Source organism: Indicator indicator, unplaced genomic scaffold, assembly GCF_027791375.1.
Source record: "Indicator indicator isolate 239-I01 unplaced genomic scaffold, UM_Iind_1.1 iindUn_scaffold_76, whole genome shotgun sequence".
In the NCBI taxonomy this organism is placed as follows: Eukaryota; Metazoa; Chordata; class Aves; order Piciformes; family Indicatoridae; genus Indicator; species Indicator indicator.
The window spans coordinates 150,489-220,328 of NW_026539202.1; the positions used below are offsets into that span (position 1 = coordinate 150,489).

General features: G+C 52.3%; 2 protein-coding genes across 2 annotated transcripts; one reads left to right on the forward strand and one right to left on the reverse strand.

Moving 5' to 3' along the window:
* Positions 1 to 13,705: 13,705 nt before the first annotated feature.
* Positions 13,706 to 25,139, reverse strand: DRAM2 (DNA damage regulated autophagy modulator 2). The gene is made up of 7 exons (XM_054398666.1): positions 24,991 to 25,139; positions 23,118 to 23,185; positions 21,906 to 22,045; positions 20,012 to 20,189; positions 17,666 to 17,748; positions 15,782 to 15,874; positions 13,706 to 13,832 (listed from the first exon to the last, which is right to left on the reverse strand). The coding sequence occupies exons 1-7, from the start codon at positions 25,119 to 25,121 to the stop codon at positions 13,725 to 13,727; spliced, it is 801 nt and encodes a 266-aa protein (XP_054254641.1). The 5' UTR covers positions 25,122 to 25,139; the 3' UTR covers positions 13,706 to 13,724.
* A 9,485-nt stretch (positions 25,140 to 34,624) lies between these two features.
* On the forward strand, positions 34,625 to 60,131 carry CEPT1 (choline/ethanolamine phosphotransferase 1; the record flags this gene model as incomplete). Its single annotated transcript, XM_054398669.1, has 4 exons — positions 34,625 to 34,981; positions 41,651 to 41,798; positions 44,871 to 45,012; positions 60,047 to 60,131. Coding segments are annotated over exons 1-4 (717 nt in total), but the record flags the coding sequence as incomplete, so codon positions are not given.
* Between the last annotated feature and the right edge of the window lie 9,709 nt (positions 60,132 to 69,840).

The window sequence follows — 69,840 nt, forward strand, 5'->3', positions numbered from 1 at the left end:
AGGATGTGCAGGGAAGGTGCTAGAGGTTGAAGGATGTGCAAGGGACGTGCTAGAGGTTGAAGGATATGCAGGGCAGGTGCTAGAGGTTGAAGGATGTGCAAGGGAGGTGCTAGAGGTTGAAGGATGTGCAAGGAAGGTGCTAAAGGTTGATGGATGTGCAAGGAAGGTGGTAGAGGTTGAAGGCTGTGCAGGGAAGGTGCTAGAGGTTGAAGGATGTGCAGGGAAGGTGCTAGAGGTTGAAGGATGTGCAAGGGACGTGCTAGAGGTTGAAGGATGTGCAGGGCAGGTGCTAGAGGTTGAAGGATGTGCAAGGGAGGTGCTAGAGGTTGAAGGATGTGCAAGGAAGGTGCTAGAGGTTGAAGGATGTGCAAGGAAGGTGCTAAAGGTTGATGGATGTGCAAGGAAGGTGCTAAAGGTTGATGGATGTGCAGCTAAGATGCTAGTGGTTGAAGGATGTGCTTCGGAGGTTCTAAGGGTTGAAGGATGTGCAAGGGAGTTGCTAGAGGTTGAAGGATGTGCAGGGAAGTTGCTAGAGGTTGAAGGATGTGCAGGGAAGGTGCTAGAGGTTGAAGGATGTGCAGGGAAGATGCTAGAGGTTGAATGATGTGCAGGGAAGGTGCTAGAGGTTGAAGAATGTGCAACAGAGGTGCTAGAGGTTGAAGGATGTGCAGCTAAGATGCTAGAGGTTGAAGAATGTGCAGGGAAGGTGCTAGAATTTGAAGGATGTGCAACGGAGGTGCTAGAGGTTAAAGGATGTGCAAGGGAGGTGTTAGAGGTTCAAGGATGTTCAGGGAAGGTGGTAGAAGTTGAAGGATGTGCAGGGAAGATGCTAGAGGTTGAATGTTGTGCAAGGAAGGTGCTAGGGGTTGAAGGATGTGCAGGGAATGTGCTAGAGGTCGAAGGATTTGTAAGAGAGGTGCTAAAACTTGCAAGATGTTCAGGGAAGGTGCTAGAGGTTGAAGCATGTGCAGGGAAGATGCTAGAGGATGAAGGACATGTAAAGGAAGGTGCTAAAAGTTGAATGATGTGCAAGGAAGGTTCTAGAGGTTGAAGGATGTGTAAGGGAGGTGCTAGAGGTTGAAGGATGTGCAAGGAAGGTGCTAAAGTTTGAAGGATGTGCAGGGACGGTGCTAGTGGTTGAAGGATGTGCAGGGAAGTTGCGAGAAGTTGAAGGATGTGCATCGAAGATGCTAGAGGTTGAAGGATGTGCAAGGAAGGTGCTAGAGGTTGAAGAATGTGCAGGGAACTTCTAGAGGTTGAAGGATGTGCAAGGAAGGTGCTGGGGTTTGAAGGATGTGCAAGGAAGGTGCTAAAGGTTGAAGGATGTGCAGGGAAGGTCCTAGAGGTCGAAGTATGTGCAGGGAAGGTGCTAGAGGTTGAATGATGTCAAGGGAGGTGCTAGAGGTTGAAGGTTGTGCAGGGAATATGCTAGAGCTTGAAAGATGTGTGAGGAAGGTGCTAGAAGTTGAAGGATGAGCAAGGAAGGTGCTAGAGGTTACAGGATGTGCAGGGAAGGTCCTAGAAGTTGAAGGATGTGCATCGAACATACTAGAGGTTGAAGGTTGTGCAAGGAAGGTTCTAGAGGTTGAAGAACGTGTAAGGGAAGGTGCTAAAAGCTGAAGGATGTGCAGGGAAGGTTCTAGAGGTTTGTGGTTATTTGAGCTTTGAGTTTAGGAGCTCAAATGAGAATAGATATAAATTCCTCCCCCTGCCCCTCTCCCTTTTTCCTCGACAGGGTGGAGAGAAGAAAGGGAAAAAAAAGGGTAGGGGAAAAGGAAAAAAAATAGTGAAAGAAATATTCTGAAGTCGGTTTGGAAGTAGGAGGAGTAAATTTTTTTTTCTTTTTTCACAAAAAGGGAAAGGAAAAATTTTTTTTTACATATATATATATATATATATCTATCAGTAATGGGGGGGGGGGGGTTCAGAGAGGTGAGGGATGAGGGTAAGTGGGAAAAATATATATACAAACCCAAGCCTGGATGGCCTTGTGTTCCCCTGGATGTCGTGGATTCAGCTGAGAGAGAGAGGGCCCCAGCCACGTGGTCCGGTGCAGGAGACAGCAACAGCAGCAGGAAGTCCTCTCGAGCAGACGAGGCAGGAAAAAAGGGAAGAGCACCAAGATATCCCCCTTTTATAGGCTTGCTGGACAGGAAGGGGAAGTGGAATAGACCACCTCTGAGTCAGGGACCACCTTCTCCCAGCAGGGGAGGGGCCAAGCCCTCCCCAGATTAAATTTCTTTTGTGCACTTGGGGCTGGGTTCTTCTCAGCTCCATCCCAGATGGGTGTGCCCCAGCACAGTCCACTCCTCTATTTCACTTCCACTTTCCTGTCACAGTTTCTTTATCTAGTCATGAGTTGTGGTATTAGTGTTCATGTTGTGAGTCCCTCTTTATCCCAGCTGTGTCTCTCTCTCTCTCTCAGGGCAGTCTCTCTCTATCCCAGCTGTCTATCTCTCTCTCAGGGCAGTCTCTCTCTTTATCCCAGCTGTGTCTCTCTCTCTCTCTCAGGGCAGTCTCTCTCTATCCCAGCTGTGTCTCTCTCTCTCTCAGGGCAGTCTCTCTTTATCCCGGCTGTGTCTCTCTCTCTCTCTCTCTCTCTCAGGGCAGTCTCTCTCTATCCCAGCTGTGTCTCTCTCTCAGGGCAGTCTCTCTTTATCCCAGCTGTGTCTCTCTCTCTCTCTCAGGGCAGTCTCTCTCTATCCCAGCTGTGTCTCTCTCTCTCTCTCAGGGCAGTCTCTCTCTATCCCGGCTGTGTCTCTCTCTCAGGGCAGTCTCTCTTTATCCCAGCTGTCTCTCTCTCTCTCTCTCTCTCTCTCTCTCAGGGCAGTCTCTCTCTATCCCAGCTGTGTCTCTCTCTCTCTCAGGGCAGTCTCTCTCTATCCCAGCTGTGTCTCTCTCTCAGGGCAGTCTCTCTCTATCCCAGCTGTGTCTCTCTCTCAGGGCAGTCTCTCTCTCTATCCCGGCTGTCTCTCTCTCTCTCTCAGGGCAGTCTCTGTCCCGGCTGTGTCTCTCTCTCTCAGGGCAGTCTCTCTCTATCCCGGCTGTCTCTCTCTCTCTCTCAGGGCAGTCTCTGTCCCGGCTGTGTCTCTCTCTCTCAGGGCAGTCTCTCTCTATCCCAGCTGTGTCTCTCTCTCAGGGCAGTCTCTCTTTATCCCGGCTGTGTCTCTCTCTCAGGGCAGTCTCTCTCTATCCCAGCTGTGTGTCTCTCTCTCAGGGCAGTCTCTCTCTTTATCCCGGCTGTCTCTCTCTCTCTCAGGGCAGTCTCTCTCTATCCCAGCTGTGTCTCTCTCTCAGGGCAGTCTCTCTCTATCCCGGCTGTGTCTCTCTCTCAGGGCAGTCTCTCTCTCTATCCCAGCTGTGTCTCTCTCTCTCTCTCAGGGCAGTCTCTCTTTATCCTGGCTGTGTCTCTCTCTCTCTCAGGGCAGTCTCTCTCTCTATCCTGGCTGTGTCTCTCTCTCTCTCAGGGCAGTCTCTCTCTCCGGTGCCAGTTGATGCAGGTGGTGCTTGAGCTGGGCAGGAATGTGGAGAATAAGAGAGAACAGGAAACCATCTTCACCTCTGAAGGGGAGTCAGGAACAGTCTATTGCTGCATGGGAAGCAGGAGCAGGTGTAGACGAGATGATGCAGAAGTCCTTTTGAGCTGATGCTTGTGTGCGGTGTGTTCATGCTGGATCCTGGACGCCAGGTTGTTATCAAACTAGGAGAGAAAACTTACAACGACTTATAACTATTATACAGTGATTACATGACATTAATTGGTGTTACCTTCAGAGGCTATACCTTTTCAGCCAACGTCACGTTTTGTTGTGGCACACACTGAATATCCCCAGTCTCTAGCATGGCCCAGTATGTGTGACCAGGCCCCTCAGCAGACACCACCCCTTGGGTTGGTTTGCCCCCACCAACAGCAGGGAAAACCCATACTGATTTTCCTAGTAGGTTTTTCTCATTGATCACAGGAACTCCATCTCCATCCACTGTTTGCAGCAGGTTGGACTGGGCAGGACCAGCTCGGTTTACAGACCCTCTGCTATTGACTAACCAAGTGGCCTGAGCTAGGTGCCTTTCCCAGTTCCTAAAGGTTCCACCCCCCATGGCTTTTAGGGTGGTCTTCAACAAGCCATTGTAGCATTCAACCTTCCCTGCAGCTGGTGCACGATATGGGATATGGTAAATCCATTCAATCCCATGTTCCTTTGCCCAGTCCCTTGTGAGATGGTTCTTGAAGTGGGTTCCATTGTCTGACTCCATCCTCTCTGGGGTGCCGTGTCTCCACAGGACGTGTCTCTCCAGGCCCAGGATGGTGTTGTGGGCAGTGGCATGAGGTACTGGGTAGGTTTCCAGCCCCCCTGTACTCGCCTCCACCATGGTCAGTACGTACTGCTTGCCACTGTGAGCTCGAGGAAGGGTGATGTAGTCGATCTGCCAGGCCTCTCCGTACTTATACTTTGACCATCTCCCCCCATACCATAAAGGCTTCATGTGCTTAGCCTGCTTTATGGCAGCACAGATGTCACACTCATGAATAACCTGGGAGATGGCTTCCATGGATATGTCCACTGACCTGTCCCGAGCCCACCGGTGTGTGGCATCTCTCCCTTGGTGACCTGAAGTGTCATGGGTCCAGCGAGCTAGGAATAGCTCACCCTTGTGTTCCCAGTCCAAGTCTATCTGGGAGATTTTAGCAGCCAGATCTGCTTGGTGGTTGTGCTGGTGTTCCTCAGTGGCTCTGCTTTTGGGAATGTGTGCATCGATGTGCCGTACCTTTATTGGCAGCTTGTCCAGATGGGCAGCAATGTCTTGCCACAGGTCTGCGGCCCAGATAGCCTTTCCTTTCCTCTGCCATCCATTCTTCCATTCCTTCAGCCACCCCCATAAGGCATTTGCCACCATCCAGGAGTCAGTATATAGGTAAAGCACCGGCCAGTTCTCCCGTTTTGCTATACCCAGGGCCAGCTGGACAGCTTTTACCTCTGCATACTGACTGGATTCGCCTTCTCCATCCCTTGCTTCTGCCACTTGCCTTGTTGGGCTCCAGACAGCTGCCTTCCATCTCCTCTTGCTCCCTACAAGACGGCAAGATCCATCTGTGAGTAGAGCATAGCCCTTCTCATTATCAGGGAGGTCATTATATGGGGGAGCTTCCTCAGCACGGATCACTGTCTTCTCTGGTGGCATCCCAAAGTCAGCACCCTCTGGCCAGTTGGTGATCACTTCTACTATGCCAGGGCGTTCAAAGTTCCCCATTCGAGCTTGCTGAGTTATCAGGGCCATCCATTTACTCCAGGTGGCATCTGTGGCATGATGTGGGGTTGAGCCCCTCCCTTTAAACATCCAAGTCACGACTGGAAGCCTTGGAGCTAAAAAGGAGTGGTGACTCGGTCCCAATTACCTCAGAAGCAGCTCGGGCTCCCTCATAGGCAGCTAGGATCTCCTTTTCTGTTGCAGTGTAGTTGGCCTCAGAACCTTTGTACCCCTTACTCCAGAAACCTAGGGGCCTGCCCCTTGTCTCACCAGGAGCTTTCTGCCACAAACTCCATGTAGGACCACTCTCACCAGCTGCAGTATACAGCACATTCTTGATCTCTGGCCCACTTCGAACAGGTCCCAGAGCCATAGCATGGACCACTTCTCCTTTTATCTGGTCAAATGCTACCTGTTGCTCAGATCCCCACACAAAATTATTTTTCTTCCTTGTTCCATGGAAGAGGGGTTTCACTATTTGACTGTACCCGGGAATGTGCATTTTCCAGAAGCCCACAAGCCCCAAGAAGGATTGTGTCTCTTTCTTACTAGTGGGTTGCACCACGGTGGCTACCTTATTCACCACATCCTGAGGGATGTGGCGACGGCCATCTTGCCATCGAACTCCCATAAACTGGATCTCTCTGGCAGGCCCTTTTACCTTGCTTCTCTTTATGGCAAAGCCAGCCTCCAACAGGATATCGATTATCCTCTTACCCTTCTGATAGACCTCCTCTGCTGTCTCACCCCATACAATGATGTCACCAATGAACTGCAGGTGCTCAGGGGCTCCACCCTTCTCCAGTGCAGCTTGGATCACTTCATGGCAGATGGTAGAACTGTGTTTCCACCCCTGGGGGAGACGATTCCATTGATATTGGACACCTCTCCAGGTGAAAGCAAACTGTGGCCTACATTCTTCTGCAATGGGAATGGAGAAGAAAGCATTAGCAATGTCTATTGTAGCATACCACTTGGCCGCCTTCGATTCCACTTCGTACTGGAGCTCCAACATGTCTGGCACAGCAGCACTCATCGGAGGAGTCACTTCATTCAGGCCACGGTAGTCCACAGTCAATCTCCATTCCCCGTTTGCCTTCCCCACTGGCCATATTGGGCTGTTGAAAGGCGAATGAGCTTTGCTGATTACCTTCTGGCTCTCCAGTCATCGAATCAGTTGATGTATGGGGTGCAGAGTCTCGGTTGGTCCTGTATTGCCTGCCATGCATTATGTGAGGAGCAATTGGTAACTTCAAATCCTGCACCTTATGGCTGCCACCTACGGAGGAGTCATCTGACAGCTCAGGCATGGCAGACAGCTGTTCCCTGTCTGCAGTCCCTACAGCTGCTACCCCAAATGCCCACTTGTGCCCCTTAGGGTCCTTAAAACATCCCTCCCGCAGAAAGTCAATGCCAAGAATGCAAGGTGCATCTGGACCAGTCACTATGGTGTGTTTTCCCCATTCATTCCCGTCAGGCTTATCTCAGCCTGCAGTACAGTCAGATCTTGTGAGCCCCCTGTGACCCCTTGAATGGTTATGGGCTCGGTCCCTCTGTAGCTTGATGGTATTAGGGTGCATTGGGCCCCTGTGTCCACCAGAGCTCGGTACTTCAGGGCTTCTGAAGTGCCAGGCCATTTCACAAACACATCCCAGTACACTCTGTTGTCCCTGACCTCCGCCTGGCTGGAGGCAGGGCACCTCTAATGCTGGCGGCGATGCCCACATTTGTCACAGGGCCCTGTGTTACTGGGAGAAGGGTCTCTTGAACGGGAGGAACCACCCTGGGAAACTGGGGCCACCCTTCTCCTGGGCAAGTTATTCCCATTGGGGCCACCTTGCAGTTCCCGTACTCTGGCCCAGAGTGCAGAGGTGGGTTGGCCATCCCAGTGGTTCATGTTTTCCCCATGGTCACAGAGAGCTCTCCACAGAGCCACCCTTGACATCCCCTGATTAGCTTGGGGTGATCTCCTAGGGGGAGGAGAATGACGTTTATTCCTGATGGCTGAAACATGGATCCATTCTGATGGAGAAGGTGAAGGGGAAGAAAAGGTGTCATCCCCTTCCTTCAGTTCAGGCTTGGAGGCCTTAATCTCTTTGATGATGTCTTTAGTCATAGCCTCTATGGCCTGTGACTGACACTGTCCTCATATTCCCTCAGGTCACTAGCAAACTCACCCACAGTTTTAGGACTTCCATCCTGTCCAGTCAGAAGCATCCCTCCTCGTGTGTGTGCATATCTTTGAGGGGCACCCTGGGTGAGTTTCTTTACTAAGGACCGTTTCATGGACACCTGATCTGGGTCCAAGGGGAGCTGGCCATTTCCATAGATGATCTCCAGCACAGCCATCTGTCTCAGGTACCGAATGCCCTGTTCCATAGCCGTCCATTTAATTGGGGCCCAAGGCAAATCCTCTCTGGTAGGGTACCTGCACTTTATAGCATTAGTAATCCGGGCCCAGAGAGTGTGTGTTCCATCGAGTTTTGCTAATTCTTTATCCAGACCAGCATCATGAGACAGGGAGCCTAGAAGTTTTGCCTCCCTCTTATCTAGATCTACAGTTTCTGCACCCTCATCCCAACATTTTAGGGTCCAGTTTAGTATTGTCTCACCCTCTCTCCGTGCGTAGTCCAGACGAGTTTGCCTTAATTCTTTTCTGGGCAGAGATGTGATGGTTATGATCTCCTGATCTGAGTCCTCTCCGTCTGCTGGTGGGTTCTGAGATGTGCTGGGTCCTGCTGAGGTGCCTTCTTCACCATCCGTATTTGGAGCTGATTTTTGCATCTTTTTCCTGCGTGTGGTAACCAGTGCTAGGGAAACTACAGGTGGAGGAGCATCAGGGGTTATGTGTGAAGCTGTTGGTGGGGAGTCAAACCCGCGGGGCTGGGCCTCAGGTTTGGCCAGCCTCCATTCCATCGGGCTGGACAGCATTCACAGCAGCCAGACCCCTCCCTCCTGTTTTCATAAACATTATCACAGTGCCTGCAGTGCTTACAGCTCTCCTCCTTTGGGCCATTAAGGCTTACAAAAGAATTCCCTAAACTGATTGTCCCTCCACAGATAGCTCTTAATGGGTTGGGGCACCCCCTTCCCCACATGGCCAGAGCCAGTATGATTATCAAGATTACATTTAAACCTACAGAGCATATTTTTACATAGTCCCATTCTCCTTCAGCAATGTTTTTATCCACACGTTTAGTTTCATAACAGGTTTCAGAGAAATTCTTTATGTCAGAAAAGTTTGAGAAGTGCCCACCGCCAGTAGGATTGATGGAATTCAAGAGGTACATGCAAAACTGCATTGGCAGAGTTTTTATCCAGTCAAGCAGCATCTCTATAATTAACCAAAGCACATGGTAAGTGTGTGTAAGTAAGTGTAAGTAAGTGTAAGTAAGTCAGTAGTTTATACACATGCGTCCAAAAGATCCAGCCAACAGCCCATCCAAAAACTTGAACCATAAGAATCTGTAAAATTACCATCTCTACTTCCAAACCCTTCTTTCCCAATCAGGTGTTATTTTCAAGCAAAAGAAAAAATTATTATTTCCCAAGCTTCACGTTGGAAGCGCCAAAGAAATATTGTGGTAGTTTGAGCTTTGAGTTTAGGAGCTCAAATGATAATAGATATAAATTCCTCCCCCTGCCCCTCTCCCTTTTTCCTCGGCAGGGTGGAGAGAGAGAAGAACGGAAAAAAAAAAGGGTAGGCGAAAAGGAAAAAAAAATAAAATTGTGAAATATTCTGAAGTCGGTTCGGAAGTAGGAGGAGTAAATTTTTTTTTCTTTTTTCACAAAAAGGGAAAGGAAAAAAATACTTTTTTACATATATATCAGTAACAGGGGGGGTTCACAGAGGTGAGGGATGAGGGTAAGTGGAAAAAAAAACTATACAAACCCAAGCCTGGATGGCCTTGTGTTCCCCTGGATGTCGTGGATTCAGCTGAGAGAGAGAGGGCCCCAGCCACGTGGTCCGGTGCAGGAGACAGCAACAGCAGCAGGAAGTCCTCTCGAGCAGACGAGGCAGGAAAAAGGGAAGAGCAGCAAGATATCCCCCTTTTATAGGCTGACTGGACAGGAAGGTAGAGTGGAATAGACCACCTCTGAGTCAGGGACCACCTTCTCCCAGCAGGGGAGGGGCCAAGCCCTCCCCAGATTAAATTTCTTTTGTGCACTTGGGGCTGGGTTCTTCTCAGCCCCATCCAGGATGGGTGTGCCCCAGCACAAGGTTGAAGGATGTGCAAGGAAGGTGCTAGAGGTTGAAGGATGTGCAAGGGAGGTGCTAGAGGTTGAAGGATGTGCAAGGAAGGTGCTAAAGGTTGAAGGATGTGTAGGGAAGTTGGTAGAGGTTGAAGGATGTGCAGGGAAGGTGCAGGAGGTTGAAGGATTTGTAAGGGAGGTGCTAGAGGTTGAAGGATGTGCACGAAGGTACTAGAGGTTGAAGGATGTGCATGGAAGGTCCTAGACGTTGAAGGATGTGCAGAGAAGATGCTAGAGGTTGGAAGATGTGTGAGGAAGTTTCTGGAGGTTGGAGGATGTGCAAGGAAGGTGCTGGAGGTGAAAGGATGTGCAGGGAAGGTGCTAGAAGTAGAAGGATATGCAGGGAAGATGCTAGAGGTTGAAGGATGTGCAAGGCAGGTGCTAGAGCTTGAAGGATGTGCAAGGGAGATACTAGAGGTTGAAGGACATGTAAGGGAAGGTGCTAGACTTTGAAGGATGTGCCAGAAAGGTGCTAGAGGTGGAAGGATGTGCAGGGAGCTACTAAAGGTTGAAGGATGTGCAGGGAACTTTAATGGTTGAAGGACATGCAAGGAAGGTGCTAGAGGTTGAAGGATGTGCAGGGAAGGTGCTAGAGGTGGAAGGATGTGCAGGGAAGTTGCTAGAGGTTGAAGGATGTGCAAGGGAGGTGCTAGAGGTTGAAGGATGTGCAAGGGAGGTGCTAGAGGTTGAAGGATGTGCCAGGAAGGTTCTAGAGTTTGAAGGATGTGCAGGGAACGTGCTAGAGTTGAAGGATGTGCAAGGGAAGTGCTAGGGGTTGAAGGATGTGCAAGGGAGGTTCTAGAGGTTGAAGCATGTGTAAGGGAGGTGCTAGAGGTGGAAGGATGTGCAAGAAAGGTTCTAGAGGTTGAAGCATGTGTAAGGGAGGTGCTAGAGGTGGAAGGATGTGCAGGGAAGTTTCTAAAGATTGAAGGATGTGCATGGAATGTGCTAGAGTTTGAAGGATGTGTAAGGAAGGTGCTAGAGGTTGAAGGATGTGCAGGGTAGGTTCTAGAGGTTGAAGGATGTGCAGGGAAGGTGCTAGGGGTTGAAGGATGTGCTGGGAAGGTGCTAGAGGTTGAAGGATATGCAGGGAAGGTGCTAGAGGTTGAAGGATGTGCAAGGAAGTTGCTAGAGGTTGAAGGATGTGCAGGGAAGGTGCTAGAGGTTGAAGGATTTGCAGGGAAGGTGCTAGAGGTTGAAGGATATGCAGGGAAGGTGCTAGAGGTTGAAGGATGTGCAGGGCAGGTTCTAGAGGTTGAAGGATGTGCATGGAAGGTGCTAGAGGTTGAAGGATTTGCAGGGAAGGTGCTAAAGCTGTGCCTCCTCCACCAGGCAGTGGTGGTGACCTCCCCATGGCATCCCTGGGCCCTACCCCCAGCAGGTGTGAGGCCACTTCACATGTGGAGCTCTGATGGGAGCACTTTGCCCACCCAGGTGTGGGGCTGCAGGGTGTGCCCCCCTCTCACAGCAGTGTTGGCTGGCAGCAGTGGGCATGCCTAAGGGAGCTATGGTCAGGTACAGGCTCTCCTCTGCTTCATGATGGAGCTCCAAGAGGAGACAAGCAGTGATCACAGTCTGGGAGTCTGTCCCCCATGAGCCAAACCCAAGAGGCAGATGGAGTTCAGGTTATGGAGAGCTCCTTGTGCTCTTGGCTCCTGGCTAGATGTGACAGCAGGCAGTGGGCAATGACAGCAAGATCCTGCCCTGTGCAGCAGGCACCACAGGCAGCTCTCCAGGAGCTGCCTCACCTTGCCAGGGCAATGGGGGCAAGGGACCCTGCAAGGAGAAGCTGGCAGGGCCAGGGGTGAAGGATGAACATCACCCAGGTTGGAGGAGTTCCTGACCTTCAGTTGCTCTGCAGCTCACACCAAAACCTCTGCAGTTATGAACAAAAGATCCATCCATTGCCCCTTGTCCTCTCCCAGGGTCAACTGAGCAGAGCCTGTCCCTTTGCCCTCCCTCTTGCCCCCCAGCCCTCAGCTATTGATAGATATTGATCAGATCCTTCTCAGCTTTCTCCTCTCCAGACTAACCCCCAGAGCTCCCAGCCTCTCCTCACAAGGAGGTTCTGTGTCAGTCAGGAGCAGTGGAGAGGGGACTAGGGCCAGGGCTGGCTGCGTGCTGGAGGTCCCTGGAGGAGCTCAGGCTGGAGCACAGTCAGCGACGTTCCAGGCCTGGATGTTCACCAGAGGGCAGCACTGAGGATAGCACTGAGGACGTCTGCAGAGAGCATGGCTCAGGCCAGGCTGAGTGCTGCAGCTGGAGCTCACCTGCAGCTCCTGGCATGGGCAGAAAGGGTGGGAGGAGGCCCCAGGTGAGGCTGCTCAGGGCATTTAAGGTTGATTAATGGCCTCAGGAGGCTGCAGGTCCTGTAGCAGTGAGGGAAGTCCCTCCCCAGCTCTCCTGGAGCCCCTTCAGGTCCTGCAAGGCTGCTCTAAGGTCTCCCTGGAGCCTTCTCTTCTTCAGCCTGTCCCCCAGCCTCTGATCATCTTCATGGCCTCCTCTGGCCTCTCTCCAGCAGCTCCAGGTACTTCTTGTGCTGGGGGCCCCAGAACTGGAGGTAGTGCTGCAGGTGAGGTCATTGAGAGGCTGGAGCAGGGCCAGAGAAGGGCAACAGAGCTGGGGAAGGGTCTGGAGAAGAGGGCTGGGGAGGGGCAGCTGAGGGAGCTGGGGGTGTGCAGCCTGGAGAAGAGGAGGCTGAGGGAGACCTCATTGCTCTCTACAGCTCCTGAGAGGAGGCTGGAGCCAGGTGGGGGTTGGTCTGTTCTCCCAAGGCACAAGTGATAGGACAAGAGGGAATGACCTCAGGTTGCCCCAGAGCAGGTTCAGGTTGGCCATGAGGAACAATTTCTGCCCTTTGAGGGTTGTCCAAGCCTGGCCCAGGCTGCCCAGGGCAGTGGTGGAGTCCCCATCCCTGGAGGGGTTTCAGAGCTGTGCAGATGTGGTGCTGAGGGCCATGGTTTGGTGGTGCCCTGGCAGGGCTGGATTCAGGCTTGGACTCCATGACCTGAAAGCTCTTTTCCAACCTTAAACAATTCCCTGATTCTCTGACCTGAGGCTCAAAGAGCTGCCAGGAGGAAGGAAGAAACTCAGAGCAGTTTCCTTCTGGGCTGCCCAAAGGCTGAGGAGGCTCTGGGGCTCTTCCACTCTGCACAGGGTACAGGTCAGCCCCAGCTGCCCCAAGGAGGGAACCACAGGAAGGGGACTCTGTGCAGCCAGGGGGACTTGGCCTGAGGAACACTGGAGAGGGAAGGGCAAAGGGCTGAAGGAGGTCAGGTGAATCACAGAGTGGTAGGGGTTGGGAGGGACCTCTGGAGATCAAGCCCAAAACTCCTGCCAGAGCAGAGTGACCCAGGGCAGCTCACACAGGAACACATCCAGTGGAAAGCCTCCAGAGAAGGAGACTCCACAACCTCTCTGGGCAGCCTGCTCCAGGGCTCTGGGACCCTCCCAGTGCAGAAGTTCCTCCTCATGTTGAGGTGGAACCTCCTGTGCTGCAGTTTCCATCCATTGCCCCTTGGCCTATCCCAGGGTGCAACTGAGCAGAGCCTGGCCCTGTCCCCTCCCTCCTGACCCCCAGCCCTCAGCTATTGATAGACATTGATCAGATCCCTCTCAGCCTTCTCCTCTGCAGACTAAACAGCCCCAGGGCTCTCAGCCTCTCCTCACAGCAGAGATGTTTCACTCCTTTCAGCATCCTCATAGCCTCCCTTGGACTCTCTCCAGCATTTCCCTGTCCCTCTTGACCTGGGGAGCCCAAAACTGGACCCAGTACCCCAGATGTGTTCTCAGCAAGGCAGAGTAGAGGTGGAGAAGAACCTCCCTGGCCCTCCACTCTCCTTGATGCAGCCCAGGGTGCCATTGGCCTTCTTGGCCACAAGATTGGTGCAGGTTGGCTGTGGTGGAAGTGATGAGACAACAACTTTTGAGTAACCTTCATTTAATCCTTGCAGGGCTGGAAATGTCACAGGCTCCAATACTGAGAAGGTTTGCAGTGCTCAATGGGTTCCCAGCAAAGCACTTCCCACAGACCCTGCGTGTGGAAAAGAAATTGCTGAGAGGTATTCAGCTCTGCTAGGAAAGTCCTGAGTGCTGCTGAGGACAGGCTCCAGCAGGGGCTGCCATCCTTCAAGAGGTGCTGCCATCCTTCAAGAGGTTCTGCCAGGCTCCAGCAGGTGCTGCCAGCCTCCTGCAGGTGCTGCCAGCCTCCTCCCCAGCCCTGCTCAGATGCTCCCTGCCACCAGCAGGCCCTGCTGGTCGCTCCCGAAGCCCTGTGGGGTGTTGTAGAGGGTCTGGCCCTGCAGGCTGGTGACAGCATGGAGAGAAATTTTCTGTGGAGGAGAAAGAAAACTCAAGTGAGCAGCCTTGGCACTGCCCCAGCATGGGCAATGTCAGGGTGAGATGAACCCCCCCAGAGCAGGGAGCTGTGGAAGTTCAGGAGCCTCATTCCCAGAGTGTTCTGCTTGCAGTCCTGGAGCAAGATCCAGGGAATGGTTTGGGTGGGAAGAGATCTTAAGGCTCCTCCAGTCCCACCCCCTGCAGTCCCCAGGGACAGCCCCAACCACAGCAGGTTGCTCACAGCCCCAAACAACCTGGCCTGCAGTGGTGCCAGCCATGGGGCAGCTCTCACCTCTCTGGGCAGCCTGGCACAGGCTCTCCCCACCCTCAGGGGCAAACATTTCTCCCTTCTCTTCACTCTCAATCTGCCTCTTTGAGTTCCAAACCCTCACCCCTTGTCCTGTCACAGCAGACCCTGCTCAAAACTGTCCCCAGCTTCCTTCCAGGTCCCTTGAAGCACTGCAAGGCCACCAGAAGGTCTCCCTGGAGCCTTCTCCTCCCCAGGCTGCACAACCCCAACTCTCTCAGCCTGGCCTCCCAGCAGAGCCCTTCCAGCCCTGCCAGCATTGCTGTGGCCTCCTCTGGCCCTGCTCCAGCAGCTCCCTGTCTGTGCTGTGCTGAGGACTCCAGAGCTGCCCCAGCACTGCAGGGGAGGTCTCAGCAGAGCACAGCAGAGGGGCAGAATCCCCTCCCTGCCCCTGCTGCCCACACTGCTGGGGATCAGCCCAGGCCAGGCTGGGGCTGGGCTGGCAGCACTCAGTGCCAGCTCCTGTCCAGCTCTGCACCCCCAGCACCCCCAAGTCCTTCTCCCCAGGGCTGCTCCCCAGCCTGGATTGATGCTGGGGCTTGTCCCAACCCAGCTGCAGGAGCTTGCACTTGGCCTGGTTGAACCTCATGAGGTTCACTCAGCTCCATTGCTGCAGCCTGGCCCAGGGCCCTCTGGATGGATCCTGTCCCTCAGCTGCCTCCTGCACCACTCAGCTTGGTGCCACCTGCACCACTCAGCTTGGTGCCACCTGCAGAGCTGCTGAGGTGCCTCACCAGGATCTTGAACAGCTCTGGTGCCAGGACAGACCCCTGAGGGTCACCACTCTCCCTGCTCCCTGTCTGGCCAGCCAGCTGTTGCCCACTCCCCTCCAGCTGTGCCCATCCAACCAGTTCCCTACCCACTGAGCACTCCACCAACCCAAGCCACATCTCTCCAGCTCAGAGAGAAGGTTGCTGCTGGGACCTGTGGCAGAGGCTCTCCCCTGTGCCTCTGAAGGGTCTCACAGGCAAAGCCTGGTCCCTGCCAGCCTGCTGCTGGGGTCTGTTTGTGCTGCTCCTGCTTGTGCTGCTCCCCCCTCAGGTCCTCCAGCCTTGCCCCCTGCTACTCAGCTCTGCTCAGGCCACTCCTTGAGTGTTGTGCTCAGTTTTGGGCACCTCAAATGATGATGTGGAGGTGCTGGAGCCAGGGCACAGGAGGGCAAGGAAGGGGAAAGGCCTGGAGAATAAATCTGCTGAGGAGTGATTGAGGGAGCTGGGGGTGGTTAGTGTGAAACAGAGGAGGCTGAGGAGAGAGCTCATTGCTGCCTGCAACTACCTGAAAGGAGGTTGTGGAGAGGTTGGTGCTGGTCTCTGCTCACAGGTCATTAGTGACAGAACAAGAGGGAATGGCCTCCAGCTGCCACTGGGGAGGGTTAGACTGGACAGGAGGAAAAAGAGTGGCCAGGGATTGGAATGAGCTGCCCAGGGAGGTGCTGGAGTCACCAAGCCTGGAGGTGTTCAGAGGTGGTTTGGATGTGGTGCTTGGGGAGATGGATCAGAGGTGAGCCTTGCAGAGCAGAGCTCTGGGTTGGACCTGGTGATCCTGAGGCTCTTCTCCAGCCTGAATGGTTCTGTGGTTCTGGGAGTGACAGCACCAGGCCAGGCCCTGCAGAAGCAGCACTTCATCTCTTTTTACCTGGAAGTCCCTGATGTAGGTGAGGAAGAAGCTGAGGAAGGAGAATGCCAGGGACCACTCTGAGACAGTGCTGATGATGTGAGTTGTGTAGCCCTGTGAGAGGAGGGAAAAACCCCAAACAGTTAGTATGAAAAGCTCCTCCTGATCATGCAGTGGCACCCAGCTGGCTTTGCCCCCATGACATCCTGGAGCCACAGCCATGCCCTGGGGGGAGCAGAACCCTTTCTGGAGTCTCTGGGAGTGAAGCTCTGAGCTCAGCAGAAGAAAATGCTCAGGAAAACTCCTGCTCCATCCACACAGCTGGGCTGAACCCATTGGGACTTCAAGATCCACCAGCAAAACCTGAAGCCTCACTCAGGGGCTGGGCAGGACTAGCAGCAGAACCTCTTCACACAAGGTCCAAGACCCTTCTTTGGATGTAAGCAGACTTCTGAGAGGCTCTTCTTGCTTTAAAGGGGAGAGGGGTGGGAAGAGGCCTCAGAAGCAGCCTGCATCATGTCCCTTCTAAGGGCCACACCTCCAGCAGTGCCTGGGGAGGACAAGGAGGGCCAGACAGAGCTGCTAACACCTCCCTGCCCTTTCTCTGGCCCACCTGGGCTCCCTGATGGCCCAGCTCATAGCCCTTCAATGGCAGCTCTGTCACTTGCATCCTTTGACCTGGTTCTCCTGACTCCACCAGACACCTCCCAGCAGCTTCCCTGCAAGCAGCTGGCACCTGAGAGTCACTGCTGGCAGTGCCCAGCACAGCTCAGACTGGCTGGGAGTTGGGCAACTCACTGAGACACTTCCACTGCTGCCTGTGAGTGAGGCACTGAAAGCTTTTAACACCTGAGGCTGCAATGGGTTTGCTCTGAGCAGCAGCTCAGCCAGCAGCTGTGCACTGCTTCAGCTGGGGCTGCTCACTTCTCTCCCATCCCAAAAAGATCCCCAGAATTGTTTGGGTTGGCAAAGCCCTGAGATCATCCAGCCAGCACCAACCCAACCCCACCATGGCCACCAAACCCCAAGTGCCATGGCCACAGCTTGCTTGGACACCTCCAGCCATGGGGACTCCACCACCTCCCTGGGCAGCCTCTTCCAATCCCTCAACACTCCTCCAGCAAACAAATTTTTCCTCCTCTCCAACCTAACCCTCCCCTGGCACAATTTCAGGACATTTCCTCTCCTTCTATCACCTGAGACTGGGGAGCAGAGCCCAACCCCCACCAGGCTCCAACCTCCTCTCAGGAGCTGCAGAGAGCAATGAGGTCTCCCTCAGCCTCCTCTTCTCCAGGCTGCACACCCCCAGCTCCCTCAGCTGCTCCTCCCCAGCCCTCTTCTCCAGACCCTTCCCCAGCTCTGTTGCCCTTCTCTGGCCCTGCTCCAGCCTCTCAATATCCTTCTGGGAGTGAGGAGCCCAAGACTGAACCCAGGACTCAAGCTGTGGCCTCAGCAGTGCCCAGCCCAGGGGCACAATCCCTGCCCTGCTCCTGCTGCCCACACCATTGCTGCTCCAGCCCAGGCTGCTGGTGCCCTTCTTGCCCACCTGGGCACCCCCTGCCTCATCTTCAGCTGTTGTCTCCCAGCACCCCCAGGGCCTTTTCTGCTGGGCAGTTTCCAGCCTCTCTGCCCCCAGCCTGGAGCCTTGATGGGGTTGTTGTGACCCAAGAGCAGCACCCAGCCCTTGGCCTTGTTGAACCTCACCCTATTGGCCTCATGCCGTGGATGCAGCCTGGCCAGGGCCCTCTGCAGAGCCTCCAAGCCTCCAGCAGCTCAACACTGCCTTCCAGCTGAGTGCCACCTGCAATACCTGCACACAGCAGCAGCAAGCACCCAGAGGCAGCTGTCCCTGCAGATAACCCAGCTGGGATTTGTCCTCTTGACTTTCCCCACTCCATCCCTTACCTTTTCCTGAGGGTCCCAGTGCAGCTTCTGCACCAGGTTAGTTCCATACAGGCCACTGTAGAGGACAACAGAGGAAACAAACACTGTGGAGAAATGTGTTAAGGAAGACTCAAACTCAAGGGTGAGCAATGTGGACACCTCAGACTCAGCTCTGGACTGTGTCAAACTGAGGCCAGGAGGAGATCTCTGTGATGGGACAGAATGGGTTGGGTTGGAAGGGACCTCAGAGGTCATCCAGTTCCAGCCCCCTCCCATGGGCAGGGACACCTCCCACCAGCCCAGCTTGCTCCAGGACTCATCCAGCCTGGTCCTGAACACCTCCAGGGAGGAGGCAGCCACAGCCTCCCTGTGCCAGTCTCTCCCCACACTCATTGCTAAGAATTTCTTCCTCATCTCCAGTCTCAGTCTCCCCTGCTCTAGTTTCCAACCCTTGTCCTGTCACTGCAGGTCCTTAACAACAGTCCCTCTCCAGCTTCCCTTTAGACCCCCTTCAGGAACTGGAAGGCTGCTTTAAGATCTCTCACAAGAAGAGTTTCCCACAAGGTCTCCTCAGCACCATGAAGAGTGATGGTGAGAGGGAAGGCTCAGTGCTCCCTTCAGCTTGGAGGCTGCTCCAGTGGATTAGTTACTGTCACAACACAATGGAAATTCTAATCCAAATCAGAGACCCACAGAATTGTTTGGGTTGGCAAAGCCCTCTGAGCTCATCCAGTCCAACACCAACCCAACCCCACCATGGCCACCAAACCCTGGCCCCAAGTGCCATGGCCACACCTTGCTTGGACACCTCCAGCCATGGGGACTCCACCACCTCCCTGGGCAGCCTCTTCCAATCCCTCAACACTCCTGCAGCATAGAAATTTTTCCTCCTCTCCAACCTAACCCTCCCCTGGCACAATTTCAGGACATTTCCTCTCCTTCTATCACCTGAGACTGGGGAGCAGAGCCCAACCCCCACCTGGCTCCAGCCTCCTCTCAGGAGCTGTAGAGAGCAATGAGGTCTCCCTCAGCCTCCTCCTCTCCAGCCTGAACATTAAGCTACAGAAGATCTGAATTTTCCCAGCATTAAGATATGAACAACTTCAATCTCTGCTGACATCAAGAACCTCCAGATGTGAAAGATGAATTTGGTGGTGAAAGAGTCTGAGCCTCCTGGCACCACCATGTCTCAAATCCCAGACTTCCAGAGCTCCAGGGAGCTCTGGTTCCTGATCTGAATGCAAGGCACCCAAATCTCTGCTAATTAAAACCTGCAGCTGTTGGTTCCTGCCTCAATTGCTGCTGCAATGGGAAGAATTTAATCAGTGGCTGCCACCCTGCCCTCCTTACTGAGCAGCTAATGAACTCCTCTCTGCTTCCTGTGCTGGCAGCTCTGCTGTTTGACTCCAGCAGAGCATCAGGGCTGTTTCCATAGGGTCATGGAATCATTCAGGCTGGAAGAGACCTTTCAGGTCATGGAGTCCAACTCCTAACCCAGCCCTGCCAGGGCACCACCAACTCATGGCCCTCAGCACCACATCTCCACAGCTTTGAAGCCCTTCCAGGGATGGAGACTCCACCACTCTCCTGGGCAGCCTGGGCCAGGCCTGGACAACCCTTTGGGGGAAGAAATTGTTCCTCATGGCCAACCTAAACCTGCCCTGGGGCAACTTGAGACCACTTCCTCTTGTCCTATCTCTTGTTCCTTGGGAGAAGAGACCAACCCCACCTGGCTCCAACCTCCTCAGGGAGCTGCAGAGAGCAATGAGGTCTCCCTCAGCCTCCTCTTCTCCAGACTAAACACCTCCAGGTCCCTCAGCTGCTCCTCCCCAGCCCTCTTCTCCAGACCCTTCTCTGGACCTGCTCCAGCCCCTCAGTGTCCTTCTTCCCTGGAGGTGTTTAAGGCCAGGCTGGATGAGGCTCTGGGCAGCCTGATCCAGTGTGAGGTGTCCCTGCCCATGGCAGGGGGGTTGGGACTGGCTGAGCCTTGTGGTCCCTTCCAACCCTGCCTGATTCTATCATTCTATGATTCTTGGATTGAGGACCTGAACTGAGGCTCTGAGGTGTGGCCTCAGCAGCGCCCAGTCCAGGGGCACAATCCCTGCCCTGCTCCTTGCTGCCCACACCATTGCTGGTACCAGTTGCAGCTTCCCTCCAGCACCAGTCAGAACCATTTCAGCACAGCCTTTTCCCTGCTGCTCTTGAACTGGGGAGCCCCAAACTGGACAGAGCATTGCAGCTGTGGTCTCAGCAGGGCAGAGGAGAGGTGGAAGAGAACTCCCCGGGCCTGCTGGCCACACTCCTGTTGGTGCAGCCCAGGAAGCCAGCTGTGGGGCTGCTGTGGTGGCAGTGCCCAGCCAAGGATACTGCTGAGGATGCTGGAGCAGCACCAGAGCAGCGCGGTCAGGCGGATCCAGAAGATGTCCTTGCTGTGAACTTCTGGCTGCATCAGGTAGGACAGGATGGTCTGAACCAGCATGTAAATGGCTCCCACTCCAAAGGTCAGGCAGGCCCCCAGCACGTGGATGTAGTACAGGATGCATTTCTAGGGACACAAAGCACTGCTTGTACCCAGCCTGCTGCCCTTGGCACCTCTGGGGACAGTTCCCTTCTGCAAACCTTTGGCACTCCACCCACTCAGACACCTCCCCTCCTGCAGCCCTGGCATGTGCCAGCACTTGGCAGATTTCTCTGGAGACTTACAGAATCATGGAATTGTCAGGGTTGGAAGGGACCTCAAGGCTCAGCCAGTCCCAACCCCCCTGCCATGGGCAGGGACACCTCACACCACAGCAGGTTGCTCACAGCCACCTCCAGCCTGGCTGCAAACACCTCCAGGGATGAGGCTTCCACCACCTCCCTGGGCAACCTCTGCCAGGCTCTCACCACCCTCATGGGGAAGAATTTCTTCCTAACATCCAATCTCAATCTCCTCACTTCTAGTTTTGCTCCATTCCCCCCAGTCCTATCACTACCCCACACCCTAAGAAGTCCCTCCCCAGCTTTCTTGGAGCCTTTTCAGATACTGGAAGGCCACAGGAAGGTCTCCTGGGAGCCTTCTCTTCTCCAGACTGAACTACCCCAACTCTCTCCCAGCTTCAGGCAGAGTTAGCTGGAAGCCAGCCCCTGCCAGCCCCCTGGACTGCTGCTTTGCTTCAGTGCTTCTGGCCACGTCCCAGCTACACCTTAAGCAGAGGACTTTGTGAGAGCTGTTCTCCTGAGGCAGGCTGGACACTGACACAGGAGTCCCTGCAGCTGGGCAGGCCAGGAGGGTGACAGCAGGCTCAGGCTGGCTCCTGGACAGTCCACCCCAGCGACCTGCACAGCTAAATGCAACAGAGGAGAAGCACAGAATCACAGAATGGCAGGGCTTGGAAGGGACCTTAGAGATCATCCAGTCCAAGCCCTGCCAGGGCAGGAGCACCCAGGGCAGGGCACACAGCAACACATCCAGGTTGGCTTTGAAAGCCTCTAGAGAAGGAGACTCCACAACCTCTCTGGTCAGCCTGCTCCAGGCCTCCAGCAGCCTCACATCAAAGAAGTTTCCTCATGTTGAGGTGGAACCTGCTGGGTTCCAGCTTGTATCCATTACTCCTTGCCCTATTACCAGGTGCCACTGAAAAGAGTCTGGCCCCTTTCTTTGGACATCCCTCAGATATTGATAGACATTGATCAGATCCCTCTCAGCCTTCTCTTCTCCAGACTAAACAGCCCCAGGGCTCTCAGTCTTTATTCACAGGAGAGATGTTCAAGTCCCTTCAGCATCCTTGGAGCTCTTTGTTGGACTCTCTCCAGTAGAAGCCTAACAGGGAGGCTGCAGAGGGAGCTCCTGAGGGTGTCCGAGGACAGGACAAGGGGGAATGGTTTGAAGCTGAGGGAGAGCAGGGTTAGACTGGAGCTGAGGAAGAAGTTCTTCAGTAGGAGGGTGGTGAGACTCTGGCACAGGTTGCCCAGGGAGGCTGTGGCTGCTTCCTCCCTGGAGGTGTTCAAGGCCAGGTCGGATGAGGCCTTGAGCAAGCTGGGCTGGGGGGAGGTGTCCCTGCCCATGGCAGAGAGGTTGGAGCAGATGATCCCTGAGGTCCCTTCCAACCTGAGCCATACTGTGACTCTATACAATGCAGCTTTGCCCCCAGAAGTTTTCCTTTCAGCACCTCCCCATTCCATGACAGCTCAGAAAACTTCCCTCCCCACTCCCCCACCCCCAACCCCCAAAACCCCAGAGCTCTGGACAGCTGCAGGCTGGCAGAAGCAAAGCACAAACCTGGAAGTTTGCAATAATGCAGAGTCCAAAGCAGCTCATCCAGCCCAGGGTGAGGCCAATCTTATTCAGCTTGAGGATCCTGGCTTTGTCTGGGCTCAAGGCACAAACTTGCTTGTAGCGCACGTACATGGTGGCCACCCCTGTGGGGGGGAAGCCAGAGGCTGTCAGCTGGGCACCAGCTGTCCCCTGGCACTGCCAAGATGCTGCCAACCAGAGGCACTGCTTCACATACAGAGTCTCACACTGCAAGTTATGAGCCAACAGGGAAAGCAGCTCCATGGAGAAGGAGCTGGGAGCGCTGGGGGAAAATAAGTCATCCATGGGCAGCAAGAAGGTCAAAGGGGTCCTGGGGGGCATGGAGAAGAGTGTGGGCAGCAGGGCAGGGGAGGTTCTCCTGCCCCTCTGCTCTGCCCTGGTCAGGACACAGCTGGAGTCCTGGCTCCAGTTCTGGGCTCCCCAGTTCAGGAGGGACAGAGAAGTGCTGGAGAGAGTCCAGGGCAGGCTGGGAAGCTGCTGAGGGGCCTGGAGCAGCTCTGGGAGGAGCAAAGGCTGAGAGCCCTGGGGCTGAGAGCCTGCAGAAGAGCAGCCCCAGAGGGGAGCTGAGCAATGCTCAGCAAGAGACAAAGGAGCTGTGGGGGGCAAGAGGCTGGGGGCAGACTCTTGGCAGTGGTGCCCAGGGACAGGCCAAGGGGCAAGGGGCACAAACTGGCACCCAGGAGGTTCCACCTGAGCAGGAGGAGAAACTTCTTTGGTGTGAGGGTGCTGGAGGCCTGGAGCAGGCTGCCCAGAGAGGTTGTGGAGTGTCCTTGTGTGGAGAGCTTCCAACCCCCCCTGGGCATTGTGCCCCTGGGCAAGCTGCTGTGGGTGCCCTGCTGGAGCAGGGGGGTTGGAGTGGGTGAACCCCAGAGGTCCCTTCCAACCACACCATGCTGGGGCTCTGGGATTCTGTACACTGTCAGAGGAGAGCTGAGCATCTGGAAGTCAAACTCAATATAATGATGAGGCCTTGAGCAAGCTGGGCTGGTGGGAGGTGTCCCTGCCCATGGAGGGGAGCTTGGAGTAGATGATCTCTGAGGCCTCTCCCAGCCTGAGCCATTCGATGATCATGAAGATTGATTGCTCAGAATCCATTTTTTAACCTGAGTTTTAGTGGCTAACGACCTGCCAAGGAAATGAACTCACTGCAGAGTGCCTGCAGCTCTCTGTACTCACCCAAGAAAGCTGAAATGTTCAACATGATCCCAAACAAGCATCTCTCAGGAGGTATTGTCCCTGTGTCACTGCAAGAGACAAGCAGGGTGCTTGGTTCTCTCTCTCTACCACACACACCTGCAACCCAACTTCATTATTGCAGTCTACACAGGATCTGGCAGAAGCAGAGCTGCAAAAACCCTCCCAGATGTTTCCCTCTGAGTTTCCCTTTGCTCAGGCTGCACCAGGCTGCGTTTGGAGCTGGAGAAATAAGGGCAATGAAGACACAGAGTCCTTAGGAGAAGGAAGGAACACTCTGGGTGTTAACTACTCCTTTGACACTGATCTTGATTCCACAGGAGGTGAATAAAGCTGGGGAAATGAAGAAGCTGGAAATGCAGAAGAGCAAACCCAAGGTGCTCTGTGGAGCCTTGCTGCAGTGCAGTGGGAATAGATTACAGGACTTGATGGATCTGCCAGTGCCAGAAAGGGGTCTGCAAGAAAGATGGGGAGGGACTTTGGACAAGGCTGGGAGTGACAGAACCAGGGGGAATGCATTGAAGCTTGAGGAGGGCAGATGGAGACTGGAGATTAGGACGAAATTCTGAGAGTGGGGAGAGACTGGCACAGGTTGCCCAGGGAGGCTGTGGCTGTCCCCTCCCTGGAGGTGTTGAAGGCCAGGCTGGATGAGGCCTTGAGCAAGCTGGGCTGGTGGGAGGTGTCCCTGCCCACGCACCAGGTTGAAGCTGGATGATCTTGAAGGTGCCTTCCAACCCAACCCATTCTGTGGTCTATGAATCTCCAGCATGGATTTAGTGGTGCAATGAAACCTGGTGGCAGCCAGAAGCTTTACTCTGACCCCAGGGCTGGATGCACCCCCAGCTTCCTGCTCCTCTTGATTTTAAACACAGAATCACAGGATGGGTTGGGTTGGGAGGGACCTTCAAGGTCCAACCCCTGCCACGGGCAGGGACACCTCCCACCAGCCCAGCTTGCTCAAGGCCTCATCCAGCCTGGCCTTGAACACCTCCAGGTAGGGGACAGCCACAGCCTCCCTGGGCAACCTGTGCCAGTCTCTCCCCATCCTCACTCTCAGCAATTTCTTTCTCCTCTCCAGTCTCATTCTCCCCTCTCCCAGCTCAAAGCCATTTTCTCATATCCTCCACACCTGCAACACTGTGTCCAGCTGTGGGCACCCCAGCTCAAGAAGGACAAAGAACTGCTGGAGAGGGTCCAGCCCAGGCCACTGAGCTGCTGAGGGGACTGAGACATCTCTGACATGAGGAGAGGCTGAGGGCTGGGGCTGGACAGCCTGGAGAAGAGCAGGCTGAGGGGCATCTGATCAAGGCTTACAAACATCTGAGGGGTGGGTGTCAGGCAGGTGGGGCCAGGCTCTGCTCAGTGGTGCCCAGGGACAGGACAAGAGGTACTGGGCACAAACCTGAACACAGGAAGCTCCATCTAAACATGATGAGGAACTCCTTTACTGTGAGGGTGGCAGAACACTGGAGTACACTGCCCAGAGAGGTTGTGGAGTCTCCTTCCCTGGAGACTTTCAAGGCCTGTCTGGATGTGTTGCTGTGTGAGCTGCCCTGGGTGACCCTGTTCTGCACCCACCAGGACTGGGTGATCTCCAGAGGTCCTTTCCAACCTCTACCACTCTGTGATTCTGTGACCCCTGCACTGCAAGCCCTTGCAAACCAGGGCTGTGTTCACACTGCCAAGCTTAGAGGTTAGCCATAAAAGCAGCTCCAGACAAATGACTCCAAGCAGCCTCTCCCTTCAGAGCTGGAGCTGCCAGGCAGGAGCTGCTGCGTGAAGCTTGGAGCTGGGGCAGAACTCTCAGGAGCAAGAAGGCAACGCAAGGCTGAGGCACAGCACGGAGGGCACTGACCTGATGTAGGGCACCAGGGGGTCCACGTGGTGCAGGACGATGGCAGTGATGTAGGAAAAGACAAAAGATGCTGCTGACCAAACCACCAAAGCCACAGGCAGGAAAGAGAGGCCCTGCTGGAACCACCACATGGCAGCGCCGCCGGCGCCCGGGGGAGGCTGCGAGGAACCAGACACAGAGGCTTGGCTGAGGGCTGGCACAGCCTTGGCTTGGCTTCAGCCCAACTCAGAGAGTGATAGAATCAGTCAGGGTTGGAAGGGACCTCAAGGCTCAGCCAGTTCCAACCCCCCTGCCATGGCCAGGGACACCTCACACTGGATCAAGTTGCTCAGAGCCTCATCCAGCCTGGCCTTAAACACCTCCAGGGATGAGGCTTCCACCACCTCCCTGGGCAACCTCTGCCAGGCTCTCACCACTCTCATGGTGAAGAACTTTCTAACATCCAGTCTCAATCTCCCCACTTCCAGCTTTGTTCCATCCCCCCCAGTCCTGTCACTCCCTGACACCCTCAAAACTCCCTCCCCAGCTTTCTTGGAGTCCCCTTCAGATCCTGGAAGGCCACAAGAAGGTCTCCTGGGAGCCTTCTCCTCTCCAGACTGCACAACCCCAACTCTCTCAGGCTGTCCTCACAGCAGAGCAGCTCCAGCCCTCTGCTCCTCCTCATGGCCCTTCTCTGGACACCTTCCAGCATGTCCATAGCCCTCTTGTAACAGAGGCTCCAGCACTGGACACAGAGCTCCAGGAGTGGTCTCAGCAGAGTGGAGCAGAGGGGCAGAATCCCCTCCCTGGCCCTGCTGGCCACACTTCTCCTGCTGCAGCCCAGGATCTGGTTGGCCCCAACCAAAAGTGCTGTCAGTCCTGGCCTGCAAACTCAACGTGAACATAATGGCACAGAAACAAGCAGAAATGAGGGGAAGATAACAGCTGGAAACCTTGACTGTGAAATCTGTAGGAGATGATGAGAACAGGAAGCAGCAGCAGTGGTTCTCTTCCCTCTCTGCTCTGCCCTGCTGAGGCCACATCTGGAATATTGTGTCCAGTTCTGGGCCCCTCAGTTCAAGAAGGACTTCAGGGAACTGCTTGAGAGAGTCCAGCACAGAGCCACAAAGATGCTGAAGGCAGTGAAACATCTTCCTGTGAGGAGAGCCTGAGGGAGCTGAGGGCTCTGTAGCTTGGAGAGGAGGAGCCTGAGGGTGACCTCATTGCTGTTGATAAAGATGTGCAGGGGGAGTGCCCAGAGGCTGGAGCCAGGCTCTGCTGGGTGATGCCCAGTGCCAGGCCAAGGGGCAGTGGTGGAAGCTGAGGCATAGGAAGTTCCATGGAAACAGGAGGAGAATTTTTTTTACCTGTGAGGGTGACAGAACACTGGAGCAGGCTGCCCAGGGGGGTTGTGGAGTCTCCTTCTCTGGAGATATTCAAGCCCCACCTGGATGTGTTCTGTGTGCCCTGCCCTGGGTGCTCCTGCTCTGGCAGGGGGGTTGGACTGGGTGATCTCCAGAGGTCTCTTCCAACCCCTGCCATCCTGTGATTGTCTTATGGATGGTACCTGCCTGGGCAAGCAATTCAAAACCTCAAGCAGTTGGGCTGATGCTCAAATTTGACTTTTCCTTCAGCATTTCAATGCTGGCAGAGCCTTCATTGCCTTTCTGAGCTAGGAGATTTCTTGCCTGACAACAAAGCAACCAGCAAGGCACATACCTGACAACCAGGGTGTCCCAAGAGAAGTCACCTCAAGAGGAATCCAAAGTCATTGTTCTGGTGAAGTTCCACATCTGCATCATTTTATTCCTAAATTTTTGAGATAGAAAGGAGGAAAAAGTAAAGCTAGGAGGAACTTCCACAGCTCTTACTCCACAGCATTTATTTGCCTTCTTAGCATCAGGGTCCTGAGGAGCAGGGCCAGAGAAGGGCAACAAAGCTGGGGAAGGGTCTGGAGAACAGGGCTGGGGAGGAGCTGCTGAGGGACCTGGGGGTGTCCTGCAGCAGTGAGGGAAGTCCCTTCCCAGCTCTCCTGGAGCCCCTTCAGGTCCTGCAAGGCTGCTCTAAGGTCTCCCTGGAGCCTTCTCTTCTCCAGGCTGAACAGCCCCAACTCTCCCAGCCTGTCTCACATCCTCTGATCATCTTTGTGGCCTCCTCTGGCCCCTCTCCAGCAGCTCCAGGTACTTCTTGTGCTGGGGGCCCCAGAGCTGGAGGCAGTGCTGCAGGTCAGGTCATTGAGAGGCTGGAGCAGGGCCAGAGAAGGGCAACAGAGCTGGGGAAGGGTCTGGAGAAGAGGGCTGGGGAGGGGCAGCTGAGGGAGCTGGGGGTGTGCAGCCTGGAGAAGAGGAGGCTGAGGGAGACCTCATTGCTCTCTGCAGCTCCTGAGAGGAGGCTGGAGCCAGGTGGGGGTTGGGCTCTGCTCCCAAGGAACAAGTGTTAGGACAAGAGGGAATGGCCTCAAGTTGCCCCAGGGGAGGTTTAGGTTGGACATTAGAAGAAACTTCTTCCCTCAAAGGGTTCTCAAAGCCTGGCACAGGCTGCCCAGGGAGGTGGTTGAATGCCCATCCATGGAGGTGTTTAAAAGAGGCAGAGATGTGGTGCTGAGGGCCAGGGTTTAGCCCCAGCCTTGGCAGAGTTAGACAAGGTCCACACACTGGAGAGGCTATGAGAGGAGATGCTGTGCTGTGTTCCTGTTAAGTGGTGCTGTCTGTAACCTTGCAGAGGCATTCAGAGGAGGCCTTGGAAATGCTCAGAGGGCTGGAAGCCCTCAGCTGGGAGGCCAGGCTGAGAGAGTTGGGGTTGTGCAGCCTGGAGAGGAGAAGGCTCCAGGGAGACCTTCTGGTGGCTGATCAGAAAGCTGGGGAGAAGTTTTTGAGCAGAGTGCTGGGGGTGCAGAGCTGGACAGGAGCTGGCACTGAGTGCTGCCAGCCCAGCCCCAGCCTGGCCTGGGCTGATCCCCAGCAGTGTGGGCAGCAGGGGCAGGGAGGGGACTCTGCCCCTCTGCTGTGCTCTGCTGAGACCTCCCCTGCAGTGCTGGGGCAGCTCTGGAGCCCTCAGCACAGCACAGACAGGGAGCTGCTGGAGCAGGGCCAGAGGAGGCCACAGCAATGCTGGCAGGGCTGGAAGGGCTCTGCTGGGAGGCCAGGCTGAGAGAGTTGGGGTTGTGCAGCCTGGGGAGGAGAAGGCTCCAGGGAGACCTTCTGGTGGCCTTGCAGTGCTTCAAGGGACCTGGAAGGAAGCTGGGGACAGAGCTTTGAGCAGGGTCTGCTGTGACAGGACAAGAGGTGATGGTTTGGAACTCAAAGAGGCAGATTGAGAGTGGAGAGAAGGGAGAAATGTTTGCCCCTGAGGGTGGGGAGAGCCTGTGCCAGGCTGCCCAGAGAGGTGAGAGCTGCCCCAGGGGCAGGTGGGGGCAGGCTCACAGCCAGCCAAGACTCCCCTCCTGCTGGGAGGTTCCTGTGCCTGTGCAGATGGATTTACCTGGACTAAGGCAAGCTGGGTGAAGCAGAACAGCTCATCCCAAAGGTCCCCCTGGATATTGTTCCTGTGACCTAACAAAAGCATCCACACAGCAGCTCACCAGCAGTGCCTTCTCCAGGGCAAGCCCTGCCAAGAGTGCTGGTGTCACACAGCCTGCAGCGAGGGCCTGGGCACAGAGAAGCCTTCTGTGATGTGGTCAGGTGTGGAGAGCACTGTGGTGGCTTCAGTGACAACCTGAGAGCTCTGCTGAGGCACAGCTTGGTGCTGTGGAGGCAGCTGCAGGGGGTTACATCCCAAGGGCACAGGGAAGGGAGCTGGCTGGGGCTCTGGCAGGGCACTGCAGCTCTGAGCCTCTTACAATCCTAGACACAACCCCCTGAAAACCTCTCCTGGTGCTCACAGCTGCTCTGTGCAGCTCCCAGAGGATGGTGAGGGTTGGAAGGGATCTCTGGAGATCACCCAGTCCAACCTCTCTGCCCAGGCAGGGTCAGCTAGAGAAGGTGACACAGGAACACATCCAGGTGGGTTTTGGAAGCCTCCAGAGAAGGAGACTCCACAACCTCTCTGGGCAGCCTGCTCCAGGGCTCCAGCAGCCTCACACCAAAGAAGTTTCTCCTCATGTTGAGGTGAAACTTCCTGAGCTCCAGCTTGTACCTGTACCTTGTCCTATCACTGGGCACCACCAGAAGGAACCTGGCCCTTTCTTCTTGCCACCCACCCTTCAGATATTGATAGATATTGATAAGGTCTCCAGAGATGGAAACTCCACCACCTCTCTGGGCAGCCTGCTCCAGGGCTCCCTCACCCTGTTCCCCACTAAACTCTTTCTTAGCTCTGTCAGGAGCTGATTTCTTCTCATCTCATTTCACCTTCTTTCCTGTTTAAACCTTTTCAGTGAGATGATTTTTTTCCCCCATGCTCTGATGAGGTCAGATGAAAGCACCACACAGCTCTTGCTGTGTCCATAGTGCCATGGACACTCCTGGCCCTGGCTCTGCTGCAGACCCAGCTTGTGGCTGCCACCTCACAGGGCTCTGAATGCCCAGCAGCTGGGCAAGCACAGGCACATAAGGAGGCACCTCAGGAGGCTGGGAGGAGGACAGAGCTGCCTTGCAATTTGCCAGCTGCAAGGTTCTGACACAAATGAACACCTCACCCTGTGCTACTGCATTCACCAGCAGGCAGAAAACATCCTCAAACCTCCTTGGATTTTCAAGAGCTCCTTTGCCAACCTCCTACCCAACTGCAAGGGCTCCTCCCTGCTCCACAGCTGAGTTTCTGAAGCGTTTCTCCTGATCTGCTGTCACTTTTCTGTCCAAAGAGGGGTCTGTAAGGTCCAGACTGAGGACCACAGGCAGACACTGACAAATCTTCATCAAGAGCAAGTCAGAAAAGTGATTCAGAGATTTTACTGACCTCTGAGGTTTTCCTTTAAGAGCAGGAAGTGTGCAGGGGTTCAGCCTGGGCTTGAGCACAGGGAACTGAAACTCCAGATGAAAGTGAAAGGTGGCCAAGAGATTTAATGGCAGGAAGGTAACAGTGTGTGGAGTGAGGAGAAAGGACAGATGGCTGAAAGCATTTGGGGGTGTCAGGTGGTGACAAACTCCCCAGGAGCCAGCAGTGATCCCTGGCAGCCCAGAGCCAGCTGAGTGCTGAGCTGCATCCAGAGCAGGGATGATCAGAGAGATGGAGAACCTCCCCTGTGAGGACAGGCTGGGAGAGTTGGGGCTGTTCAGCCTGGAGAAGAGAAGGCTCCAGGAAGACCTCAGAGCAGCATTCCAGTAGCTGAAAGGGCTCCAGGAGAACTGGGGAGGGACTTAGGGCAATGGCTGGGAGTGCCAGGATGAGGGACAATGGCTTGGAGCTGGGACAGGGGACAGTGAGAGTGGAGATGAAGAAGAAATTGTTGAGAGTGAGGGTGAGGAGACCCTGGCACAGGTTGCCCAGGGAGGCTGTGGATGCCCCCTGCCTGGAGGTGTTGAAGGCCAGGCTGGATGAGGCCTTGAGCACCCTGGGCTGGTGGGAGGTGTTCCTGCCCATGGCAGGGGGCTGGCAGTGGGTGATCCTGAGGTCCCTTCCAACCTAACCCATTCTGTGATTCTAAAAGAGAAAGCTCTCAACCGATGCTAATTCCCTGGTGTCAAGCTGCCCATTGGCTGCTCCCTCAGCAAGCCAGGCAGAGATCAAGCTGTACCAGGAGCCATCCCTCCTTCCCTCCAGCAGAACTCCCCAACACAGCCTGCTGAAGGAAGGACAAAGCAGGCTGCTGTGTGTGTGCTGCTCAAGAACAGGAAGGTTGGATGGGAGTGAGTCAGAAAGGGGCTGAACCTGTCACTTGCACAACTCATTGTCAGGGTCAGGCTGATAACAATGGCTAAAGGTTGCTAATCCTCAAAGGGTTAGAAGGAAGGAGGAAATGTGCCACTTTCTTTGTTTCCACGGCAGGGGAATGGCAGATGATTCATCTGGAGGGTTTTCTTGCTCCAGACACCCAAAAGAGCTGTTACTAATTTTTTTGGATATGGGGGGGCAGCTTCCAGAGAGTTGAGGGGAGGATCTTCATGCCCTCACTCAGCCCCTGTCACCCAGCTGGGGAGGCAGCAGGGTGGCCTGGTGCCAAAGCAAACAGAGCCAGGCAGGAGATAAGGCAGGAGATGAGGAGGTACCAATGCCTGGTGTAGAAATCTGGCACAGCAAGGTCTCACCAGCCTGTCCCTACAGCTGCCCCAGGAGCTCCCTGTCCAGGATGAACACTCACTGCCTGCCAGTCCAACTCCTCTGACCACAGAGAAACAGCTGGAAAACCGTGAGTACTGGAAGCACAGCATGGGAGACAGCTTCCCAAGCCAGGGCTGGGGAAGAGAAGATGTCAGAGGGTCATGGAGAGGGACTGGAGGTGCTGGGTGTGGGGAGGGACCAGGATGGAGGGAAAGTCTGGGAGAAGGGACGGTCTGGGAGAAGGGACGGTCTGGGGAAGGGAAGGTCTGGGACAGCAGCTGGGCAGGGAGGAAGTGAAGATGGAGGGGAGAAAGGGAAGGCCCTGGGGGCGGGGAGGTGACAGGACGGAGGGGCTCGATGAGGTCCCCAGGCAGGACAGGTCAGTGGGAGCCATGAGCGCCGCCAGAGGATGGTGCTTGGGGGTCACCGGGGCAGCAGAGGGCGATGAGGGGGCACAGGGCTGAGAGCGGAGCGCGGGGAGCGGAGGATTTGTCAGGGGAGTGCGGGGTGACCCCCGGGAGGGTCTGCTCCCGGGGCAGACTGAGGGTCAAGGGGCGAGGACACCGAGGAGCCACCGAGGAGCCACCGAGGGGGTGACGGAGGGGCAGGAGCAGCTGGAGGGGAGCAGCGGGGTGGGGGGGCGAGACGCGGGAGGTGAGGCGGCGGTGCGCGGTGAGTGTCCCTCATGCGTCCCCAGCGGCCCCCCGTACCCCCTCCCCTTTACCTCGGCCGCTCTCGCGCCGTGCTCGCGGCGTCCCCGCACCGCCCCGCCCCGCCCTGCCCCGCCCACCACCTTTCCGGCTGTCGCAAAAGTGGCGTAAAAACGCCGCCCGGTGCGGGGAGACTGAGGTAAAGCTGGACTGCTGGCGCTGGTGGGTGGGAGGTGAGGGGATGGGGGTTGTTGTCTGGTCTTTGCGCGCTCTCTCCGGGTGGGTTAGGGTCTGTGACGGAGGAGGAGGCCGGGTGGGTGAGGGGAGAGGTCCGTGAGGTTGGGGCTGGGCCTTGGCCGCGGGCTGGGCCAGGGTACCCCCGGCCGGCCTGGCAGCGGGAGCGTCCTGGCAGCCCCGAGAGCTGCCTCATTTGGACGGGGGAAGAAGCGGTTGGCTGGGCCGAGGGGTGCCCTTGTCCTCTTTCACCTCCTCTGGGTGTTTGCCGGCGAGCAGCCAGGCGCGGGTGAAAGTCCTGCGGAAGCCGGGCAGTGTGGGGTTTGTTTTGGAGAAGGAAGCGAGCGGTCGTGGGTTGTTTTCTCTCCGCGGGTGCAGAAGCCTCTAAGGGAGAGAGGGAAAACAAACAGTCTGCTGCATCGAAAGTAATTTTTATGGCCATCCAGGACAACACCCACTGGGGCCTTCTAGGTGACTAAGTCTGATTTCCTGATAAACGAAGGGGTGCAGGTCTGCCTGCTCTCCAAGTTATCAAGTTCCATGCTGGCAGAGCTTTCTGAGGCTGGATTATCACTGAGGGAAGTTGCTGTAATTAAGCTGTGGAAAGAAGAGCAATTTGCTTATACCAGTGTTGACTTTTGATTTACTCAGCTTATTCTCCCTGCCTGGCATGTCAGTTGCTGATGGCTGTCACCTCTCTAGCTTCATTCTTGCTAGACTTCACAACTATTTTATTTCCCCCCTCTTTTTCTTGTAGATAAGTAACAAACTTTGATTTTCAGTCTCCTTTCTCTGCTGCTTCTCTTCTGGCTGGTGTGGAAAGTTTTGTGTTTCTGGTCATCTGCCTTCAAGGGAGAGAGGCCCATGGTGAGGGTCCTTGTTTGCCCTGGAGAAGCTGTTCCTGACCCTGTGTTTTCTTTTCACAACTGCTGTCTGTAGGCTGTGTTTACCCAGCTAAAGCTCTTTGGCTTCTGAATATCTTAGGAGTTGACTAGAAATGAGCTTTCACCTGAACTGGGGTAAATTTGGAGAAGAAATAACACAGGAAAAGTGAAATAAGGAACAGTGAGCTCATAAAAATGCTTTTAACTGCCTTTAGGTGGTTGTTCATCATCACCAAAGAGACAAAGCTGCTCCAAACCAATTGAACTTAAGTCTGCTCTGTGTTTGCACTGGTTTTAGTGCCAGCAGTTGAGAAGCTGAAGTGGTGTCTGCCTGTTAGGTACAGCTAACTCTCCCATGAGAGATGCCAGGGTACTGCCTGTGCCTTGGTCTGTAACATAAGTCACTGATGTGGTGTAAGTTTCTGCTGCTGCTGAAATTCAGGCTGATGGCTGCAGGATATTTGCTTCAGATGCAGCAAGGGAAGCAAACAGATGAGCCTTAACCATTTTTATAACCGCATGGAGAATGCTTGGGTTTGGTCTTCCCCTCGGCAATTCTCTCAATAACTTTCTTTTGCAAGGGAGAGCTCCTGTGAAATCAGAGTTATAGAATGGTCTGGGTTGAAAAAAAAACCTTCAATATCATCCAGTTCCAACCCCCTGCCATGGGCAGGGACACCTCCCACCAGCCCAGCCTGGCCTTCAACACCTCCAGGGAGGGGACAGCCACAGCCTCCCTGGGCAACCTGTTCCAGTGTCTCCTCACCCTCACTAGAAACAATTTGTTCCTCATCTCCAGTCTCAATCTCCCCTCTCCCAGCTCAAAGCCATTGTCCCTCTTCCTGGCAGTCCAAGCCCTTGTTCCTCCTCAGCTCTCCTGGAGCCCTTCAGCTACTGCAAGGCTGCTCTGAGGTCTCCCTGGAGCCTTCTCTTCTCCAGGCTGAACAGCCCCAACTCTCCCAACCTGTCCCCACAGGGGAGGTTCTCCATCCTCTGATCATCTTTGTGGCCTCCTCTGGCCCTTCTCCAGCAGCTCCAGGTCCTTCTTGTGCTGGAGGCCCCAGAACTGGAGGCAGTGCTGCAGGTGGGGTCTGAGCAGAGCAGAGCAGAGGGCAGAATCCCCTCCCTGTGCTGCTGGCCACACTGCTTTTGACTCAGCCTTCTCCCTTCACTGCTAGTAAAGGAAAGGCTGCTCAGAGCAGCACCTAGAAACTTTGGTTATCTTGAGACTTCAGTTGTGCTCTCTCACCTTCAGTCTGGAGAAGAGAAGGCTCTGAGGTGACCTTCTTGTGGCCTTTCAATATCTGAAGGGGGCTTACAAGAAAGCTGGGGAAGGACTTTTTAGGCTATCAGGTAGTGACAGGACTGGGGGGAATGGAATAAAGCTGGAAGTGGGGAGATTCAGTGAGGAAGAAGCTCTCCCCCATGAGAGTGGTGAGAGCCTGGAATGGGTTGTCCAGGGAGGTGGTTGAGGCTCCATCCCTGGAGGTGTTTGCAGCCAGGCTGGATGAGGCTCTGGGCAGCCTGATCCAGTGTGAGGTGTCCCTGGCCATGGCAGGGGGGTTGGACCTGGCTGATCCTTGTGGTCCCTTCCAACCCTGACTGATTCTCTGATTCTGTGTCTCCCCCTTTGCCTTGCAGGGTCTTATGGTTCTCCGGAATAGCTGCTCCCTGCCAAATAAGAGTTCTGAGGCCTCCCGATCCATGAGTGGGCACCGGAGCATCAAGAGGCGATGTGGGGAGTCCCACCTGGAGTCCGTGGCAGGCTGTGGTCACGGTCCTGCTGCTGCTGGGTGTGTGCTGAGCAAGCTGGTTCAGTTGCCTACACCTCCCCTCTCAAAGCACCAGCTGAAACGGTTAGAAGAGCACAAGTACCAGAGTGCTGGACGCTCCCTGCTTGAGCCTCTCATGCAAGGTTACTGGGAATGGTTAGTTGGAAGAGTTCCAGCCTGGATTGCCCCCAATCTGATCACCATCATTGGACTGTTAATAAATATATTTACAACTCTGCTATTAGTATATTACTGCCCTACAGCTACAGAGCAGGTAAGTTGTGAGCTTCTGGCTCCCTTGCTTTGTGGTTACTCTCGGCCTGTAGCAGCTGGTGCTGATTTCTGGTGGGTGCTTATCTTTGGGGAGACCAGCCTGCAGTTTTCATAGAATCACAGAATGGCTTAATTTGGAAGGGACCTCAGAGATCTTCTACTCCAACCTTCCTACCATGGGCAGGGAAACCTCTCAACTAGGCTGAGCTGCTCAAGGCCTCATCCAGCCTGGCCTTGAACACCTCCAGGGAGGGAACATCCACAACCTCCCTGGGCAGCCTGTTCCAGTGTCTCACCACCCTCATACTGAAGAACTTCCTCAGCTCCACTCTAACCCTGCTCTCCCTCAGCTTCAAACCATTCCCCTTTGTCCTGTCTCTTCATGAAAAGTCCCTCTGCAGCCTTCCTGTAGAATCCCTTCAGGTACTGGAAGGCAGCTCTAAGGCTATTGCTGATTTCTTACATTTAAGCTGATTTCTCTCAGTCTTTGCAATGTGTTTGCCTCTGGGATCACCTGCAAGGTGCATGGGAGCAAGGGCATGCAGATTGTGGGGTGAGCACACTGCTGGCTGAGTGGAGCTTTGGTGAAGGTGGACAAGAGGAACAGGCCTGAAATTGTGCCAGGGGAGGGTTAGGTTGAAGATGAAGAGAAAACTTCTTTGCTGGAGGAGTGGTCAGGGATTGGAAGAGGCTGCCCAGGGAGGTGGTGGAGTCCCCATGGCTGGAGGTGTCCAAGCAAGGTGTGGCCATGGTTTGATGCCATGGTGGTGTTGGGTTGATGTTGGACTCAATCCTGGAGGTCTTTTCCAACCCAAACAATTCTGTGGTTCTGTGATGCTATCAAACAAGGCCTAGTTCCAAATCAGGCTGTGATGGACCTGCTGCAGGAACCTCCCCAGGGCTTGAGTGCAGACAGTTAAGAGGATTTGCAGCTAGCTCCAGGGGTTTTGCTTGTTTATTTTCTCTGCTTGTGGGGTTAGTCACCTTTAGCTTTCTGATCTAGAGTCTTACCACACAACAAGAGGCACAAGGTGACTCCATTGGCAGCAAGCTGAGGCTGTGTGAGCCCAGCTAGAGTTGCAACACTGAAAAGTTGAGCTCAGGCAAAGGGTTGAGCTCCAGAGAGGCTCCTTGCTCTGCGTTGCTGTGACTAAAGCCATCTCTTAGGATTAGAGAACCTTTCTTCATCCCATGTGGGCCCTGGCAGCACAGAGCAGGGTCTTGGGTACAGTGTGTGATGTGCTGGGGGAACACAGTTGTCCTCCTGAGCAGAGTGCTGTGAGAAGGTTGGATAAAAGTCAGTTTTAGTCTTTGTTCTGAGTGCACTGCCCTGTCCTCAGCAGACCTGCCTGAATGTCCTGGAGTTCCTGGTGTCAGGGGCACACAGTGTCCTGTGATTGCTGGTGTCCTGGAATTCATGGTGTCAGGGGCACAGAAGTCTTTGTGAGGTGTTTGAAGTTGCTGGTTTCAAAGCCTTTTCTCTCTGAGTTAACTCACAGGGCACTTGAAGACTTTCATTTTTGTGCACTGGGAAAGTTCTGTCACTTGGATGTTGGATTTTATCTGTGTGCACTGAGCAAGGGAACTGTTTGGTACAGAAAATATCTTTAAGTATTGGCTAGCTGCAGAATGTCTGAGTTCTGCCTTTTAAGATACCTGAACTGCTTTGCAACCAACTCTGCCAGCTGGGGTTGGGGACATGCTTTGGGCACAATCACAGACAGCTCCCTGAGAGGAGGCTGGAGCCAGGTGGGGCTTGGGATCTTCTCCCCAGTCTCAGTGATAGAAGGAGAGGCAATGGCCTGACATTGTGCCAGGGGAGGGTTAGGTTGGAGAGGAGGAAAAATTTCTTTGCTGGAGGAGTGTTCATGGATTGGAAGAGGCTGCCCAGGGAGGTGGTGGAGCCCCCATGGCTGGAGGTGTCCAAGCAAGGTGTGGCCATGGCACTTGGGGTTTGGTGGTCATGGTGGGGTTGGGTTGATGCTGGACTGGATGAGCTTAGAGGTCTTTTCCAACCCAAACAATTCCATGCTTCTATGAATTTGTTTCCACCCAGGCTCTGACACCTCCACAGAGGTTGGCACATGGAACATAAGGTCCTTGCTCCATGTTTGATTAGTTCAGAGATGTTTGTCTCTTGTAGAAATCTGATGAAAGAGTTTCACAATAACTGGTGGAATTTGGCAGGTGCAAGCTAAGAAGTCAATGTTGCTGCTCTCTTCTCACAGGTCATTAGTGATAGAACAAGAGGGAATGGCCTCAAGCTGTGACTGGGTAGGTTGAGACTGGACATTAGGAAAAAATTTTTTAGGGAAACAATGGTCAGGGATTGGAATGAGCTGCCCAGGGACGTGGTGGAGTCACCAAGCCTGGATGTGTTTAAAGGTGGTTTGGATGTGGTGCTTGGGGAGATGGATCAGAGGTGACCCTTGCAGAGTAGGGCTCTGGGTTGGACTTGGTGATCCTGAGGCTCTTTTCCAACCTGAATGTTTCTGTGATTCTGTGAATCTGAGCAGTGAGCACTTGGAGCAGCCCCTTCCTTTTCCAGCTGCTGGCATCGTTGCGGGACTTGCTTTTAACTTTTCCCTTGCCCCCACAGCAGTGTTAGCTGGGGGCTGAGACTTCAACCTGTCTCTGTTCCAGCAGCTCCTGCAGCCCACTGAACCAGAGCACAAAGTAACCCCCAGAGAGCAGAGGTGTTTGGGTTGCTGGTTAAACTTCTGAAGTCTGCACTGAGCTGTGCCAAGAGCCTCAGAAAATCCTCCTGCTCGCTGCAGCTCTCTGCATTCAAAGCCTGTGGGGTGTTTAACAGCCTGAGAGCTGCAGAGGGAGGGAGATGTCTCCTCACTTCAGCTGCAAAAGAACTTTCTGCTGAGGTGGCTTCAGCTGCTCTGCTTTCCCATATGGCACAGGGAGGTGCCATTTCAGTGGTGGAGCTGTGAGCTCCTGCTTTTTCCGTGTTGGGAAGTTCTCTGGTGAAGAAAATGGGGCTTGGAAATTCCAGAAATAGCTTTTTTTTTTTTTTTTTTTCTTCTCTCCCTGAAAGCAGTTTTGCTTTCAGATGTAAATTTGCTTCCTGGTAGCTCAGTCTTGGTTCAGCTCCTTTCAAAGGCGACTTGTTTCTTCCTGTTCAGGAAAGGTGTGGCCAAGGGGATGTGGTTGCTGCTGAACAGCTTCAAAAACTGAGACACAAGGAACTCTGTTGCCTGCTAATGGGGACCTCAGCCAGCAGAGTGCTGCCTGATGGAATGGAGGAGGTTTTGGGGGGGGGGGGGGGGGGGGAATAAAAAAGAGGAAAAATGATTTGATTGAGAGGGAGCTGTGAAATCTTATGCAGGTCCAAAGAACATAGATGCCCCCTCCTTGGAGGTGTTTAAGGCCAGGTTGGATGAGGCCTTGAGCAAGCTGGGCTGGTGGGAGATGTTCCAGTCCATGGCAGGGGGTTGGAACTTGGATGATCTTGAAGGTCCCTCCCAACCCAAATCATTCTGTGATGCCATGAGACACCCACCCTGGTAATGAGAGAATCACAGAATGCTTTGAGTTGGGAGGGACCTCCAAAGGTCATCTTTTTAGTCCAACCCTCCCTGCAGTCAGCAGGGACATCCTCCACTGGATCAGGTTGCTCAGAATCATGTTGAGCCTGACCTTGAGTATCTCCAGGGATGGACCTCAACCACCTCCCTGGGCAACCTGTTGCAGTGTTCCAGCAGCCTCCTGGTGCAGAACTTGTTCCTCACATCCAATCCCAATCTGCTCTGCTCTCATTTCAAACCATTGCCCCTTGTCTTATCCCTGCAGGCCTTTGAGAACAGTCCCTCTGCAGCCTTCTTGTAGCCCCTTCATATCCTGGCAGGCTGGTCTGAGGTCTCCCTGGAGCCTTCTCTTCTGCAGGCTGAACAGCCCCAACCCTCCCAGCCTGCCCCCATAGGGGAGGTTCTCCAGCCCTCTGATCCTCTTTGTGGCCTCCTCTGGACCTGCTCCATCAGGCCCTTGTCCTTCCTGTGTTGAGCCTTCCAGAGCTGGTTTGATTTGGTGTGCTGCTAAAACCAGAGCCTGGTGCCTGCTTCTGAGGCAGAATGAAATGTTTGGGTAAACTACAGTAGCAGGAACAATGCAAGCTGTAGGAAGAAAGAGATTTAAGCTGCTGTGAGTCATGGCTGGGTAGCCCAAGCTGTACTCCAGAGCTTTATGAGAGGAGAGTCAGCTTTGATTAAGCTACTTGGCTGAGTTTGGACCTTCCTGGCGTGGTCTGTAAACGAAAGCTGCTGATAAATGCTCACTTCATGAAGTGTGTCAGATGGGAAGGCAGCAAAAGGTCCAATCATAGCAGATAAATTAATGTGTAACCTGAGAGGGGCTAATGGCAGCCCTCTGGCTTTTGTGGCCTTTGTGGTTTATGGTTCAGCTAGTGGAAAGGAGCTGGACTGTAGTCTCTGGTGTCACAAGGCTGGCACTGTTTGGGCTTCTGGAGAGAGGAAAAAGAATTGCTGTGCAGGATGTGAGTGGTCAGTACCATGGAACTGGCAAAGCTGCTGCTTGGCTGGTGGTGATCAGAGGACTGGAGAACCTCTCCTGGGAGGACAGGCTGAAAGAGCTGGGGCTGTTCAGCCTGGAGAAGAGGCTTCAGGGAGACCCTAGAGCAGCCTTCCAGTACTGCAGGGCTCCAGGAAGGCTGTGGAGGGACTGCTTACAAGGACTTGTAGTGATAGGGCAAGGGGCAATGGTTTGAAACTGGAGCAGGGCAGCTTTAGGTTGGAGATCAGGAGGAAGTTCTGCACAATGAGGGTGGTGAGACTCTGGAACAGGCTGCTCAGGGATGGGGATGAGGATGAGGCCCTGTGCCTGGAGACATTCAAGGTCAAACTTGCTGTGGCCCTAAGCTATCTGATTGAGCTGGAGGTGTCCCTGCTGCCTGCAGGGGGGTTGGACAAGATGACCTTGGAGGGTCCCTTCCAACCCAGTGCAGTCTGTGACTCTCTGAAGGAGTTCTGTGTGGGGAGGAGAAGGAGGAGGGGGGAGGAAGGAGATGGTTATACACCGTGAGAGGGAAGCTATGGTAGCTCAGCTGTAGTGGTGGTGACTGGGCTGATTTCAGAGCCATCTCCAGTGTAGCTCTGGGGTTCCTGTGAAGCAAGAACAACCTTCTGAGGCCCTGCTGAGCTCCAGAGGTCTGAGCACTCTGCAGTGAGGTGGTTCTCAAGTGCCACTGCAGCCTGTCCTTGGCACTGTTCCTGTCCATGACACCTGGGTGAGGTCTGGGGAAGATGAGCTCAGTGTTTGTGACTCAGTTGCAGGTTTTGGGGGCTGAGAACATTGCTGAGTTTCTAAACTCAGACACTCCTGCTGGAACTAGAAACAAGGTAGAGATGTCTGAGTGGAGCCCAGTGAGAAGTGGTGTTCCTCAGGGGCTGGTGGTGCTGTTTCATTCATGTCTTTCTTGGTGGCCATGGACAATGAGATTGAGGCTCCCGCAGCAGGACTGTGGATGACACCAAGCTGTGTGGTGCTGGAGGGAGGGGATCCATCCAGAGGGAGCTGGGCCAGGCTGCAGAAATGGGAATGTGTGTGAGCCTCATGAGGTTCAACCAGGCCAAGTGCAAGCTCCTGCAACTGGCTTGGAGCAAGCCCCAGCATCAATCCAGGCTGGGGATGAAGGGCTGGGGAGCAGCCCTGTGGAGAAGGACTTGGGGGTGCAGAGCTGGACAGGAGCTGGCACTGAGAGCTGCCAGCCCAGCCCCAGCCTGGCCTGGGCTGATCCCCAGCAGTGTGGGCAGCAGGGGCAGGGAGGGGATTCTGCCCCTCTGCTGTGCTCTGCTGAGACCTCCCCTGCAGTGCTGGGGCAGCTCTGGAGCCCTCAGCACAGACAGGGAGCTGCTGGAGCAGGGCCAGAGGAGGCCACAGCAATGCTGGCAGGGCTGGAAGGGCTCTGCTGGGAGGCCAGGCTGAGAGAGTTGGGGTTGTGCAGCCCAGAGAAGACTTTGGGAATAACTTCCTGTGGCATTTCAGTACCTGAAGGGGGTACAGGAGAGCTGGAGAGAAACTTTTTGCTAAGGCATGGAGTGTCAGGATGAGGGACAATGGCTATGAGCTGGAAGAGGGGAGACTGAGACTGGAGATGAGGAAGAAATTCTTGGCAGTGAGGGTGGGGAGAGACTGGCACAGGTTGCCCAGGGAGGCTGTGGATGTCCCCTGCCTGGAAGTGTTGAAGGTCAGGCTGGATGAGACCCTGAGCAAGCTGGGCTGGTGGGAGGTGTCCCTGCCCATGGCAGGGGGGTTGGCACTGGATGATTTTTAAATCCCTCCCATATCAAACCATTCTATGATCATTCCAGCTGTTGTAGAACAGCACAGGGCAGCTCCCAGCATCTGTTTATTGGAACCCAAACCATTCTTTGATCACTGTGCACCACCCTGCAGATGAAGTGCTGTCATATTTTCAGGTGCCCAGTGCAGTGCTGTTCATCTGAGCAGCTCAGTCACTGTTATTTAGCTGTCACACCAGAACCAGCTCTGCCTGGCCCTACAGAACAGCTGCTGATGGGTCCAGGCATGCACTGAGGCAATGTGCAAATGAAGAGCTCCTGCAGGAGGGTTTGAGGTGGTCACCTTCAGCCCTTTCCTTTCAGGTTTGTAACATCTTTTCCTCTCCTTGATCTTTCTCTTGTAGGCACCTCCCTGGGCATACATTGCCTGTGCATGTGGCCTTTTCATCTACCAGTCTCTGGATGCCATAGATGGAAAACAAGCAAGAAGGACAAACAGCAGCTCCCCCTTAGGAGAGCTCTTTGATCATGGCTGTGACTCACTTTCTACAGGTATTGTCATTTTGGGGGCACAAATCCAGGCTGGGTGCAGAGGGGGTTGAGAACAGCTCTGAAGAAGAAGCCTTGGGGGTGCAGGGTGCTGAGCAGCTCCCCAGGAGCCAGCAGTGCCCTCATGGAGCTCAGCAGGCAGCTGGGTGCTGGGCTGCAGGCAGAGGAGTGTGGGCAGCAGGGCAGGAGAGGGGATTCTGCCTCTCTGCTGAGACCTCACCTCCAATCCTGCCTCCAGTTCTGGTGTCCCCAGCACAAGAAGGACACAGAGCTGCTGGAGAGAGTCCAGAGGAGGTCACAAAGATGATCCAAGGGCTGGAGCAGCTCTGCTTGAGGCCAGGCTGGGGGAGCTGGGGGTGTTCAGCCTGGAGAGAAGGCTCCAGGGGGACCTTAGAGCTGCCTGCCAGGACCTGAAGGGATCCTGCAGGAAGGCTGCAGAGAGACTTTTCCTGAGGGTGTCTGGAGACAGGACAAGGGACAATGGTTTGAAGCTGAGGCAGAGCAGGGTTAGAGTGGAGCTGAGGAAATTCTTCAGGATGGTGAGACTCTGGCACAGGTTGCCCAGGGAGGCTGTGACTGCCTCCTCCCTTGGGGGTGTTCAAAGCCAGGCTGGATGAAGCCCTGAGCAAGCTGGGCTGGTGGGAGGTGTGCCTGTCCATGGCAGGGGGTTTGGAATAGAGGATCTCTCAGGCCCTTTCCAACCCAAATCATTCTGTGATTTTTTTTTTTTTTTTTTAGCTGAAATATGAGGATTAATGAGTCTTATTTCAAGGATCTGGTCTGGAACACAGGGCAGTGTTTCTCTGAGGAGGAGGAGAACTGCTGTAGCTAAACGTAGAGCTTTTCTGTCAACCTTCTTTCCACAGCCAGTGCTCTTGAGCAGCTGAATGTCTTCCCTTGTGTTCCACTGAAAAACAAATGAAGCATGTGACTAATTCAGCCTGAGCCAGCAGTGTTCTGTAGCTGCTCTGGCAGAGACTTGGCTCTTGAAGTCTGCAGTAAGAAGCTGTCAAAATGCTTTTTTATCTTATTTTAGACTGAATCTAGACAGAAGGAATGCAAGCCAGGTGTGAAACCTGAACAGTGGGGCCATGAAAGTCTGGGTTAGAGATTAGAATCAGCAAGATTCTAATCTGCTGACCCCTCCCTGGAGCTGTTTAAGTCCAGGTTGGATGAGGCTTTGAGCAACCTGGGCTGGTGGAAGGTGTTCCTAGGTCCCTAAGATTGGAGCTAGATGATCTTTGCCCTACTCCAGGTGATCCTGCTCTGGCAGAGGGATGAGACTATTTTCACCATGAGGGTGGTGAGAGCCTGGCACAGGTTGCCCAGGGAGGTGGTGGAAGCCTCATCCCTGGAGGTGTTTGCAGCCAGGCTGGACGTGGCTGTGAGCAACCTGCTGTGGTGTGAGGTGTCCCTGGGCATGGCAGGGGGGTTGGGACTGGATGAACCTCGAGGTCCCTTCCAACCCCTAACAATTCTATGATTCTTTGACTAGATGATCTTTTGAGGTATCTTCCAACCCCTGTGATCTTTAAGGTCCCTTTCAACCCAACCCATTCTGTGACTCTCTCAGTAACATCAGGTCCTGGGTAGGCAGAGTTCAGCCTGAAGTTTAACCCTGTTGCCAAACAACAAGTCAGATGCTTTGGGTTGATTTTTGGTTAATTAACTGCAATTCTAAAGCTCTTCTGGATTAAATTGAGTGCTGTGTATTTAAAGGGTGGAGGGGAAGGCACAGAAGCTATCTCAGTCCTGACTTTGGGATCTCTTAATGGCATAATAAAAATTCTGAATACACAGGGGGGTGTCTCTGCTTAGCCTAAACTCCAGCAGTGATGCTCCCTCCCCAACAGAGAAGAGGGGCAGGAAAGGGAGAGAAGGTCCTCAGAGTGAAATGGATTTCATGCCAGAGCCAAACCTGTTCCCAGTGTCAATCCCAAGTAGATAAAGTTGTGCCCAGCCCAGTAAAGGCCCAGCTGGCACTGAGCAGGCAGGCAGCCCTCAGCAGGAGGAGCCCAAGCAGGAGGCTGCTCCCTTATCCTCAGCAAGCTTCCCCCTTGATCCTGAGTGTGATGTTTCTGGGCTGGGATATACCTTTGGCCAACTCCTGCCTGACTCCAAACTGCTGAAGGCCTGCAGCCTGTCTTTGCCCTGTGGTTCTGTCCCAACAAAACCAGGATGGGGACAAAAAAAAAAAAAAAGTCCACAAAGGTTAGATCCATGAGGAAAAGCTCAAAGTGGCCACAGGCTGTGACTGCATAAATCACTGCAATCCCTTCATGTCTAATCCCATTAAGCTGAATAAAAATGTAGGAGACTAAGAAGCCCTCAACACATTTTCTGCTCTTTGCAAGTGGAAGTGTTGACCTCTTCTGTCTGACATAAACCACCTCAGGACACATCTTTCTGCTGTCTCTCCTTCTATGGGTGTCCAGCATGTCAAGGGAAGTTCTCCTCCCCCTCTACTCTGCCCTAGTTAGGCCACATCTGGAATATTGTGTGCAGGTTTGGGATCCCCAGCTCAAGAGAGACAGGGAGCTGCTGGAGAGAGTCCAGTGGAGGCTATGAGGATGCTGAAGGGCCTGGAACATCTGTCTGAGGAGGAGAGGCTGAAAGCCCTGGGGCTGTTTACCTTGGAGAAGACTGAGAGGGAATCTTATCAATGTCTATAAATATCTGAGGGGTGGGGGTCAGGAAGGGGCCAGGCTCTGTTCAGTGATACCCTGTGACAGGACAAGAGGCAGTGGACACAAGCTGGAACCCAGGAGGTTCCACCTCAGCGTGAGGAGAACCTTTGGTGCGAGGGTGCTGGATCCTTGGAGCAGGCTGCCCAGAGAGGTGGTGGAGTCTCCTCTGGAGACTTTCAAGCCCCACCTGGATGTGTTCCTGCATGACCTGCCCTGGGTGCCCCTGCTCTGGCAGGGGGTTGGACTGGAGGATCTCTGAGGGTCCCTCCCCAACCCCTTCCAGTTTATGATTCTCTGATGGCTTTAGCTTGATTTCGGGGAAGGGTCTTGATGCCTGCACACTCTCGGATCTTTTTTTTTTCACTATGTGACTGATTTTCTCCTGCAGTCTTTGTGGTTTTGGGAACTTGTGTTGCTGTGCAGCTGGGAACCAACCCTGACTGGATGTTCTTTTGTTGTTTTGCTGGAACCTTCATGTTTTACTGCGCTCACTGGCAGACCTACGTCTCGGGAACGCTGCGCTTCGGCATGTGAGTACCTGGGGCTGGAAAACCAAACCTGAGAGTCAGCTGCTTCCCTGCTCCCTAGCTGTGCTTTGTGGGTGGCACTCAGGTCCTTAGAGCTGGAGTGAATTGGTTGTGTTCATCTAGAGCTGGAGTGAATTGGTTTTAGTCATCTAGACCCAGAGCTTGTGGCAGCTGCTGGATGTGCAATTAGTGGGCAAGGTGACAAAGCTTGGTTTAGGAGGGGTAAAAAATCCTTTTGTCATGGGAGTTAATTAGGAGCTTCTGATGGGGTTTAAAGCCTAAACAAACAAGGAGAAGGAAGCTCAATTAATAAGGGGAAGGATTTGATGTTTGCTGGCCAGGAGTGCTTCTGTTAGATGGTGGCAGTCTGCCTTTGGTATTCCTTTATCTGTCTGGCTCAGGATCTTGCTTGATGGTGATGCTGTGTAGTTAATCCTCACTATCAACCATAACTCTGAGAAGGAAAATGATTGTCTATAATGTAAGAATATATTAATTGCTGCTGTGTAGTTAATCCTCACTATCAACCATAACTCTGAGAAGGAAAATGATTGTCTATAATGTAAGAATATATTAATTGCTGCTGTGTAGTTAATCCTCACTATCAACCATAACTCTGAGAAGGAAAATGATTGTCTATAATGTAAGAATATATTAATTGCTGCTGTGTAGTTAATCCTCACTATCAACCATAACTCTGAGAAGGAAAATGATTGTCTATAATGTAAGAATATATTAATTGCTGCTGTGTAGTTAATCCTCACTATCAACCATAACTCTGAGAAGGAAAATGATTGTTTATAATGTAATGAATATATTAATTGCTGCTGTGTGCCCACAATTTCAGCTTTTGAATCCCTTTTGGTTAGTCTAGAGCCTGCTTCTCTCTACAAGGGGATTAAAATTGCAACAGCAAGAAAATTCAGCAGCTGCAATGTTGGTTCCTGCTGGGTGAGGGTGGGGTTGGTGGGGAGATGAACCAAGAAGGACTTGGTGAGCTGTGGGAGATGTGGAAATATTTGTTCTCTTTTTTTTTTTTTTTTTTTCCATTCAGAGATCTTGCAATCTAACAAAGGTATTTCCAGTGAATGTTCTGCAGAATGACTTTGCCACCTGGAAAGCTCTCAAATTTGTCCTTACTTTGTGTGGAATTTGGAGCCCATGCTCCAGGCTGCTGTACATTTTATACCCAGTTATTGAGCTAGAGATAGCCAAACACTGCTAAAACAGCACAGAGAGCAGCCTCTTGCCTCCTAGTGACAGAATTCTGATGCAGATGCTCCTGAGGACCTTCAGTTTCTCCTCCAAAATGTGACAGAGCAGATTCCAAAGTCTGCTGGAGGAACTAAAAGATCTGCAGCCCTGCTCTCATTTTGGCTGCCCCAAAGCAGGCAAAAGAGTCTCAAATCAATTCTCTGCTCTTTAATCTTTCAAGTGAGGCATTTGGTCCAACCTTGTGCTGTTTTAGTTCTCACTTCCACGCTGGAAGTCTCAATACTGAATGTTTTTAGCTCACTTTGAACTTCATAGGGCCCTGATAACTAAAGTTTTCCTCTTACTGATCAAAGAAGACAAACCCCTCGACCCTGGCATGTGCTTGACTTCAGAGATGCAGGTATCAAACCCAGCACATTGCTGTGGTGATCCAGGCAAATGTCTCCTACTCCTGGAATTCCCTGGGACTTCTGCTTTTTGCTGTTCTGAGGAGTCTCTGTGTTTTGGAGGCAGCATTTTGTAGCAGCTGCTGCTTTTTGCTTCCTGGACTGGGCACTGGTGAGGCCACACCTTGAATTTTGTATGGAGTTTGGAGTCCTCACTCCAGGAAGGACATTGAGAGGCTGGAGTTGGGCCAGAGAAGGGCAACAGAGATGGGGAAGGGTCTGGAGAACAGGGCTGGGGAGGAGCAGCTGAGGGAGCTGGGGGTGTTTAATCAGAAGAGGAGGCTGAAAGGACATTTTCTGGCTCTCTACAAGTCCCTGAGAGGATACTGGAGCCAGGTGGGGGTTGGGCTCTTCTCCCCAGTAAAATGTGACAGGATGAGAGGGAATGGCCTCAAGTTCCACCAGGGGAGGTTTAGGTTGGGCATTGGAAAAAAAAAATCTTCACTGAAAGGGTTCTCAAAGCCTGGCACAGGCTGCCCAGGGAGATGGCTGAATCCCCATCCCTAGAGGTGTTTAAAAGCTTCAGAGATGAGGTGCTGAGGGCCAGGGTTTAGCCCCAGCCTTGGCAGAGTTAGAGAATGGTTGGGCTCTTAAAAGTCTTTTCCAAACCAAACAATTCCATGGTTCTGTGATTCTGCCTGGTTTTACAGCTTGAGGATTTGAGGCTCCATCAATATGTAGCTAATGTAGAGAAGGCAGAAGGCACACAAGTGTCTGTGCCATGATTTCAGGTGACAGCCAGCACTGGGGATTAAACACATTTGTTTGGTTGCCCCATGGGACAAGGTTAATTAGACTGCCAAGAGCTGACATGGACTTGATGGCTGAAGCTCTGAGGTGATTTATGCACTGAGCTGATTCTCAGTGGTTTGTTTTTCCTGCAGCTTTCATTTCAGCACTCATCCAGCTCAAGGCTGTGCTTTGTCTGCCCTTTCCAAGGCACCAGAGTGCACAGGCTTAGGTGTTCTGAGTGCTCAGAAAGTGGAGCTACAGACAGCTGGTGGAAGGAGCTCTTAGTGCACAGTGGCCTTGCCCTCTCTGCTGTCCTGTGTAGTGAGCATGTCCAAAATACACACAGGGGGCTGTGAGCAGCAGTGAGCATAGACTGACAGAATGGGTTGGGTTGGAAGGGACCTCAAAGATCAGCCAGTGGCAACCCCTGCCATGGGCAGGGACACCTCCCACCAGCCCAGCTTGCTCAAGGCCTCATCCAGCCTGGCCTTGAGTACCTCCAAGGAGGGAGCATCCAGGACCTCCCTGGGTAACCTGTTCCAGTCTCTCCCCACCCTCACTCTCAACAATATTTTCCTCCTCTCTACTCTCACTCTCCCCTCTCCCACCTCAAAGCCATTGTCCCTCGTCCTGGCACTCCCAGCCCTTGTCCATAGTCCCTCCCCAACTCTCCTGGAGCCCCTTCAGGTCCTGGAAGGCTGCTCTGAGGTCTCTCTGGAGCCTTCTCTTCTCTTCTCTTGGCTCCCCACACTTGTTACCATCCCTGAGAGACTCTCGTGTTCTTCAGTGCCAGTCTGGGGTGAAGCTGCCCTGGCACATCTTGGCCACCCTCTAGAACCACCACTCCTCATTTCCAGGCATTTTAGCCAATAAAGCTCTTCTCTAGCTTCCTTCCCCTGCTTCTTGTAGGGCTGTCTGTGTCCCTAGGACTGGGTTTGGATGTGCCCACAGCCCTCTGCAGTCTTCAGGGGCCCCCAGTGTTAGAGTTCAAGGTCACTGCCCCTTGTCCTGTGACTCCTGCTGCTTCAGGAGCTGTGGCAGCATTCCTGACCTGCCCCCATTCCAGGGAAGCAGGAAAGGGCACCCAACTGAGCATCACAGCTTGTGTTTGTGTGAGGAGATTGTGTCCAGGAGATTGCATCTCATCAGAGAGCAGCTCACTCCAAGAAGGACATTGAGAGGCTGGAGCAGGTCCAGAGGAGGGCAAGAAAGCTGGGGAAGGGTCTGGAGAAGAGGGCTGGGGAGGAGCAGCTGAGGGAGCTGGGGGTGTGCAGCCTGGAGAAGAGGAGGCTGAGGGAGACCTCATTGCTCTCTGCAGCTCCTGAGAGGAGGCTGGAGCCAGGTGGGGGTTGGGCTCTGCTCCCTAGGGACAAGTGATAGGACAAGAAGGAATGGGCTCAAATTGCCCCAGGGGAGGTTTAGGTTGGCCATGAAAAGAAAGTTCTTCCTTGAAAGGATTCCTGAAGGCTGGCCCAGGCTGCCCAGGGTGGTGGTTGAATCCCCATCCCTAGAGGTGTTTAAAAGCTGCAGAGATATGGTGCTGAGGGTCAGGATTTAGCAACAGCCTTGGCAGAGTTAGGGAATGGTTGGACTTGGATGAGCTGAAAACTCTTTTCCAATCAAAACACATCTGTGATTCCAAGAGACAAATTGGAAGCAGCTCAGAAGAGCAGCAGAGTGCTGAAGGAGGGATTAATGTTTCACACCTCACACAGGGCTCAGGCCTGAGCAGTTCCATCCATAACAGCCGTGGGTCACTGCAGAAGGCAGAGAACTGAAAAAACAGCTCAGTTAGTGTCAGACCAGGGGTCTGATGCACAGCAGTGTGCCTGCCTGCTAGATGCTGTCCCTGTGCCAGCCTTGACAAGCCCCTGAAGCTTTGCAGAGTGCCCATGGGTCAGGCTCTGCCTGCACAACAGCAGTGTTCATCCCAAGGGAGGTGGAGATGGGATCCCTCCTGCCACATTCCTGCTCCTCCTCCTCACAGCTGGAGCAGGAGAACTTTGTTTCATTGTCCCCAATTAGAAACTCATCAACTGTGCTGCTGCTTTTTCATCCCACTGACAGCTGCAGGGAGCTGCCCTGTGCTGCCCTAGGAGTGTGGAAGGGTCATAGAATGGTTTGGGTTGGAATGGGCCTGCAAGATCATCCAGCTCCAACCCCCTGCAGGGACACCTCCCCCCAGCCCAGCTTGCTCAAGGCCTCATCCAGCCTGACCCTGAACACCTCCAGGCAGGAGACAGCCACAGCCTCCCTGGGCAACCTGTGCCAGTCTCTCCCCACCCTCACTCTCAACAATTTCTTCCTCCTCTCCACTCTCCATCTCCCCTCTCCCAGCTCAAAGCCATTGTCCTCCATCCTGGCACTCCCAGCCCTTGGCCAAAGTCCCTCCCCAGCTCTCCTGCAGCCCTTCATGTACTGCAAGGTTGCTCTAAGGTCCCCCTGGAGCCTTCTCTTCTCCAGGCTGAACAGCCCCAACTCTCCCAGCCTGTCCCCACAGGGGAGGTTCTCCAGCCTCTGATCATCTTGGTGGCCTCCTCTGGACCTTCTGCAGCCCCAGGTCCTCCATGTGCTGGGGACCCCAGCTCTGGAGGCAGTGCTGCAGGTGGGGTCTGAGCAGAGAGCACTGGGGCAGAATCCCCTCCCTGTGCTGCTGGCCACACTGCTTTTGGTGCAGCCCAAGCCATGGTTGACCTCTGGGCATATAAGTTTAGCTTATAGAGTCCCTGTGGTCTGTTTCTATCTTTAAATGATATACTTGATATAATTTTATTAGGTCTTGGCAGCTGGTGGAGCCTTTTGAAGAGCAGCTTGAGGTGGGTGAATAGCTCACAGGAGTAGCTAGAGGTCAGCATTGCTCCAGAGTTGTGGGGAGGAAGCAGGAACTGTCTCAGAGCAGGCTGGGCTGGCTGCAGGAGTCGCTGCAGGACCATCAGCGGGGCAAGGGCAGCAGGGCTCGGGGTGGGCAGTCCTGTGCAGGAGTCTGGTTGGAAAGCAACTCTCCCACCTGGGAAAGGGCTCCTCGAGGAGGAGCAGGAGAGCCTTCAGTATTGAAGCAGTCCACAGACTTCGTTCTCCTCTGGTGTTTGGCAGCACTGATACTGCTTGCTCTGCACTTGCTGCAGCACAGCATGGGCTTGGGTTTGGGCTCAGTGCTGTGTGGGTGCAGCTATGTCCCAGCTGGGGCAGCTCTGATTTTTTTTTTTTTTCTTTTTTTCTTCTGCATATCACAGAAATCAGACTGCCAAAGCCCAGTGAGAAGAAAAGGCTCCCAGGAGACCTTCTTGTGGCCTTCCAGTATCTGAAGGGGGCTACAAGAAAGCTGGGGAGGGACTTTTGAGGGTGTCAGGGAGAGAGAGGACTTGGGGGGATGGAGCAAAACTAGAAGTGGGGAGATTGAGATTGGATGTTAGGAAGAAGTTCTTCCCCATGAGGGTGGTGAGAGCCTGGCAGAGGTTGCCCAGGGAGGTGGTGGAAGCCTCATCCCTGGAGGTGTTTGCAGCCAGGCTGGAGGTGGCTGTGAGCAACCTGCTGTGGTGTGAGGTGTCCCTGCCCATGGCAGGGGGTTTGGAACTGGCTGAGCCTTGAGGTCCCTTCCAACCCTGACAATTCTCTGATTCTATGACTTCCACATGTCTGTGGAACATGCTGCAGAAACCAGAAGCATCAGGGAGTGTGGAACCCTAGCCCTGGAAGGAATTTGCTGTTAGCAGTAGCCCAGTTGGGATGAGTAGCTCTGGTTCTGCTAGATCCAAAGAGTCACAGACTACATTGGGTTGGAAGGGACCCTCAAAGCTCATCTTGTCCCAGCCCCCTTGGGGACAGCCTGGGAGAGCTGGGGCTGTTCAGCCTGGAGAAGACTCCAGGGAGACCTCAGAGCAGCCTTCCAGTACCTGAGGGGCTCCAGGAGAGCTGGGGAGGGACTTTGGACAAGGGCTGGGAGTGGCAAGATGAGGGACAACGGTTTGAAACTGGAGCAGGGCAGATTTAGGCTGGACATCAGGAGGAAGTTCTGCACAAGAAAGGTGGTGAGACACTGGAACAGGTTGCCTGGTTGAGGCTCCATCCCTGGAGACATTCAAGGTTGAACTTGCTGTGGCCCTGGGCAGCCTGCTCTAGTTGGAGGTGTCCCTGCTGCCTGCAGGGGGGTTGGACAGGATGAATTCAATCCAATGCACTCTCTGAAGGTTCAGTTCCTCCCAGCCTCCACGTCACTGCAAGGTTCAGTGTTGCTGCAGTGTTTGGATGCTGGTCCCCTGAGGAAGCAGAAGAATCCAGGCTGTGCACAAACCAGCTGCTGTTGAGGAATGCTGGAGAGCTGGGGGAACATTCTTGCTCAGTGACACTGCAGCAGTTGTACACAAACAGGGGTCCACTTGGCTTAGGAAGAGCAGAAGGATCCTTTGGTTAACCCTCTGAGGCCTCTTACCAGTGCTGGCCCTGGAGGGAGAGATTGGTAAATGAGCAGGAGCAGGGCAGGGATTGTTCCTCTGCTGGGCACTGCTGAGGCCACAGCTTGAGTCCTGGGTTCAGTTTTGGGCTCCTCACTCCAAGAAGGACACTGAGAGGCTGGAGCAGGGGCAGAGAAGGGCAACAGAGCTGGGGAAGGGTCTGGAGAAGAGGGCTGGGGAGGAGCTGCTGAGGGAGCTGGGGGTGTTGAGGCTGGAGAAGAGGAGGCTGAGGGAGACCTCATTGCTCTCTACAGCTCCCTGAGAGGAGGCTGGAGCCAGGTGGGGGTTGGGCTCTGCTCCCTACTCTCAGGTGATGGAAGGAGAGGAAATGTCCTGAAATTGCACCAGGGGAGGGTTAGGTTGGAGAGGAGGAAATAATTCTTTGCTGGAGGAGTGTTGAGGGATTGGAAGAGGCTGCCCAGGGAGGTGGTGGAGTCCCCATGGCTGGAGGTGTCCAAGCAAGGTGTGGCCATGGCACTTGGGGCCCTGGTTTAGTGGTTGATCTTGGAGGCCTTTTCCAACCCAAACAATTCAGTGATTCTCTGAGTCTTTAACTGAATCACTACAGTGCTCTTTAGGCAGCAGCAAAGCAGTTAGGCTGTTGTCCTGCCTAGACAGTTCACACCAAATAACAAAATCATGGAACCATGATATGTTTTGGGTTGGAAGGGACCTTAAAGATCATCCAGTTCTAACTCCCTGCCATGAGCAGGGACACCTCCCACCAGCCCTGGGTGCTCAAGGCCTCATCCAGCCTGCTCTTAAACACTTCCAGGGATGAGGCATCCACTACCTCCCTGGGCATCCTGTTCTGGTGTCTCCTCCCCCTCTTAGTGAAGAACTTCTTCCTCGTGTCCAACCTCCATCTCCCCTGCTCTAGTCTCAAACGGGGAGATGGAAACCTTCCAAGTCAAAGCTTAGCACATTGAGTTTCTGGGAACAGCTTCAGGATCTCTGGATTATGGTAGGAGATAAGGCAGTGACCTCTATGACTGCACCTCTTAAAACTTTCCATCTCCAGAGTTTTTCCAACACCTCTTCAAGCCCTTTCTCACCTTGGGCTGCTCGCAGAGGGGAGTTTGAAGCTCAGCAGAGTCTGTTGGTGTTGGGGGTAGAGGGGAAATGCTTGCTGCACACTTGCAGCAGTAGGTGTTGGAGCTTGGCTGGGGTAGGTGTTAAGTTTCCTGCTCACAATGTGCCTTCTGCTGCGTGCCTCAGGCCTCGCTGCCACCTGCCAGCACCTCTGTGGCACTTGGTCTGCGTCACAGAGGGACACAGCAGATCCTTGCCCCAGCATTAACACCTCCAGCTGAGACTGCTGAGGGCTGACGTCAATGGGCAGAGGGATTTGCCACACCACCGTCCTCCTCTTCCTCCTCCTCTTCTTCTTCTCCCTCTCCCAAGTCCCTTGACACTGTTTTAAACCAGGCCCCAAGTGGCTGGGGGCAGAGCTGCTGCTGCTTTGTCTTTTCCCCTTGAAAGAGGTTCCTGCAGGTCAGTGCAATGCTGAGCCTCAAGGTGGAGGTGAGGCATGTGACTGCCTTCTGACCTGCAGCCAAAGGGAAAAATAAAATCTTGTGGCATCATAAATGTCTCAGAACAGGGAAAGGAGAGAAGCTGCTGGCTCTTTTTTAACCTTATTTGTACCCAAACATGAATTTCCTGTAGCTGCAAATGGGTTCAGTTCATGTTCTCATTGCTTTCTTCAGTACAGTTTGTGTTATCTTAGAGGCCCAGGCTGCTTTGGGTGGGAAGAGATCTTAAAGCTCCTCCAGTCCCACCCCCTGCAGTCCCCAGGGACAGCCCCAACCAGAGCAGGTTGCTCACAGCCCCAAACAACCTGACCTGCAATGGTGCCAGCCATGGGGCAGCTCTCACCTCTCTGGGCAGCCTGAGACAGGCTCTCCCTACCCTCAGGGTCAAACATTTCTCCCTTCTCTCCACTCTCAATCTGCCTCTTTGAGTTCCAAACCCTCACCCCTTGTCCTGTCACAACAGACCCTGCTCAAAACTGTCCCCAGCTTTCTTCCAGGTCCCTTGGAGCACTGCAAGGCCACCAGAAGGTCTTCCTGGAGCCTTCTCCTCCCCAGGCTGCACAACCCCAACTCTCTCAGCCTGGCCTCCCAGCAGAGCCCTTCCAGCCCTGCCAGCACTGCTGTGGCCTTCTCTGGCCCTGCTCCAACAGGTCCCTGTCTGTGCTGAGTACTGCAGAGCACTGCAGGGGAGGTCTCAGCAGAGCACAGCAGAAGGGCAGAATCCCCTCCCTGCCCCTGCTCAGTTCATGCTGTTACCTTCCTTCCATCCCCATGAAAATGTTGGACTGGGGGGAGTTAAGATTCTGCTCTGCAGTAACCTTTCAAAGTCAGCTTTTGGATTTCTAACCCCTGTTCCTCTCTGGGGCTGTGATGATGAACATTCTTCTCTTGCTGCAGTGCTTCTCTTAGGAACACAACCCTTTGTCCCAGGCTCACCTTCAGTTCATTGCCCAGCCTCAGTAATCCCTCCTGCAGGCTGAGCAGCCAGGGCTGAGCAGATGGAGCAGTCCCCATTCCTCAGAGCAGTGTTGCTACACAGAGTAGTCAGTTGGAGACGGAGCCCCTTGGGTTCCCAGCCTCAAAACTCCTGGTTCCTGATGAAGCAAGAGTGGTTTTCTTTTCTGCTGTGGTTTGCCACACAGGGCTGGGACTGTGTCAAAAGCAGAGTGGGATTCTGCCCCTCTGCTCTGCTGAGATCTACCTCGAGCACTGCATCCACCTCTGTTCACCCCCAACACAAGAGAGAGATGGAGCTGATGGAGAGGGTCCAGAGGAGGCCACCAAGATGATCAGACAGGCTGGAGAAGAGAAGGCTCCAGGGAGACCTCAGAGCAGCCTTCCAGTACCTGTAGGGGCTCCAGGAGAGCTGGGGAGGGACTTTGAAGATGGGCTTGGAGTGCCAGACCAAGGGACAGTGGTTTGAAACTGGAGCAGGGTTGGAGGAAGTTCTGCACAGTGAGGCTGGTGAGACACTGGAACAGGCTGCTCAGGGATGTGGTTGGTGCCCCATTCCTGGAGGCATTCAAGGTCAAACTCAGTGTGGCCCTGGGCAGCCTGATCTAGTTGGAGATGTCCCTGCTGACTGCAGGGGGGTTGGACAAGATGACCTTGGAGGGTCCCTTCCAACCTGTGCAATCTTTGACTCTCTGAAGGAATTCTGTGTGGGCAGGGGGAGGAGGAGGATGGTCACACAATGTCAGAGAGAAGCTCAGCTGTAGTGGTGGTGACTGGGTTGATTTCAGAGCCATCTCCAGTGTAGCTCTGTGGTTCCTGTGAAGCAAGAACAACCTTCTGAGGCAATCTCTCATCTTTGCATTCCATCTGTTTGGTTTCCACCGTTCTGATCAGGGCAAGGATTGAGTGCAGCTGCCTGGGAGCTCTGTAAGGTAGTTCAGCAGTGGCTCTTCTGAAGGCTGGTGGCTTGGTGAGTCAAACAGGACCTTTTAAGAGTCACCCACGGAATAAACTGACTGAATTAGCCCTGACAAGAGCATATTCTGGATGCATGACTAATCAATTGTGTGGTAATTGGCTCAGGGCTCTCAGCAGATGCCAGGAGAAGCCAGCAGAGCAGGCAGCATACCAGAGTCACTGAGTCAAGCACATGCCGAGGTCAATGCCCCCTCTTTAGCCTTCCTGGGTAATGTTTAAAACATGAATCCATGCCTGAAGTGCAGAATCACTGAGGGCAGAAAGAAGGCAAAGACACTGCAGCTGTCCACAAGCACCCCAGTGAGCTGTGGAGTTTGTGACTTCCCCACCCCAGGTTCCCCAAAGCCCCCAGATGTTCCCTTTTCGAGTGAGCTGCTGTGATAATGGAGCTGGGGCTGTAAAGCAGAGCACCTCTTATCAGACAAGGCCTGCACGTTGCCACTGCACTGCTTGAGCTCTCCCAGGGTGAACTTTGCTTCCCTGATGTCCCTTTCCTAATCAGTTGGCCTGGGACAGGGTGGCAGGCTGGGTGCTCCTGTGCCAGGCATGCTTTGATAAGCTCTGCAGTAAACAGGCCCTGGGCTGGCTGCAGCTCTTCTTGCTGCATTTTAATCCATGGGTTTTTGCCTAGATGGCTCAATTTAAGTTCTATCTGATCACCTATAAAAATACACTGGATATTGGGGGGGAATGCCTTACAGGGAGGGTGGTGAGACACTGGAACAGGTTGCCCAGGGAGGTTGTGGAGTGTCCTTCTCTGGAGACCTTCCAAACCCATGTGGATGTGTTGCTGTGTGACCTGCCCTGGGTGATCCTGCTCTGGCAGGGGGTTGGACTGGATGAGCTCCAGAGGTCCCCTTCACCTCCTACCATTCTGTGATTCTGTTGTTGTGGAGGTGTTCAAGGCCAGGTTGGATGAGGCCTTGAGCAAGCTGGGCAGGTAGGAGGTGCCCCTGCCCATGGCAGGGGCTTGGAATTGGATGATCTTCAAGGTCCCTTCCAACCCAGCCCATCCATGAATCTGTGATCACTGCTGCTCACAAACCCCTCTATGAACCTCCAGGGAGGGGGCATCCACAACCACCCTGGGCAACCTATTTGTGTGTTCAGTGTCATTTGGAGGTATGAGCCTGGGTGAGGGAGATGAGAGGCCCTGGGCTGGGTTTGATGCTGAATTTTATTTGCTGTGACCTGCAGTGAGGAATGTAATTCCATTTCCTCATGCTGCTGGTTGTGTTTGACCTTCTGTTGGAGTGCTGCTGGAAAACCCTCTACAGCAGAAGGTCTGAATTGAGTTTTGAAGGTGTGAGTTGCTGGGTGGGTTACAACAGTTTTGGTAATTCATTAAGCCTCCTTCTGTGGTTTAATTTGCTTCCTCTGCCCTCCTCCTTCAAATCACCTCAGCAGCACTTGTCAGGAGTTGTGGTGGGTTGAAAATTTCCCCCTCCCCCCAACATTAAATTGCCACAGCAGCTCAGTTGGAAAGCAAATGAAGCTGTGTTCATGAGCAGAACTACAATCTATGATGAAATGCAATGAATAGGTACAAAATATACAACATTTACACTCTTTACAGGTATTTACAATTGATAAACAGCACAAGAACCCCACCCTGGCCAAAACCAGGGGAGTTAATAGCTTCCCACTCCCTGCCCCTTTCCCTCTACTCCCCCTATACACAAGGGACAAGAGAAAAGAAGAGTTATTTTGTAAGCCTTAGCCACAGCAAAGCAATGCAGCCCAGGGCAGCAAAGAGCCAGCAGAAGCAGGTAGTGAAAAGAGAAAGTTAGCTTACAGAGCTGAGCGTTCTGCCTCATGATAGAATCAGTCAGGGTTGGAAGGGACCACAAGGCTCAGCCAGTTCCAACCCCCCTGCCATGGCCAGGGACACCTCACACTGGATCAGGCTGCCCAGAGCCTCATCCAGCCTGGCTGCAAACACCTTCAGGGATGGAGCCTCAACCACCTCCCTGGACAACCCATTCCAGGCTCTCACCACCCTCATGGGGAAGAACTTCTTCCTCATGTCCAATCTGAATCTCCCCACTTCCAGCTTTATTCCATTCCCCCCAGTCCTATCACTCCCTGATAGCCTCAAAAGTCCCTCCCCAGCTTTCCTGTAGCCCCTTTCAGATCCTGGAAGGTCACAAGAAGGTCTCCCTGGAGCCTTCTCTTCTCCAGACTGCACAACCCCAACTCTTTCAGTCTGTCCTCACAGCAGAGCAGCTCCAGCCCTCTGCTCCTCCTCATGGCCCTTCTCTGGACACCTTCCAGCATGTCCATAGCCCTCTTGTAACAGAGGCTCCAGCACTGCACACAGAGCTCCAGGAGTGGTCTCAGCAGAGTGGAGCAGAGGGGGAGAATCCCCTCCCTGGCCCTGCTGGCCACACTTCTGCTGCTGCAGCCCAGGCTCTGCTTGGCTCTCTGGGCTGCAAGTGCTCACTGCTGGCTCCTGCTGAGCTTCTCCTCCCCCAGCACTCCCAAGTCCCTCTCCTCAGGGCTGCTCTCCAGCCAGTCCCTGCCCAGCCTGGATTTGTGCTTGGGATTGCCCTGCCCCAGCTGCAGGACCTTGCCCTTGGTCTTGTTGAACCTCCTGAGGTTGGCTTGTGCCCAGCTCTGCACCTGTCCAGGTCCCTCTGGATGGATCCTTTCCCTCCAGCCTGTCTGCTGCACCACACAGCTTGGTGTCATCAGCAAACCTGCTGAGGGGGCACTCAATGGCACATCTATCCAGTGGGATTGTGTAGAACTTATCCTTCTTTTCTGTGGTAGTTTCAGGCTATGCCTTTAAAATTTTTCACAGATCTTGAGCAGAAAGTAGTCAACTGTGAAGAAATCACTATTGGGTGTAAAAAGGAAACTATTGATTGTTCTAAACAATTTCAGTGGATGGATATCTCCCATAGGATTTGGTTCCCAAAACAATTTCTCCTCTCTGCTTCTTTGCTCAGGGAGGTGCTAACAGGCTTTGCTTTGGCTAAGTCTAAGCTCTCTGCTTCTCTCTCTTGTCCCTCGTGTACAGGGGTGTAAGGGGGAGGCAGGGAGGGAGAAACTGTTACAGCTCCCCTGGTCTTTTGGCCAGAGGGGGGTCCTGGTGCTGCTTGTCCATTGTAAATCCCTGTAAGTATTGTAAATCCTGTGCATTTGTACCTATTCATTGCATTCCATTGCAGACTGGAGTTTTGCCTATAAATACAGCCTCCATTTGCTTCCAGACTGAGCTGGTCTGGCAAAGTTAATGTTGGGGTGTGTGTGTGTGGGGGAATTTTCCAACCCACCACAGCTGGGGTTGTTTAGCCTGGAGAAGAGGAGGCTGAGGGGTGACCTTATTGTTGTCTACAACTGAAGGGAGGCTGTAGGCAGGTGGGGGTTGGTCTCTTCTTCCAGGGAAGCAGTGACAGGAGGAGAGTCTCAAGCTGCACCAGGGGAGGTTTGGGCTGGATGTTAGGAAGAAAGAGAGATTGGCCATTGGAATGTGCTGCCCAGGGAGGTGGTGGAGTCACCCTCCCTGGAGGTGTTTAAAATAAACCTGGATGAAGCACTCAGTGCCATGGCTTAGTTGATTAGAAGGTGTTGGCTGATAGGTTGGACTGGATGATCTTGAAGGTCTTTTCCAACCTGCTTGATTCTGTGATTCTTCTCCTTTCTGCATCCACTGGTAATTCATTTCCGTTCTCCGACTTTCTGTTCAAGAGGTGTGGAAGGGTTGCAAGGTGCAGCCCTGCAGCTGCCAGGGCAGCTCAGCCCCTCCACCGTGCCCGGAGGGTTCCCCTGCCGCCAGCTGTGCCATGCCCAGAGGGTTCCCCTGCCGCCGGCTGTGCCATGCCCGGAGGGTTCCCCTGCCGCCAGCTGTGCCGTGCCCAGAGGGTTCCCCTGCCGCCAGCTGTGCCATGCCCAGAGGGTTCCCCTGCCGCCAGCTGTGCCATGCCCAGAGGGTTCCCCTGCCGCCGGCTGCACTGTGCCCGGAGGGTTCCCCTGCCACCAGCTGTGCCATGCCCAGAGGGTTCCCCTGCCGCCGGCTGTGCCATGCCCGGAGGGTTCCCCTGCCGCCAGCTGCGCCGTGCCCAGAGGGTTCCCCTGCCGCCAGCTGTGCCGTGCCCGGAGGGTTCCCCTGCTGCCGGCTGCATGGTGCCCGGAGGGTTCCCCTGCCACCAGCTGTGCCGTGCCCGGAGGGTTCCCCTGCCGCCAGCTGCGCCGTGCCCAGAGGGTTCCCCTGCCGCCAGCTGTGCCGTGCCCGGAGGGTTCCCCTGCTGCCGGCTGCATGGTGCCCGGAGGGTTCCCCTGCCGCCAGCTGTGCCGTGCCCGGAGGGTTCCCCTGCCGCCAGCTGCACTGCGCCCAGAGGGTTCCCCTGCCGCCAGCTGTGCCGTGCCCGGAGGGTTCCCCTGCTGCCGGCTGCACGGTGCCCGGAGGGTTCCCCTGCCGCCAGCTGTGCCGTGCCCGGAGGGTTCCCCTGCTGCCGGCTGCATGGTGCCCGGAGGGTTCCCCTGCCGCCGGCTGCACTGCGCCCAGAGGGTTCCCCTGCCGCCGGCTGCACGGTGCCCGGAGGGTTCCCCTGCCGCCAGCTGTGCCGTGCCCGGAGGGTTCCCCTGCCGCCAGCTGCACTGCGCCCAGAGGGTTCCCCTGCTGCCGGCTGCACGGTGCCCGGAGGGTTCCCCTGCCGCCAGCTGTGCCGCGCTGGGGCGCTGAGGACGACCTTGTGAAATGTTTCTTTTCCCTCACACTCAGATTTGATGTTACGGAGTCTGTGCTCTGTACTGTAGCCATCCAGCTCCTCACAGGAACTCTGGGGCCCAGCTTCTGGAACTACACGGTAACGAGCAGGGGCCTGCTGCCTTGGCGAGCCAGGATGGCATGGGCTGAGCAGAGGCAGCCCCTGTGTCATGCACCCAGCAACTGCTGCACCCTAAGCACCTTCCTGAGGTTGGGGGGGAGGGGAGGGTTTCAAAAGTGCTTTAAAAACCCTGGGCTAAGAGGGAGCTGGCCCTGCTCTGTGGTTGGAGTTGGAACTGGCTGAAGTTTTAAGGTCCCTTCCAACCCAAACCTTTGGAGCAATCTATAAATGCAAAGCTCGAAGGAGCAGTAAAAATCTTCTCTGACTGCCACTACCTTTCTTTTTTTGTTTGTTTGTTGACAGCATCATGTCTTCCTGGCACAGGCTGCCCAGGGAGGTGGTGGAAGCCTCATCCCTGGAGGTTTTTGCAGCCAGGCTGGATGTGGTTGTGAGCAACCTGCTCTGGTGCGAGGTGTCCCTGCCCATGGCAGTGGGGGGTTGGAACTGGATGAACCTTGAGGTCCCTTCCAACCCTGACAATTCTATGATTTACTTGAAAACAGATCAAAAAACAAAAACCCCAAACCCTGCCTGCTAAGGAAAAGTTTGCTTTTAAACCTTTTCCCTTTATTTTTCTCACAGTTGAACCTTCACCTCAAAGCTACCCAGGATTCTGGAAGCAGCTCTGTGAGTCTGGGTGTGAAATCATTGTGTTGGAACTACTTCAAATTGGTTGTGGCTGTTGAAATACCTTTCCACCAGGAAAAAAAAAATAAAACAATAATTGGGTAGTTCAGGGAGCTGTTAGGTTTGCAAAGGTTCAGCTACCAGTTCCTGTATCCAATGTATACCATTGAAATTGGCCTTCAGTCTATGGTCTGACAGACTTAAATACTGTTGAATAAATACCATAGAAAAACAACATACATATAACCAAACAAGTCCAATCCATCAACTCCTTTACAAATCTTCAATAATCTCAAACTCTAAACAAACCATAAACATATTATTATAAAAAAAAATAAAAAACTCACCAACCAATTTAACTACCCCTATCCAATATTTCACAACCAAAAACATAATATTAACCCCCACCTCTCTTTTTAAAAAAATCCATCAAATCTTCACTCCTCCCTTAAATCTCTCATTCACCTTATAATCCTAAACCCCAATTAATTTTTATTTCTAATAATTAAAATTAATTTCAATAAAAAAATTATAAATAAATCAACACTCTCAACTCTCACACACATCTCAAATAGTTTATACCTCTCTTTCACTCCACCACACATACCCGCCTAGCGCGCCCCTCTCTCGCACGCATTCAACCCATAATATATATATACCCCCATCCCACTGGCGCTCGCGACTCACTATGCTCACTGATATACAAATCCTGCGCTAGCGCTCGAGCATCGAGCATCCCACCACGCTGCGCTATAGTAATCCCTTAACATCGCGCGCGCACATCACACTCTATTGTCCTACTTTCAAACCCCTCTCTACACCTGTTCCTTATAATCCATCCTCGCGCGCTCACACACACACACCAACCACACACTCGCAAAACATATCCTCACCACGCTGTAACAAATCTTTATCATATCCTATTACTCCATCCACATTTTACTGACAATCTCATATTCCTCTTCTATACTTCCTTTTCCATCATAAAGGCGCACTAACTCACCATTTTATACTCATTTTACTCACTGCTTCTATTGTCAAGACTCACACGCACTCACTCGCGCACAATAATCCCCACTAAAATCACTCGCACGCGGCTCCTTTCTTTCAATATCATTTAGTTGTTCTTTTTCTTCTAATCTACATTTAATCCAACAATTTAAACTCACACCTACCGCACTCCCGCGCACTCTCGCACTACAGATTTACAAATTGAGATCCATCTCGAGAGATTAGATAGTCCCATTTTCTCTTTTATAGAGAGATATTCGTTAGCTGATACATCTATACAACACTCATTCTCTCTCTCCTGATCTTATCTATCTCACGCTAATAGAGAGTCAACCTGAGAGAGAGACATTTTGCACCACACACAATCAAATCACAATCCACATCTCTTCTTCAATTATCCATAGCTCGCGAGCATCTCAAATATCCAATCCTCAACTTAAATAGAGAGATATAGTAACTAGCGTCACTCTCACTCCTCAACACCACACTCACCTTTTCGTTTAACTTAATTCCGCATCTCCCTTCACCCAAATAAATATCTCTTTTTCTCCTCTTCTCTGTCCAAGAGATATATTGACTCGCACTTACGACACACTGCTCTATTGCCTCTCTAAGCGCACCTAACCCTTGACTGAGATCTTACCTCAAACACTACAATCTAATCCCATTCAATTTTCACTCTCGCTCTCATTATTCCCATAATTTTCTATACATCACCAAACACAATTCATAACATCTTCACACCTCCACACATACACCACCACATAAAAACTCATAACCCTTACAAACACAATCACAAAAAAAAAAAACAAAACCAACCAAAAATCCCCCAACCCCCCCTCCTTCATTACACACATAACCCATACACCAACATCCTATCTCACATCCTCACCCTAACACACTCTCCTCCCACATATCCTCATCACCATTCTCTCACTGCACCTCATATACCACAAACTACACTCACAAAACCATCCTCTTCACCTCAACATCCTTCCATCCACCACAAACACAAACTTCTACATCTACTTTACCTTCTCCCTCTACATCCACATCACATTAAACTTATGACTAAACCACTCACATACTCTACACCATAACAAACACCTCATCCATCTTAATCTCCTACAATTCCTCACACAACTAACCTCCTCATAAAATACCTCTCCTACTACCCCCCAATTCCCTACCTCAAATATCCTACACAACAATTAACTCAAATAATCACCATTTTTTTCTCTACAAAACATACAGTTATCTTCCACCACTCTATCATATCACATTATCTTAACTCAACTCTCTTCTCCACATAAATTCTATCTATTTCATCCTCACTCTGAGAGACATCAAAAATCACCCTTATCACTACCTCTCTCCACTCTCCTCTCACTTTCCTTAACATTCCTCCTCACCCCCCCACACTACCCCTCATATAGTTTGTGCTAACTTTATCAAAATCCACCTAAAAACACTTCTTACATCCGATATATATATAATCATAGATATATATTAAAATATAACTATTCAATTCTTACCCATCCCATTCCACCCTTTGATTACACATCTCCCTTCCTTCAATATAAAATACATCCTTCTCCTCCCCCCATCGCTTCTCGCAAATTCTGTGTTCGATCATCTCTTCTCTCTAGCTCACACCAATAATCCTTTATATTCCTCATAATTACCTATAATCTAATTTCGCCTCTCTTCTCTAACACAATGCATGCACCATAACACGACGCACTCTCTCCGGCAAAACAACTACTCTAGAGATATATAAACAGTCCTCTCAATGTCCCTCTATATAGATAGTAGGTACTCTCATATAGAATCTCTACTTCATGTATAACTCACTCTCTTATCCTCTCTCCAATTAAACGTCTCAGAGTAGAGATAGTAAACTCCGCTATGACTTACTCCTGCTTCCTATTTATGTGATTGATAGAGTCCTCGATAAACTCTCTAGCTCTCTTATAGCGCTCGCTATAATCACACTCAAATCTACATCACATCTCTTTCTTTTTTTTCTATCGCTCTCATTCTTATAACCTTCATTCATTTACATATATCTCCTCATATTTGTCACATCACGCAAGTAGAGAGAAATTACAAACAATCCCAATACTACTATCTTATCATCAAACTTCCAAAAAAATATACCACACTCTCTCACTCGCTCGACTCTTTATTCATATAATACATAGATAGTGTCACACTCTAAATCAATCATATACTCAGCATCATCTCGACGCAACCTACTTCATGACGCCTCCACACGTCATCTCACACAGACTGCACGCTAAGTCACTCTCTCACGCACGCGCGGCTAAATAAAACTCACTCCCCTATGTGCATAGACATCAGTCCGTGAAACTTAATATATCATTGACCATCTTCATACTCTCATGTTACAATCCTAAATGCCACAATATCGCCTCTTATAAAACACACACACCCAATAAGACTATAGAGATATATATAATACTCCTAACTAAGTACAAACATCACAGATCTATCGTAATCACCCCCATCACACACTCTAGTTTAATTAGATAGAGATTACAACACACACCTCTTAGTCACATGATATATGCACACTCCATACATTAAAATATATATTTCTTCCTCTTATTCATATATATCAATCATATGTCCATTCCATCCTCATCAGATATAGATACACTCAATCCTAAATCAAACTTTCAATACCCATCTCTGAGACTCCACCATCATCAATTAATTACATTTCAACACCACCAATACTCTATAACTTCATATGTACATCCATACATCACAACATCCTGCATGATTCAACACTACACTTCACAACTCGCACTTTTATCATCATACCTCCTTTTCTCTCGCATCTAAGTAAGATAACGATATGATTTCAGATCCCATGATACCCTCCATCACATCTCACTCGCACTCTAAATAGGAATACATCTCTCTCCCAATAATACACACACGCTACACGCGCATCCATAAATATTAGATATCACACTCTCGCATCTCTAATCTTCCTCCATCTTATATATATACCCATCTTATAATCCCCTCTAAATAATATATAAACAATATCTCAAGTACACGCGCTGCGCTCATCCCCCACTAAATATAGATCCATATTATTCTCTTTCCTTCATACTTATTCAAACTCATCATACGCAGTCAAGATAGAGTACCTAACCTCACTCTCTCATGATTGCACCTCATACGCGCGCTGCTAGCTCATCGCGAGAGCATCCTTCTCTCACCTCATACTATCATGATACTTGACCATATGCGCACATCTCGCTCGCAAATCCTCCACTCTTTTCCCGCCCATCCTATATTATCATGTTGCTCACACTTATCTATTAATAATTTACACTCTCTTGCACACACGCGCCTTCTCTCTAGTTAGTCCGCCCCACGTGTTCTCTCGATAGCAATTAATCAACAGTATCCTCCACTCGCTAAACTCTTCGCCTAACAGACGCGCTCATCGTGTTTATCTATAATTAATGTCTAGATTACAGTAAAGATACAATTATAACGCATATCTTGAAAACTTGTTAATTAACCATTTCCAACAATTGATTTTCCACACCGGTAGTGAACCTATATAGTAGAGATCCTCGATAAGATCTAACACACCATTATCTCTCCGTAAATAATTTCATATCTTTTCTTGTCAACACCCTATCACTTCATAAATTTTCAATATTATTTATTATATACAATCAATATCACTGTCACTCGCGCGCGCTCTAGTTAACGAATGTAACAGAAAATATATTCCTCTACACTCAACCACCCCCCAATCTCACTCGCACGCTCACATATTTAAACTAAACCTAAACATAACTCACACAAACTCCTCACATACTCTCTCACTCCACATGTCTACCTCTCCACCACTCCCACGCTATCTCTCCTTGCCTCTCTCTCTCTAAAAATTACTATCACTAATAACTCTAAGAGATATCTCGCTCGCTCAAATAATACCCACCTCAGTAGTCACACCACATAAGAAACCCCTCACATCATCTCTCATATCATAAATAATAAATATCATTATATAATCACACCTTTAGATGGTTAGATATACCTACACTTTATACTTTACTCCATCACATTATTTGATATTAAATATCCCATTAAAACAAATCTCTATAAACATAATCTTACTTTTGATCAAACCACGCGCTCCCCCTACATAAAAGAGACATTTCATATTTTCTTAATACTTACCCTCCTCTAGAACAACTATAACATACCCTCCCGCCACCTATTCCCTTTTGTCAACGTTTTCTTTCAAACTTAATAATACTACACACAACTATAGAAACTCATAAACCGCTCGACACCAATATATGCTATCACTCTCGATCAAAAAAACTTATCGCACATACTCCTACATAAATATATCCTAAACCAGCTAATTATTTAAAAAGATACCTTAACTCCTACTTCAATAGTTCCTCCCTCTTAAATTCTCCCAAATCTCCAAGCACTTGTCCAACACAACTCTATCTACTTCACTCTAAAAACACTTTCTTCTTATACACCAGCCCCACCAATAACTCTTCTAAAATAATAATACGCATATAACCACCCTATACTCTCTCAGAGATACCACATATCAATCTTATAGAATCAAAGTCTTCTCCTATTCAAAGAATATTAATATCTTATTACCACCCCTGTTAACCCAATTATCACAAAATTCCAAAACGCTCGCCTTAATAAATACATTAACGTCAAATTTATATTTCATAGATATCACACCCTTCAACACCCCGCATAAACAACCAACCAAACTATCGCACCCCAAAAATCTCGCTCCATCGCACCAATATTCTCTTTAACCGCCCCACATGAAAAAAATCTAACCCTATGATAGTTACAAGCCCCTACATAAACTCCTAAGCATTTACTCTCCAGATTACGCTGTTGGTCAAAAATATTTTAACAATAAAATTTCTTACAATTCATCTCATACTTACTCATCCCTCCGCTTCTTCATCTTAATTTTGAGCTACACCATCACCCAACGTGATCCCGCTTCACCAGATATCATGCACACCTCTCGCACTAATTTATATCATTTTTAACATACTACCGCTTAACTCTACAACTTCCGTCCCCCAACGCCAAACCCCTCCTCTCTGAAAAATTCCTCACGCACCGACCAATACCACTCTACTCTCCCCTTTCAACTCAATACCCTATCAACACCTCCCCCATCAACATTATCCCCAATACTCCACGTATACACACGAAAATAAAAAAAAACGATCATACATCCTCCCCCCCCCCCCCCCCAACCACCCCTTAATTCTATTTAACCCCCCTCGCTCTGCAAATTTACACCCTCCATCCACAGTGCAACACAGCTCAAACGCGAAAAGTACTATTTATTTTTACACTTATTAAAACCCCCCCCCCCCCCGCCCCCCCCCCTATCCATAAATGCTATGCTGAGAACACACACACAATAAGAACGCTAGATCTGCGTCAATTGTGACATAACATCCGCTCCCCCCCTCTCAATATTTTAACTTCCCCCCCCCTTACGAATAGAGAAGAAAACCATATATGTCAACATGGTGACCGAATTACAATTGCCCCCAAACGCCCAATTACATATTGAGAATATCGTCTACTCAATGTTACATCGCTAGGTTTGTTTGCGAAATCGGCTCGCGAGACGACAGCTCCCCCCTCGTGACGTTGTTCACCACTGTTTCGGAGACTCGCACGACAAAGTCTTACCCAATCCGCCTGGCGGAATAAGCCATTAGATCCTAGACAAAACTCTCCCTTAATAACCGCCTTACTTATCCGTTGTCTTTGTTTTCAGTGGCCCATGAAGCTTTTTAGATATACACTCTCATCCACTCAATTACTGCTCACTGGATTGTTCTGTGAGTTCGCCTCTGCATAATGTTCCATCGGTTCTACTTCTCTGATTCTGTAAACCCGGAGATTGAATAAAAGGCCTCCTTTGACCTTTATTTGTAGAAGAGGGATTTTGAGCTCATGGTGCTTTTTAGTATTGTTCTGTATCGAGATTTGCAATTACCTTCCTCTACTATAGTCGCACACTTGGCTAAAACGCTTGTGAGGGTGGCGAAGATGCTTCTATTTTTACTTATCAGTCTAGCACGATCGAGAACTGAACATTATTTAGTCATTCGATTATCAAATACTACATCATATCTCTATCACCCCAATTTTCAACAATATCTCAGAGTACTAATGGAATTTATCTTCCCACACTCATGTCTACACCTCAATAAGCTTCTCCACTTATTGCACTATATTCATCCTATCATTATCCAATATAACCCCCATATTATATAAACTCCACAACACTACACACATTATATATGAGAGATATAAACGCTACTAATGAGATCACATACTCACATTGCACATTCACTCGCACTACTCTCACTCTTCTCTCTGTAATACGCTCGACGTTCCACTCGCTCACATATTCTAAAATATCACTCGACTCTCCATCAAACACCACCACAGCACTCTCCACTCAAACTGCTCGGCACTACACCCTTATAACAAACAATGAGAGAGATAGAGGATATATAGAGAGATTAATTTATTGAATCAGTCTACATTTCCATGACTTCCCGCGCAGCTGCGTATTTTTTGTATTGTATTCTCCGCCACCGTCATATATCTTGTCTATTATCTCATCTCTCTCTCGCTCTCGCTCAATTCGCTCTGTTCTTTGCGAATAGCGTTAGAGAGATATAGAGAGGAGAAAAAACTCTCCAGCGGAGCGCCACCTCGCAGGGCTTTCCTACTCAACTACAAGATAGACCTCGCTCCTACCCCCCACCGCGCTCTACTGCTCGAGCTGAGCAGAGTAGTTTATATCCGCTGTACGCTCGGTCACTCGGCTCGCGAGATAGATATATAAACTGCCCCTCGCCGCAGGGCGCCGTCTTTCGAAACAGCTCGCGTTTCGCTGATGAGTGAACGTACCAAAACAACACACCCTCCCACGACCGCTACCCCGGTGATCCATCTTAAGCTTCCCCTACACTCACTCGTGTCTTTAGAGAGTAAAAAACAACCACTGCTCTAACATACTGCATCATGACGACTTCTACTACTCTCCCAGTGAGATGTATTATCTATTTCACGCGAGTCTGCTCTGTGCCCAGAGTAACCTCACTCGACTCACAGCACTGCTCAACATATAGTGGAGAGTATATCCAGATAGAGAGCGATATACTATAGATAGCTAGAGAGAGCTCCCTTCCTATGACTGAGTCTCGCAAGATAGACTCTATCTCTCTCTCTCTCTCTCAGGTGGCTCTCTCCTGGCGCTCTACTCTCTATGAACTCCATATATATTGAGTGTCTAAAGTTATCTTAGAGTGTCACGATATACCAGACCACCTTCTCCCTCTCCCCCTCCTATACTTCTCGCTCAATTCTTATTCCTCTCCACTCATCATCCCTCCTCTCTCTCCCGCTGACACCCTCTCTTCCCTCCTCTTCTTACCTCGCACCCTCTCTCTTCCTCCTCTCTTCCTCCTTCTCTTGTCCCTTCTCCATCTCTTTCCTCCCTCATCCGCTATCCCTCCTCAAAATCTATCCCTACCCATCTCTGCAAAACAGTAGCGTGCTCTGATGATCTGACGATTTCCCAACAAGCTCCTCAAGAGTTCCCACAGCTTCCATTGTTGATAGTGTGTGTCCAATACACGACTCTCCCATTCTGTCCCAAATGGAGGTTTATGCACTGAAACTGACACCTCCAAAGCCTCTAACGCATACGCAAGATCTGAGCATATCAGGGCCTCACACCAACACCCACTAACCACATCATCCACACCAATCACACACCTACAAACTAACCCCCTCCCCCCAATAAAACAAAATCACCCCACACACCTTCTCTCCCCCCCCCCCCCCCCCCCTACCTCCCCAAATCTCAAACCACATTAACACATCCCTAACATCAATCTAAAAACATCTATTTATCTTACTCTCTCCCTCCTATCCTCAAAACCTTCTCTTCCCTCCCCCA

Coding starts and splice junctions, on each gene's coding strand:
- DRAM2 (XM_054398666.1), bottom strand. CDS start 25,121: ATGTGGTGGTTCCAGCAGGGCCTCTCTTTCCTGCCTGTGGCTTTGGTG. Junction 17,749..20,011: donor CTGCTCCAGCATCCTCAGCA/GTATCCTTGGCT, acceptor ATTTCTCCACAG/TGTTTGTTTCCTCTGTTGTC. Junction 15,875..17,665: donor ACTGGGACCCTCAGGAAAAG/GTAAGGGATGGA, acceptor CTCCTCTCACAG/GGCTACACAACTCACATCAT.